Raw genomic sequence first — 72,089 nt, 5'->3', positions numbered from 1 at the left:
TTGCTAATCTTACGGAGGGTGGGATTCCATCTCCCCTCAGCCCCACATCGCTAAGCAACATTGAATTACTATCAGTTGAATTCAATTCTCTTGAGAGCCTTTAGCCTTTTCCTGTTTTTCCACCTGCTACAGTCCCTGATGTATAATACTTCCATGTAACCCATGGTAACCTGGAATTCCAGGGAAAGACTTTATCTGTAGCCCAAACATTATAGTTGGTCAGTCATATAGGAAGGGGTTGAGGATAATGAAACTCAAGTTAGAGTTAGGAGTTACATTTAGGTGGGGTGTCCTGTAATTTTTGAAAAGAATATGAGCCTAGAGATTTTGTTCTTCTTGATCTCCTAAAAGCTACTGAAACCCCAGGTGCTGTTATAATTGACCTACCTGCTGGGTGGGTAGAAGAGCAGGCTGAAGTGAAAGGGGGATTAAGTGGGATGTAAAAGCTGCAGGTTTTAGCCCAGGCTGTCAACAAATACATGTGGCCTTGGAAGCTGCAACCTGTCTGGGACCTCCTCATCCCACCTGGACAGTGAGGGAGGGTAAACGGTCTCTAGGCTCCCCAGCGACTCTGACGTTTCATGCATCGTCTCTCCAGAAGGAGCTCATTCTAGGAAGGAATGTTTTTGTCATTCCACTTGGTCTCAGAAGAAATAGAAATAGTGTAGGAGAAACTAAACCAGACGACTTTAGTCCCATGGCTAGTGATGCCTGAAAATAATCACAGGAGAGATCATCTGGATGAACTTGGAGAGAATTACCCACCTCTTGCAGGCAAGGCCCAAAGTGGGGTGTGATGCTGAACAGCAAGTGGACTTCTGAGTCGGACAGACCCGAATGCAAACCCCAGCCTTGCCACGTACTAGCTGCGGGGTGGTGGGCCCGCTATGGAACCTCTTTAACCCTGAGTTTCCTTGGTTGTAAACAAAAAAACCCAGGAATCACATGGATGCTGTTGAAGCAGGGTAAGGATTAAAGGAAGCAGTTTATGTATGACCCCTGGTGTTCACAGGCCTTTGGTAAATGTTGGGTCATTTCCCTGTTCCGTTCCATCCTCCATTAATTTAAAGGACTTGCACACTCACTGGTACCTGTGCCACTGGACCCACTTGCTCCTCAGCACAGGTTGGCAGTGGGCATTTTCCTGGGTTAGATGAGCTCGGGAACATTTTGGTCAGGACCAGACAGAGTGCCTGGGTCGACAAGCATCTTCTCTTAGTCAGATAGAGTGAGACTGATCAAATTCACACTCCTGCTTCTTTCTGGTCACTGAGGGTGTTCCGGTAGTTAGGGGACCACCAGCTCCGGGGGTCCTGGAGGGCAGGGCTCAGAGGGGAGACACAGGGCCACACAGTACCTCAGTGGAGCAGGAATCCACGATTCAGCTGGAGTCGCAACCCAGGACTGTGGCCATGGAGACACCTTAGGAACGACAGGACTACCTCTTACTTGTAAGGAGTTCTGCTCACGTGACAGAGTACAGAAGGCCTCTCAGCACGCGGCTCTCCCGACGCTTGCCTGGGGATCGTGTGGGCGCACGCAGTGTGCAGAGGCAGCTCTCCAGTGCCGCACTGCCCTGTACTTGTGCCCTTGCCATTTTTTCTCCCATCCCCCAAAGACCGCTCCTCCTGCAACCACATGAGCAAGCTCAGCCATTGCCTCCCTCAGGTAGGCCCAATGTCTCCCGGCTGGTCTGGGGCAGAGTTCACCTGGGATTTGCTAATGAGTCTTGGGTCACCAAGTCCCAAACGTTTTCCGAGGTTGCCCGGCTGAGAAAGAGACATGTTATAACCGGAAGCCATGACTCAATTCTAGGGGACACTGCTTTGGGAATCAGGCTTTGCATTAGACAGTTGTGAATTCTCAAAGAGTGTTTCAAGGAATTCTAGCCAGATATCAGGGAGATTTCTTTATTTAGGCTTTATTTAGTCAACTAGTCATTTTTATAGGGCAGAGAGTAAAAGCTTCCCCAAAAGTCAAGTATTAGTCAAATGGAAGCAACATGAATGATAACAGCTACCGTTGACCGTGTACCTTCTGTGTGCCCAGCTGTGGATAAGCACAGTGGTTACGGGCACTGAGACTGGATTCAGACTATTCAAATGTGTGTGTGGATCTTGGCTCTACCGCTTAACTAGCTGTGTGACTTTGGGTAAATTATTTAACCTCTCTGAGCCTCAGTTTCCTCATTTGTAGGATAGTAATAGTACCAACCTTATAGGGTTGCCGTGAGGGTAAATGAGTTAATGCAAGAAACAGTCCTTAGCACAGTAAGCATTATCAAATTCTCACTACTCAACATACAAAACTTGGAACCATGTTCAACAGTGAAAGTTAATAAAAGACTAGAACGACCCAATACAGACAGGACCACTAAGGATGCAGGTCCTGCAGGAAGGAAGATTGGGTCACCCCAGTAGGACAGTAGAAACACGGAACGGGTGATGAAAGATGCTGGACGTGTCTGCTGTGACACCCTGACCAGTTCAGGAAAATGAGGTGGTGTGTTTTCTTCCTTGCTTGATAATGTGTAGTACACACACTCACTGACCGGCTCGTATGTATTTTTAACCCCCTTTATTCTCCTCTATTATTTTCTGTAAGAAGCGGTGGTGAACTTCACAGGTTAGTTTCTAGGTTACACGACAGTCAGGTGACACTGTGATTGCAAGAGGAATGAGCATCACCCAGAGACAGATATAATGTTCTTTTCCACCAGAAAGCAAGAGCATTTTCTTTTGTACCAAGGATAGTGCCTGGTGTCGGTGGAGCTGGGGGTGCTGCTGTTACCGTGGGAAGGTCACATGTGGATTAAATGGTGTGCACGGATGCCCTGTCACTGGAGTGGACGTGGCAGTTTTTACCTGCTAGGACCCAGACACACGCCTATTCTTTGCACTCCACTCTGGAATGTAAACTACCTTTCTCAGGCTTTCTTACCTGGTGACTTTCTATCAGGTTTTGCCAGTTGGAGACGGTGGCAGGAGGTTGGAGGGTGAGGGAAGAGCGAAGTTCCCGGGTTTGCCTCCAACATTCGTGGTCCCCTGTGGCCTCTGGGCAGCGGTGGGACCGCTTTAGCAGCTCCCGCAGTGGCAGGGGCATTGGGCCAATTATCTAATGCTGCATAACAAGCCTCCCCCAAACTTAGTAACTTTTAACAATAATCATTTTGTGATTCCCCCTCAGAGTTCTGGGAGTTTGACTGGTGGTCCCGGCTTGGGGTCTCACGCTTGGTCGCGGTCACACACTCACTTGTCTGGCGGCTGGTGCTGTTGGCCAGAGCAGTTATACGTCCTCTCCGTGTGGCGTGGGCTTCCTCACAACATGGCGGCTGGGCTCTAAGAGCGAGTGTCCTGAGAGGCGAGGGGAAGGTGTGCCACATTTTAGGACCTCATCTTGTAAGTCAGGGTATCTCACCCGCTGCATTCTATCTGTTAGAAACAAGTCACTGAGGCCAGCCCATATTCAGGGAAGGAGAATTAAGAGTCCACCTACTGATGGGAAGACGGCCAAAGAATTTGCAAACATATTTTGAAACCACCACAGGCAGCATCTGTGGATCACAGCAAGCAGGTCAGCTTGAAGATTGCAGCCCTGGGATGTTAGCCGCTTGCTGATCCTTGGGAGTCATCCCTTCCTCCTTCTCTCTTTTGTAACTAATTCCCTTGATAAACTCCCCTCTGTTTGATATACCCAGGACTGTTTCTCTTTTCCTGACGGATATATGCAGGCTATCCCTAGCTATCCAAACTCACTATCTGAATTGAATAGTAGAGTGACTTGTAGAAACATGAACTATTATCATGTGCCAAGAACCATGCTAGGTGCTGAACATATGTTTCCTCATTTAATTCTAATACCAGCCCTGCCAGAGAGGTATGAGTGTACCTACCTCACCGCACAGAAACTGAAGCGCAGAAAGGTTAAATAACTTGCCCAAGAATATGGCTGGAAGGAAGTCTGACTCTCAAGTACATTTATTTTTTGGGTCTTCTGGAGTTCGAGAAGAGCTACTTCCTGCCATAGAATTCCTTTTTCCTCAGAGGAAGTCTCAGCCCTCATCCTTATATACCTGTTTGATGACTCCCAACTTAGATATCTATGCTTCAAAATGCATTGAGGAAAAGGAAGATAAGAATACATCTAGGAGAAGTGGAACACAAAGACTCAAGCATTCATCAATTATGAAAGCTATGGGGTGTGTAGGAAAAGGCACCAGACCAGGGAGTCTGCAGGCCTGCGTCAAGCCTCAGCCACGATGCTCATGTGCATTCTGATCCTCGGTTGTCATTTTCTCTCTTGGGGCCTCAGGTATTCCCACACTGGAAAATGACCCTGATATTCTGTGCTCTTCTGAGTATTCACTGTCTAAACTAGTTGGGGACATAAAAGGCTATATTAGATACAGGGGGGACAAGTTAAAGTTAAAATAAAGCCAGCTTATAGGGCTTTTAAAAATTTTTTTATTTTATTATTTTTTAATACAACAGGTTCTTATTAGTTATCTATTTTATACATATTACTGTATATGTCAATCCCAAACTCCCAATTCATCCCACCCCCCCCAGGCCCCCACCCCTGCTTTCCCCCCTTAGTGTCCATAAGTTTGTTCTCTACATCTGTACCTCTATTACTGCCTTGCAAACCAGTTCATCTGTATCATTTTTCTAGATTCCACATATATGCATTAATATACGATATTTGTTTTTCTATTTCTGACTTACTTCACTCTGTATGACAGTCTCTAGGTCCAGCCACGTCTCTACAAATGACCCAATTTCATTCCTTTTTATGGCTGGTAATATTCCACTGTATATATGTACCACATCTTCTTCATCCATTCGTCTGTTGATGGGTATTTAGCTTGCTTCCATGACCTGGCTATTGTAAATAGTGCTGCAATGAACATTGGGGTGCATGTGTCTTTTTGACTTATGGTATTCTCTGGGTATATGCCCAGTAGTGGGATTGCTGGGTCATATAGTAATTTTATTTTTAGTTTTTTAAGGAAGCTCCATACTGTTCTCCATAGTGGTTATATCAATTTACATTCCCACCAACAGTACAAGAGGGTTCCCTTTTCTCCACACCCTCTCCAGCATTTGTTCTTTGTAGATTTTCTGATGATGGCCATCCTAACTGGTGTGAGGTGATACCTCGTAGTTTTGATTTGCATTTCTCTAATAATTAGTGATGTTGAGCAGTTTTCATGCGCCTCTTGGCCATCTGTATGTCTTCTTTGGAGAAATGTCTATTTAGGTCATCTGACCATTTTTTAATTGGGTTGTTTTTTTTAAATATTGAGTTGCATGAGCTGTTTATATATTTTGGAGATTAATCCTTTGTCTGTTGATTCATTTGCAAATATTTTCTCCCATTCTGAGGGTTGTCTTTTCGTCTTGTTTATAGTTTCCTTTGCTGTGCAGAAGCTTTTAAGTTTCATTAGGTCCCATTTGTTTATTTTTGTTTTTATTTCCATTACTCTAGGAGGTGGGTCAAGAAAGATCTTGCTGTGATTTATGTCAAACAGGGCTCTTCCTATGCTTTCCTCTAAGAGTTTTATAGTGTCCGGTCTTACATTTAGGTCTTTAATCCATTTTGAGTTTATTTTTGTGTATGGTGTTAGGGAGTGTTCTAATTTCATTCTTTTACATGTAGCTGTCCAGTTTTCCCAGCACCACTTATTGAACACACTGTCTTTTCTCCACTGTATATCCTTGCCTCCTTTGTCATAGATTAGTTGACCATAGGTGTGTGTGGGTTTATCTCTGGGCTTTGTATCCTGTTCCATTGATCTATATTTCTGTTTTTGTGCCAGTACCATATTGTCTTGATTACTGTAGCTTTGTAGTGTAGTCTGAAGTCAGGGAGTCTGATTCCTCCAGCTTCATTTTTTTCCCTCAAGACTGCTTTGGCTATTTGGGGTCTTTTGTGTCTCCATACAAATTTTAAGATTTTTTGTTCTAGTTCTGTAAAAAATGCCATTGGTAATTTGATAGGGATTGCATTGAATCTGTAGATTGCTTTGGGGAGTATAGTCATTTTCACAATATTGATTCTTCCAATCCAAGAACATGGTATATCTCTCCATCTGTTTGTGCCATCTTTGATTTCTTTCATAAGTGTCTTACAGTTTTCTGAGTACAGGTCTTTTACCTCCTTAGGTAGGTTTATTCCTGGATATTTTATTCTTTTTGTTGCAATGGTGAATGGGATTGTTTCCTTAATTTCTCTTTCTGATCTTTCATTGTTAGTGTATAGGAATGCAAGAGATTTATTTTATTTATTTATTTATTTTAAATACATTTATTTATTTAGTTTTGGCTGTGTTGGGTCTTCATTGCTGTGCGCAGTCTTTCTCTAGTTGTGGCGAGTGGGGGCTACTCTTTGTTGTGGTGCGCGTGCTTCTCATTGCGGTGGCTTCTCTTGTTGCAGAGCACGGGCTCTAGGCACGTGGGCTCAGTAGTTGTGGCTCGCGGGCTCTAGAGCGCAGTCTCAGTAGTTGTGGCACACGGGCTTAGTTTCTCCGTGGCATGTGGGATCTTCCCAGACCAGGGATCGAACCCATGTCCCCTGCATTGGCAGGCGGATTCTTAACCACTGCGCCACCAGGGAAGTCCCTAGGAATGCAAGACATTTCTGTGCATTAATTTTGTACCCTGCAACTTTACCAAATTCATTGATTAGCTCTAGTAGTTTTCTGGTGGCATCTTTAGGATTCTGTATGTATACTATCATGTCATCTGCAAACAGTGACAGTTTTACTTCTTCTTTTCCAATTTGTATTCCTTTTATTTCTTTTTCTTCTCTGATTGCCGTGGCTAGGACTTCCAAAACTATGTTGAATAAGAGTGATGAGAGTGGACATCCTTCTCTTGTTCCTGATCTTAGAGGAAATGCTTTCAGCTTTTCACCATTGAGAATGATGTTTGCTGTGGGTTTGTCATATATGGCCTTTATTATGTTGAGGTAGGTTCCCTCTATGCTCACTTTCTGGAGAGTTTTTATCATAAATGGGTGTTGAATTTTCTCAAAAGCTTTTTCTGCATCTATTGGGATGATCATATGGTTTTTATTCTTCAGTTTGTTAATATGGTGTATCACACTTATTGATTTGCGTATATTGAAGAATCCTTGCATCCCTGGGATAAATCCCACTTGATCATGGTGTATGACCCTTTTAATGTGTTGTTGGATTCTGTTTGCTAGTATTTTGTTGAGGATTTTTGCATCTATATTCATCAGTAATATTGGTCTGTAATTTTCTTTTTTCGTAGTATCTTTGTCTGGTTTTGGTATCAGGGTGATGGTGGCCTTGTAGAATGAGTTTGGGAGTGTTCCTTTCTCTGCAATTTGTTGGAAGAGTTTGAGAAGGATGGGTGTTAGTTAGCCCTTCTCTAAACGTTTGATGGAATTCACCTGTGAAGCCATCTGGTCCTGGACTTTTGTTTCTTGGAAGATTTTTTTTTTTTTTTTCTTGGAAGATTTTTAATCACAGTTTCAATTTCATTACTTGTGATTGGTCTGTTCAGATTTTCTATTTCTTCCTGGTTCAGTCTTGGAAGGTTATACAGGTTATACCTTTCTAAGAATTTGTCCATTTCTTCCAGGTTGTCCATTTTATTTGCATAGAGTTGCTTGTAGTAGAATCTTAGGATGCTTTGTATATCTGCGGTGTCCATTGTAACGTCTCCTTTTTCATTTCTGATTTTATTGATTTCAGTCCTCTCTTTTTCTTGATGAGTCTGGCTAAAGGTTTATCAATTTTGTATATCTTCTCAAAGAACCAGCTTTTAGTTTTATTGCTATTTGCTGTTTTTTTCTTTGTTTCTATTTCATTTATTTCTGCTCTGATCTTTATGATTTCTTTCCGTCTACTAACTTTGGGTTTTGTTTGTTCTTCTTTCTCTAGTTCCTTTAGGTGTAAGGTTAGATTGTTTATTTGAGATTTTTCTTTTTCTTGAGGTAGCACTGTAATGCTATAAACTTCCCTCTTAGAACTGCTTTTGCTGCATCCCACAGGTTTTGGATCATCATGTTTTCCTTGTCATTTGTCTTGAGGTATTTTTTGATTTCCTCTTAGATTTCTTCAGTGATCTCTTGGTTATTTAGTAGTGTATTGTTTAGCCTCCATGTATTTGTGTTTTTTACATTTTTTCCCCTGTAATTTATTTCTAATCTCATAGCATTGTGGTCAGAAAAGATGCCTGATATGATTTCAATTTCCTTAAATTTACTGAGGCTTGATTTGTGACCCAAGATGTGATCTTCCTGGAGAATGTTCCGTGTGCACTAGAGAAGTGTAATCTGCTGTTTTTGGATGGAATGTCCTATAAATATCAATTAAATCTATCTGGTCTATTGTGTCATTTAAAGCTTGTGTTTCCTTATTTATTTTCTGTCTGGATGACCTGTCCATTGGTGTAAGTGAGGTGTTAAAGTCCCCCACTATTATTGTGTTACTGTCGATTTCCTCTTTTATAGCTGTTAGCAGTTGCCTTAAGTATTGAGGTGCTCCTATGTTGGGTGCATATATATTTATAATTGTTATATCTTCTTCTTGGATCGATCCCTTCATCATTATGTAGTGTCCTTCCTTGTCTTTTGTAACATTGTTTATTTTAACATCTATTTTATCTGACAGGAGTATTGCTACTCCAGCTTTCTTTTGATTTCCATTTGCATGGAATATCTTTTTCCATCCCCTCACTTTCAGTCTGTATGTATCCCTAGGTGTGAAGTGGGTCTCTTGTAGACAGCATATATATGGGTCTTGTTTTTGTATCCATTCAGTGAGCCTGTGTCTTTTAGTTGGAGCATTTAATCCATTCACGTTTAAGGTAATTATTGATATGTATGTTCTTATTACCATTTTCTAATTGTTTTGAATTTGTTTGTGTAGGTCCTTTTCTTCTCTTGTGTTTCCCACTTAGAGAGGTTCCTTTAGCACTTGTTGTAGAGCTGGTTTGGTGGTGCTGAATTCTCTTAGCTTTTGCTTATCTGTAAAGCTTTTGATTTTTCCGTCAAATCTGAATGAGATCCTTGCCGGGTAGAGTAGTCTTGGTTGTAAGTTCTTCCCTTTCATCACTTTAAATATATCATGCCACTCCCTTCTGGCTTGTAGAGTTTCTGCTGAGAAATCAGCTGTTAACCTTATGGGAGTTCCCATGTATGTTATCTGTCATTCTTCCCTTGTTGCTTTTAATAATTTTTCTTTGTCAGTTTGATTACTATGTGTCTTGGTGTGTTTCTCCTTGGGTTTATCCTGCCTGGGACTCTCTGCATTTCCTGGACTTGGGTGGCTATTTCCTTTCCCATGTTAGGGAAGTTTTTGACTATAATTTCTTCAAATATTTTCTCAGGTCCTTTCTCTCTCTCTTCTCCTTCTGGGACCCCAATAATGAGAATGTTGGTGCATTCAATGCTGTCCCCGAGGTCTCTTAGGCTGTCTTCATTTCTTTTCGTTCTTTTTTCTTTATACTGTTCCATGGCAGTGAATTCCACCATTCTGTCTTCCAAGTCACTTATCCGTTCTTCTGCCTCAGTTATTCTGCTATTGATCCCTTCTAGTGTATTTTTCATTTCAGTTATTGTATTGTTTATATCTGTTTGTTTGTTCTTTAATTCTTCTAGGTGTTTGTTCTGTAATTCTTCCAGGTCTTTGTTAAACATTTCTTGCATCTTCTCGATCTTTGCCTCCATTCTTTTTCCGAGGTCCTGGATCGTCTTCACTATCATTATTCTGAATTCTTTTTCTGGAAGGTTTCCTATCTCCACTTCATTTAGTTGTTTTTCTGGGGTTTTATCTTGTTCCTTCATCTGGTACATAGTCCTCTGCCTTTTCATTCTGTCTCTCTGTGAACGTGGTTTTCATTCACAGGCTGCAGGATTCTAGTTCTTCTTGCTTTTGTGGTCTGCCCTCTGGTGGATGAGGCTATCTAAGAGGCTTGTGCAAGCTTCCTGATGGGAGGGACTGGTGGTGGCCAGAGCTCAGTAAAACTTTAATCCACTTGTCTGCTGATGGGTGGGGCTGCATTCCCTCCCTGTTGGTTGTTTGGCCTGAGGTGACTCAGCACTGGAGGCTACAGGCTCTTTGGTGGGGCTAATGGCAGAGTCGAGTCCGGGAGGGCTCATGCCAAGGAGTACTTCCCAGAGCTTCTGCTGCCAGTGTCCTTGTCCTCACGGTGAGACACAGCCACCCCCTGCCTCTGCAGGAGACCCTCCAACACTAGCTGGTAGGTTGGTTCAGACTCCTATGGTGTCACTGCTCCTTCCCCTGGGTCCCGATGCGCACACTACTTTGTGTGTGCCCTCCAAGAGGGGAGTCTCTGTTTCCCCCAGTCCTGGTGAAGTCCTGCAGTCAAATCCCGCTAGCCTTCAAAGTCTGATTCTCTAGGAATTCCTCCTCCCGTTGCCGGACCCCCAGGCTGGGAAGCCTGATGTGGGGCTCAGAACCTTCACTCCAGTGGGTGGACTTCTGTGGTATAAGTGTTCTCCAGTTTGTGAGTCACCACCCAGCGGTTACGGGATTTGATTTTATTGTGATTGCGCCCCTCCTACCATCTCACTGCGGTTCTCCTTTGTCTTTGGATGTGGGGTATCTTTTTTGGTGAGTTCCAGTGTCTTCCTGTAGATGACTGTTCAGCAGTTAGTTGTGATTCTGGTGCTCTCGCGAGAGGGAGTGAGCACACGTTCTTCTACTCCACCATCTTGAACCAATTTTGCAGCTTACAGGTCTTGAATAGGCTTGTTATGGATTGAATGTTTGTGTCCCCTCAGAATTCTCTCACCACCCCCACCCCCAATGTGATGATGCTCAGAGGTGGGGCCTTTGGCAGGTAACATGGTCATGAGGGTGGAACCCTCATGAATGGGATTAGTATCCTTATAAGAAGAAACATGAGACCTTGCTTTTGGTCTGCTGGCTCCACTGTGAGAGGAGACACTGGGAAAACAGGCCTCTGCAACTAGGAAGAAGCTCTCACCAGAAACCGGCCATATCAGCAACCCTGGTCTCAGACTTCCAGGCCCCAGAACTGTGAAATATCAATTTCTGCTGTTTATAAGCCAACCAATGTGTGGTATCTGTTATGGCAGCCCAAACTGACCAAGGCTGATGAGAAATACTTATTTTATCCCATAAGCTGTGGGGAATCATTTTAGCTTCTTGAGGAAGAACCTGACCCAACAAAACAAAAACACTTGCAGAAGAAAACAGTAACAAAAACAATAATAGAAAGTAATGACAGAAGTGACATTTACTGAATGCTACCAGGCAGTGTCCTAGTACATAGGACACTTGGCTTGCAGGACCTTCACTACAGCCCAAGGAGGTCTGTAGTGTTATTCCCTTTTCAGAGATGGTAAAACTGTTCAGAGACACTAAATAACTTGCCCAAAGTCACACAGCTAGTCAGTAGTGGAGTGAAGATTCAACCCAGTTTGGTCATATCTTAAGCCTGAGCTCTTTTGGGTTGGAATGAGCTGAACCCAAAGGCAGAAAAAATTGGTAGAAAACTATTGTTCAAATTTTCAAAAGAACCTAAGGGTCTGCCCTAGAGCACTGGGCAATGGAAACAGGGTGAGGTGGAGACAATCTGAGAAAAGAAAGACAAAGCCTGAGCTTGAACTGAAGAGACGATGCGCCGGGCGAGGGAACAGATGCTGCCTCCCCCCCATACCCCCATTTCCATCCGTCTGTCGGCTCCTCCTGCAGCCCATGAGCTGGAGGGGAGGCAGGCTCAGGTCCAAGCTCCTTGGCCTGGTTTCCCCTGGCCATTCCTGGTGCGGGGATGGGCAAGTTACCCATGAGGGCCCAGGAATCCAGACAGAGGCTTGCTGGGAACCGCTGGAGTTCCCTTGCTTTTCTAAGAGGGCTTCTGAAAGGAACTCCCTCTGTCTCCCCAGATGCAGATGGGGGTGCACACAGCCCTTGAGGCTGTTGTCAGGGGTCTCAGAGTTAAGAGGAGAGCTGGCCTTAGTGTGATGTCAACGTGGCAAAGGATGGAGAAAGGAGGGAAATTGGTCTGTTAACCCCCTGAATCAAACCAACTCTGAAGCCCACCAACCTCTGACTTCCCAGTTCTCCGAGCCAATGAGTGCTTTGTCATTTCCTGCCCCCCAAACACCCCTGTTACATGGGAAGGCGCTGCGCCGGTCTGTTGCAGGTTCCTCACTTGAGTCACCGCCACACACCCTCATGGAGAACAAGGAGAAATGTTAAACACCCAGAGCCAGGAAGATGCTGACTGGAGCTCTCACTGCAGAAAACCGAGTGAGCGGATGGAGCCGAGGCAGACAGAGCCAAACCTCCTGCCCTAGCACGGGGCTGCCGGTCCGCAGCACAGGCACCACCTCTTAGACCTCCGACCCTCGTGTGCCAAACAGACCACAGCCGAAGCTCTCAGGAAAGCAGGGCCCGGATGGTGCTGTGTGTAAAGAGGACTCTTCTCACGCTGAGTCCTCAAAGGTATTGGTTCCCCCCGGATAAATGTCTGACGCATACATTTCCAAAATCCAGTACGGTATCATGCACACCAAGATGTCTTCAAATTCAACCAAATAGGTCAGAGTAACAGACGCTGTTCTGTCAAAAAGGATCATTTTATTCAGCTACACATAACATAGATAAAAAAGCAAGCAAAATCAGGATGTTTTTCTCAGCCATCCTTTCCACATTTTATGCAGTTTTAGAGAACTATACATCACTGATTTCTTCAGGCCTAAAAGAGAAAAGAAGAGCGAGTAAGAACACTGAGGCTTACTGAGTGGATGCTCAGTGGAGGTCCTGTGGTATTCGGATCAGACTCATCCTTGCAGTAGAACAGCGATGGGCTGACTGGGGGTCCAGGAGACCCTGGGGGCCATCGTGATCAACGGGAGGGAAAAGACTGATTTCCGCATCTGATGAAGCAGTGATACGGATGCCAAAGGCACCCAAGCTTCTGCGGTAAGGGAGTCCTTTCAGATAGGAGCATGCTGCAACCTTTGAATTTAGCAGCTCTTTGAAAAAGGAGGAGAAAGGAAGGCAAAGACAAGACGCCGTATGTAAGTGAGCGTCCTTGGCCCCCTTTCTAGCCCCCGATGCCTCCCAACCACCCCCAGCGCACTGCTGCCACGTCCCTGCGTGTGACGCCGGTCTGCCCGCGGTGAAGGGCGTTCCCATCACGCCCTGCCTGGTAGACGCCGAGATCCCGTTCAGATTTTTCCTCTGGAAGCACCGGGCTCCCCAGCCAATTCAGACACTGTTCCTCCTGGTCCCACGGCACCTGTGCTGACGCCCAGCTCAGCACTCACCACACTGCACAGTGCTCTCCTGTCCCTCCGCCTACCCCGGGAGCTCCTTGAGGACAGGGACCTTGTCCTATTCATCCCGGGTTCCCCATCACCTAGTGCAGCACCCGGCACACAGCAGGTGCTCAGTAAACACCTACAGTGACAGAACAGATACACCTTGTTCAGACATCTGCCCTTCCAGCACCCCATCTACTGAGTCACAAGTGCCTGATGAAACCAGAGGAGAGGCTCTCGGGGGGTTTACGGGAAAGAAGTCCAACGGCATGGACTAAGCGGGGTGCTGCTGTCTGTCAGATCTCACAGGATCCTATTTGCAGACGGTGTTACGGGCTTGACCTCCTTTGTGTTGAGGATGAGATCATTCAGTCTGTGTTTCAGGGTGTGGCCCAAAGATCCGAACAGTCTTTTTCACCCTGGGATCCAGACCGTGGTCTGCGCTGCAGGTGTGACATGTAGTGTGGGCACCGCTCACGAGGTATAACAGGACCGGTTCCGGAGGCTCTGAGCACTGGCGCGTAAGCGCTCTCAAAAATACCTGATCATGTTACCTGTAGGCCGCCTCATGCACTTAGGACCTTTTACAAGGCCACTGCAGGCAGCGGCAGGTAAAAAGGCAGGGTACCGATAAAGTCATTAGTGAATGCTTCTAGAAGCTGTGGCCTTGCTTGTCCACTGACTGACTCCTGCAAACCGAGACTCGTCAAGAAACTCAGAGCTCCTTTTCCTGCCTCCACCCCTTTTAATTTTCTCCCTGGAGCAACCACTCTGGTAAACCTCACCCACTCGAGCACTGGGACTGGAATCTTATTACGTAAGGTGCTTTTCAAAATTCCAGGCAGAACCGATCAAGATACCAAGGTAGCTGCACACAGTAAGGCTCAACGCGGCAACCCCAGGGCACTGAGTCACAGCGAGAGGAAGAGGCATCGACCATAATGAGTCCCAGCTCAGCTTCACAAACCTTCCTCACAGACTCCGGGGAGCTTAACGTTTAAAGTAAATACACCACAGTCCACGAGCGGCATCGTGGAGCCATTTTTTGCTGCTAGTGGATAGAAACCTCCCTTAATTAAAAAGTTTCTCCCTTCGACAGCTTTGCCATAGACATATTCTCAGGATGGCTGCAGGAGGGGACTGATCTGGGGAGGGCACTGGAATGGGAGTCAGGAGAGCGGGATGTTAGTCCCCGCTGGGGACAGGGAGACTCCCCGTCTCTGGGCATCGACTTCCTCATCTGCAAGCTGACAGGCTGGACTAGGTTACGGGTTCTCCAACGAGGGGCCCACAGACAGGCCTCAGTCTGAGAACTTCCTGAAGCTGCAGGGAGGTTTGCTGAGTGTGCGCACGTGTGCACGTCTGTGCAGAGGGCCCAGAGTTTTAGTCAGAGTCTCACTGGGAGCCAGGATTTTCAAAAGGTTAAGAACCAAGAGGTTAGAAGGAAGGATCCTGCCTTAATATTCTAGTTGCAACAAAGGTGGAGGACTAAACTTCACGAACTTGGAGTAGGCAATATTTCCTAAACAGGACACAAAAAGCTGCTAACCTTACAGGACAAAACCGATAAACTGGACTAAGTAAGATTAAGAACTTTTCAACAAAAGACACCATTAAGAGAGTGAGACGACAAGCCCCAGAGTGGGGGACTTTTGCATTCCACTTGTCCAACGAAGCACCCGTATCCACACTATACAGAGATTTCAGTGTTAAAAAAAAAAAAAAGGCAGACAATTCAAAAGAAAACTGAGCAGAAGTAGAATAGGCACTTCACAAAAGAGGATATCCATGTAAGCATGTGAACAAATGCTCAACTTTATTGGTCATCAGGAAAGTAAGTGTAAGTTAAAACTCCAATATGATACGTCTACTCACCTACGAGAGAGCCTAAAAAGAAAAAGACCTACTATCAAGCACTGGTCACGGAGGTACTGCAGCAGGAACTCTGCTGCTTGGAGTGTAACCTAGACACTTGTTAGGTAGTATCTACCACAGCTGGACATTCACACACTTTATGATACAGTAATTCCACCCGTAACTAAAAACCTAACAGAAATGCATACCTACGCTCACTTGAAGACAGGTACCAAAACATGCAGAGCAGGACTCTTTGAAATAGCCCCAAACTGGAAACAACCCGGGAAATCATCAACAGTAGAATGGATGAACCGTGCTCTAGTCAGACGATGCATGAGTTGCAATGAGAATAAAGGGACCACTCCCAACACCACGAGGAATCTCACTGCTGTTACAAGGAGTGAAAGACAGGAGAAAGTACGTATTTACACAAAGTTCAAAAATGGGCAAAACAGAAGCGCGGCATTAGAGGTCAGGACAGTAGGTACCCTCAGAGGAGCAGTGACTGGATGGGGGCACAGTGGGGTTCTGGGGGAACTGGCCCTATTCTAGTCCTTCATCTGGGCACTGGGTTCACGAGTCTGTTCACTTTGTGAAAATTCACCAAATTTATGATTTGTGTACTTTTCTGTATATATGGAGACTTTCCCTACTACCAGGAAATTCAGAATCTTCCATTTATTCAGTCACTGAAATACACTGAACAGGCATTTCTCGGGCACCAACACATACGGGACATGGAGCTAGTTGCTGGGGGCACCGGTATGAACAACAGTCCTGGTCTCTGCCCTCACAGAGTTTATAATCCACAGACTTCTACTTGGCTGACACTGAGCTTTTGTTCGGTTTCTGCTTCCTTTCTAAAGAAGAGGATGGTGATTTAGGAAGTCTGCATTTAGAATGCATCTTGAAGGAAGACAGCCTGCTAAGAGAGAAACTGTACTCTAAGAACCATCATTGTTGACTTTGCTCCTTCCCCAGTGGATAAAGGTGCAAACATCTCCTTAGTGACATCCTGTTTAGGCAGATCCTTATTTACCTAAAGCTGGTCGTTATGAACACTGATTAGTATCCAAAGTCAGGATTTTGTTTTGGAAGCAAACGGAAATCTACTCTAATATACGGCTCCTAAGGTTTTTCTTCTGTTGATTTCTAGCATGTTTCATGTTACCTACAGCAAAATCACTACATATGTAAGACTATGAATTACCTGTGTGACCTTAAACTGATAGGTCCAGTGACAGACAAAATTCTCCAGGAAACAATGTGAGGCAGAGCTGAGACCAGGTTGTGAGAGGTCTCTACTTTCCCATAATCCTATATTTCAGATTTTTAGGAGAGAAAATCAGCAAGCCCCAAACATTCTTTGAATTAATTTCCAACCACACTTAGCTACATCTACAAAGCAAATCTCTTCTGAGGCAGTTTTACTTTTAAAACTTTCAGGTTTAAATGATAAATACATCACCAGAAAAATCTTTATTATCATGTGTTCTTCTTATTGAAACATGTAGGTACCAAAAAAATGGGGATAAAATGTTTCAGTTATAAGAGATGAGAAGGAGAGGATAATCAATGATCCATTCTATCACTTTCAAGAAAGGGCTGGTAAGGACCAACCGAGGCATGCCGGAATCTTTTTAGAAAGAAGACTAAACTTGTTTTGTTAAAGTTGAATCTTTCGAAGTTACAAAGGTAAATAGGTATTTGACCCCAAAGTTAATTCTGATTGACCAGAAAGTCAGGTGGGGAAAAATAAAGCAAGATTTCAAAGATTAAACTTGTCATCCTCCCCCACGTTCCCTCACCTCCAGGAAGGGCACCTCCGTCTCTGCTCCCCAAGCCAGAAACCTGGGAGCTTCTCTGGCTCCTCTCTGCTTCACTGCCCGAATCCCTCCCACCACCAAGACCTGGGATGTGCCTTCCAAGTACTGCCTGCGTCTCTCCTCTGCCCCTCCTGCAAAACCCTGAGTCAGGGCGGCCAGGCCTCCTCGCCTGGCGGGCTGCAGCCATAGCTGATCAGTTTCCCAAGCAACTGCATCATCTCCCTCCAAGCTGCTCTCTATCCTCTCGCTACAGCAGTCTGCGACAATCCTTCAGCGGCTTCCCTCTCCCCTCAGTGAAACTCTGGATTCCCCTTCAGGCTTTTACAGGCCTTCCCCTGTCTGGCTCCTGCTTGCTTCTCCCCAAGCTCCCCCCCCCGCTGTCCCCCAAAGATGCAAATAGTTCCACTCCTCTCTACTCATTCAGGTTAGACACATAAACAGCTGTGGCTGATCCGAACATGATGCTTGCTTGGCCGGGTTGAGCCGTGACGCCGTGTGCTGCTGCCCTGCAGGGCGGCGCAGGCAAGGGCCAGGAGGCTGAATGGTTTCCTGCTCTCCCGAGCTGCCTGGCCGCAGCTGCTGCCCCGAGACCCTGATAAAAACCGGGCTGCTCCAGTAACAGCACAGTCGAAGCAGTCAGCACTGTCTTCCCAATAACCAACTCCCAGGCTAAAGGGAAAGCAGTGTTTGGTTTTGGAAGTAGTTCTGTACTCACCTTGGAACACGGGTATACCTGATGGTAGGGGAATTTCGGGAAACTAACACAGACAGAGCGTCAGACCACATGAGGACACCTGCCGTGTCACCCAGCTCAGTTCATTAGAAAGGGCAACCCTTCGGGCTGACACAGAGCCTGGCTTCCGTCTCTTCCAGGAAGAGACTGATACTTAGATCTAGACTCACTCAAGTTTATAAAGCACCTACTAGGTACTGGGTACATACTGGACACTCTCACAACATGCCACAAGTTGGGTATTAGTATCCCCTCCACTTCAAGGAAGAAGGGCTGTTAACATACCAAGGTTACAGAGCAAACACATGAACTACGACCTTGAGCCAAGGCCTTCTTATCACATCTTAGCTTCGCTCTCTCTGAATTTAACAATATTTGAATATAAAAGTTATTCACTAGCTAAGGAGACCCCTCCTTTTCACCCCCACTACGAGTGGCTGGTTGCAGAGGGGAGGAATGATAAGGGCTACAAAGGAGGACAAGTGCAACCAAATAACCTGGGGTTTTCTCACCCTGCAGGTGATAGATACATCAGCTGGCTGAAAACCTGACCAGAGGCAGAACTTGGGAGATTTCAGGAAGATGCACCCAGCACAAGCCAGGCACAACAACAGCAATTATGACCACATCCAGAGGACTTCTAAGGAGCAGCGCACAGGAGGAGAGAGGTTCTGAAGCTTGCTGTGAAGTCAGAGGACAGAGAAAGAGTAAACCAGCCACTCAGGGCCTACGGTTGCTAGTTTACTCCAGCTGGAGACCTAGTGACAGGGCTACTGCTCGTTGAATAGGAAAATGCAAGGAGGCATGTTCTAAAGAGACGTCAGGAAGCTTTGAGGTAATGATACCAAAGAGGAAAGACCAGGCACAGCGCTGGTGCTCTTACATGTCTTAAGATATAATTTTCGCAAACCAGTGAGGCAGGCATAATTATCCCTATGAAATTAAAACTAAGAAAATTCAGGTAACTTACCCAAGTCACAGTAGTTAAGCTGGAGTTCGAACCCTAATCTCTGAGGCTCACAAACCCCTGCCCTTGGCCTGGGCCACCTTCATCATAGCCCTCAACCACCATAAACCAGAGAAGCCAGAGCACAGGGTAAGCAAACCCAGCGAATCTGAAGGAATGCGTATCACCTTCCACAATTCCTACAACCTCAGAGCAGGCTGCAGACATTCTGTCACTCTGGTTCCACAATCCAATGAGGCATCTTTAGAGGGGAAGGGAGAAAAGCAGTGAGCACTCAGACGAGGCAGCACTGGGCACTCCTCCGCCACAAGGAAATCTGGGCTGAGGGTTCCATGAGATGATACCCACTGCCCTCTGCTGGCAACCAGGAAGAACAAGAGGAAAGAGGACCAAAGATCCATTTCAGGTTGACGTGTCAAGAGATGATGAGGGTGGATGGAACTTCCCTGGTGGCGCAGTGGTTAAGAATCCGCCTGCCAATGCAGGGGACATGGGTTTGAGCCCCGGTCCAGGAAGATCCCACATGTCGCGGAGCAACTAAGCCCATGCACCACAACTACTGAGCCCGCATGCCACAACTACTGAAGCCCGCACACCTAGAGCCCGTGCTCCGCAAAAGGAGAAGCCACCACATTGAGAAGCCCGCGCACCGCAACGGAAGAGTAGCCCCTGCTCGCCGCAACTAGAGAAAGCCCACATGCAGCAACAAAGACCCAATGCAGCCAAAAATAGATTAAAAAAAAAAAAAAAAGAGATGATGAGGGTGGATTTTTAAAATCCTTTTATTAGAGATGAATTCAAGCTTATAAAAGAACAGCATATGTTCCCGTGTATCTTCACCAGCATCAACAATGTATCAACTCACAGCCAATCTTGAGTCATCCCCCCCTTATCCACTTCCCTCCAACATGTTTTCTTTTGAAGCAATTCTTAGACATCCTGTCATTTCATCTGTAAATATTTTAGTATGTATTTCTACAAGAAAATGATTTTTTAACCCCATAACACCACCATTATCACAACTAAAAAAAAAAAAATCAATAAATCTAGTAGTTGCTTATAGTACAGGAAGCCAAAAATTAAAAAAGCCAAAGCATCCAGCCTCACCCAAGGAGGATTATGGTAAGGGAGCTGCAATCATGCAGAACACAGATTAATAGCCTGAGCCACCCAAGCAAACAAAAGCACCTCATATTCAGCCTTGCCAGGATAAATCAGCAAGAAAACAGATTAAATAAATATCTTAATTGGAAATGCAAAGCTATGCACCCCTGAGTGGTAGGACAATCTTCAGCTGAGTAGATTTGGCACACGTGCTACTAAACCTTTGTTGACGGGCTGAATCTTTCCAAAGATTCAGGAGGGCAACACTTGGCTGTATCCCCAGGCAGCCGGAGCGAGGCGTTAAGAGGTGTGATCGTGCAGCTCCCTGGCAATCTCAACCCAGGCATCAGAGCCAGGCTGAAAGACCACTCCCTTCGTCAGGTTCCCTCTATGCCATTTATCCCTAGCGCTGCAAACTTCTATTTATGTGTCTGTCTCCCCTTCTAGATGATGAAGCCCCTGAAGGCAGGAAGGTACAGGGTTCATCCTGTATCCTGCATGGCGAGCACAGAAGGGATGCTCAGTAGACAGCTCCATAAAGAGAGACTGAACTGGAAAAGTCCGTCATCAGACAATACCAAGCGTTGGAAAGAATGGGGAGAAACTAGAACTTTTGTTTACTCCTAGTGGGATGATAAAATGATAAACCACTTTGGCAACTTGGCAATATCCAAAGATATGTTCAAATGTTTAAGCCCATAACACAAGAACAGGATGTTTTAAATTTAAAAAAAAAAAAAAGGAATATTCAGAGAACAAAAAAGGAAAAGAGCTCCTAGAAATTAAAATAACAAAAATAAAACAACTCAATGGAAACTAAAGTGGAGAAAGCAAAGCAAAAGGACAAAGAGATCAAAAAAAGGATACGAAAGAAAGAAAACCAAAGGACCAGTCTAGGAGGTCCAATGTTTGAATAAAAGGAGTTCCAGAAAGAGAAGAGAGAAAACAGATGGGAAGAACGAATACAATAAATTTTTCCTATATTCTTATACTCTGAGTTTCCAAACTGAAGGGCAATGAGTATTCAGTGTAACAGATAAAAACAGACTCACGTCGAAACACACCACTGAGAAACTTCAGAGCCCTGGGGTTAAAAGAAGGCCTAAAAGGCTTCCAGAAAGAACATACACAAAGGATTAAGAATCAGAACGGCTTTGGACTTCGACAGCAATCCTAGAAGTGAGAAGATAATCGGAGCAACGGTATCAAAATTCTAAAGGACAACTATTCCTAATCATCTCCAGCCTAAGTCTCAGTCAGGCGTGACGGTGGACTAAAGATACACTTGGCCACACATGGGCTCCAAATCTGCCTCCCCTGCACCCTTTCCCACGAAGTTCCCGGATGGTGTGCTTCACCAAAATGAGGCTGTGCGCCACAAAAATCAGACACCAGATACAGGAAACAGGGTTCCTCACGTGAGACAGGTGACGACAGCCTCTGTGGGAAAAGAAAGCTGTGCAGGCAAGGAAAAGTGTATCACGTGGCTCAGCTATGAATCACAGTAATACAGTCAGACAATGGAAATTCAAGATTGGCTTCGCTAAAGCTACGGCACAACCATATTTGGAACACAGAGGGATGGGTGTGGGTGTGTGTGTGTGTGTGTGTCTGTGTGCACGCGCGATGGGGGGGCAGTTGAATTCTAATCTGCTAGAGTGAGAAGTCCACAGATGATGCCTAAAATTAAAAGGAGAGAAGCAGCAATATAAGCTCATTATTCAGAGAAACAGCAGTGAAAACAAAAATAACCCACCAGGAGAGTCAGCAGTGGTTGTCTCTGGAGAGGAACACGGGGCGGGGGGAGGGCAAGGTACTGCTGTTTTTGCAACAATATCATGTGTAACTCCCATAGATATAAAAACGCAAGGGGAAACCTGCACATAAGGAGTAAGTGGGAAAACGCAGAGGGGCAGCAAATCCTCCCAGCAGCACCTCAGACTCCGGATTACAGCACTGTCTGCCTGTGTATACGTTACTGCCGTGTCCTAGGTTACGACCATCAAAATTCAGCATTTCACAAGTACTTGCAGGATACAGATAAAGCTTCACATTTTAACCAGGAGCACTGAGGCTGCTCAATCCAGCAGGTACGTTAAGTGTGGATTTTTAACAATTCTTACCAGCAGTGAAAATGCCTTTGGTGCTCTGTCTCATACTGGAAGGCCTCACGATTGCTGAGAGCCCTGTGAGAAAAAAACAATAACGATGCCAAAAAAGCCAGATGTGAGTCATCCTAACACTTTTAAAACTTGAAACTAAATATTCTTTCCAGCTATCCAATAAAACCAGCAAATCTATCTCTGGTGTCAGAGTGACAGTGAAAAGAGTATCAGGATCGAGGTCCAGGAGGCTGGAGCTGCCAGCTGTGTCAACGACCAGCTGTGTCGCTGACCAGCTGTGTGAACACAAGCAAATGACCGCCCCACTCTGGGCCTGGGACGCCTCATCTTACAACCAGTGGGTTAGGTGACGCTCAAAGGTCATTTTTTTCACTTTAAAATCTGCTTAAGTCTGCAGGTTCTCAATTCCAAGATGTGAAAAGATTGGGGGAAAAAAACACCAAACGTTTCTGCCTAGGAGGAAAACTTATTCTGAAATCACTCAGAGGACTCCTCGGTGAGGACAGCGGGACAATCCTTCAGGCCCTCAGAAAGGCAGAAGAACTCACACCACGACCAGAAAAGACACGCCTCCACAGGTATCTTCAGAAGAGGTACCCGGCGCCCTAGGCACATGCTCCGCTCTGCCCACCAGGCAGGTCTCTTCACGCGACACCGTCACGGTGACTCGCATCCTGCCAGGTGGCCGGGCTGCTCCCTGGGGAAGCTCAGCAAACACCTACTCAACGGTAAATGGTGCGCTCATCTGAGGGAGGGCATCATTTTCAATTTCATGATTTCCTTACTTACTGACTGACCTTGTAAATTACCTATAACACCTCAAAAGGCAGCAAGTCTCTGAAGATCAGGCTCAGATTTTTGGTCCACACTGGGGATGACGTGAGGAACAGGGGCCGTGTTGGAGCAGACCTACTGTGCGCACAGGAGCCACACGGAGAGGGTGTCGGCCGAGGAGAGTGGTGTTCTTGATGTTATAAAAGCATTAAAAATGTCACCAGTCTCCATCCTCCTCAGACCACCATGAAGAACAAACACATGTCTTTGAAATAACTTCTAAAAGTTATGCCCTTGGGACCAAAAGAATCATTGTTTCCCTCTCTGTCAGTGATTTAGGACCCAGGGATCTGAAAATAGAAGTACTTTCAGCACCCTACTTCAAACAAACAAGAATTTAGGTTGGGAAAACCCCCAGACTGTTAGTGCTTTCTTATTCTGAGAGGAAATCTCTCTCTCCATCTCACTAGGCAAGAAAGAAGAGAGAACCCGTCTCAGCCACAAACAAAGTTTGCTCCCCCCGACCCCCTCCAGCCAACACTTCCTCCCCGTCAGATTCACGCACGTACCTAGACGCACCACGTCTCCACAGTCGGGGTCGTGAGCCACTTGTAATAAAGTTTCTTCCACATCTCTGTTTTTTCCAGGAGGGTCCATAATATGATTTATTTGTTGCTGTAAGGTTTTGGGCAATGTCATTAGCTGAGTGAACTGTCCTTCTGGGCTTTTATCGATCTAAGGAAAAAAAAAAAGATGATGTCTATGGAAAGAGCTTTGAATTCTATAAATATTCAAAGCACATGGCTTCTCCTTAAAACCACACAAACATATATGAACTCACACCTAGTAGACTAGGCAGCGTGCTAAGGAGACTTTCTCCTTTCTGACACTGAGTGCCTAGGTGTTAAGGATTCTAAGTTCCTTCGAACAAGTGAATTCTTTTCCTATGATATTCTATTTGTACTTAAGAATAGAAATCTCTTTCAATAATCAATTTTTGACTCTCAGTTTTAACATTTCTATTTGTTCTAAATCCAGTAGTTAAAGAAAGTAAAGCTTCAGCTAAGATTCATTGACACACTGGCACATCCAAGTACTCATTTTCTTTTATTTATTTATTTAAATTTTACTTATTTATTTATTTATTTTTGGCTGCATTGGGTCTTCGTTGCTGCGCGCGGGAGCTCTCTAGTTGCGGCGAACGGGGGCTACTCTTTGTTGTGGTGCGCGGGCTTCTCATTGCAGTGGCTTCTCTTGTTGTGGAGCACGGGCTCTAGGCGCCCGGGCTTCAGTAGTTGTGACATGTGGGCTCTGCAGTTGTGGCTCACGGGGTCCAGAGTGCAGGCTCAGTAGTTGTGGCGCCCAGGCTTAGATGCTCCACGGCACGTGGGATCTTCCCAGACCGGGGCTTGAACCCGTGTCCTCTGCATTGGCAGGCGGATTCTTAACCTCTGTGCCACCAGGGAAGTTCCCCAAGTACTCATTTTAAACACAGGGGCACAAAGTAACATAGCCAGTAACATGCAGCCAATCAGAGTGGGATCTAAATTTGTGTCTCCTGTCTGTAGGGCCTTTTATGTACCATGCTGTATTTCATAAACTGTAGGAATAAACTGATGACGGAGACTAATCTTTATTCACTTTTAATCCCCTGGCACATAGCAGGTACTCAAAAAACATCGGTTGAATAAGAGGATGAATAACTGCACCAATAAAACTTAGTTGTCATTATTTCTAAAATAGCAGTAAGTTATACCAAGGGTTTCTGTTCCCAGTGTATTCTAAAATACATCAAATTTAAAGAAAAATACAGAAATAAAACATATATAAAACTATGCATTAGACTTTACTTGGAAACCTGTGAATCAAAAGTTATCCATAGAGCTAAGCCCACACCCAGCTTCCCTAACTCCTAGTCTAATATATTTTACGTCATGGAACTAAATTTTTCCAAAATCATGTAAACATCGACTGCCTGCCAAAGTGAAAACCAGTACCACTGCCCTCGGCAGCTCATCACATTATTCTCCCAGTAAGAATCTGTCTTGTATTCTTTTAACAAATGTTTAGGTTGTAACTTTAAGAGAACAGTAAGAGGGCTTCCCTGGTGGCGCAGTGGTTGAGAATCTGCCTGCTAATGCAGGAGACACGGGTTCGAGCCCTGGTCTGGGAGGATCCCACATGCCGCGGAGCGGCTGGGCCCGTGAGCCACGGCTGCTGAGCCTGCGCTTCTGGAGCCTGTGCCCCGCGACGGGAGGGGCCGCGATAGTGAAAGGCCCGCGCACCGCGATGAAGAGCGGTCCCCGCACCGCGATGAAGAGTGGCCCCCACTTGCCGCAACTGGAGAAAGCCCTCGCACGAACCAAAGACCCAGCACAGCCAAAAATAAATAAATAAATAAATAAATAAATAAATAAATAAAAATAAAAAAAAAAAAAAAAAAAAAAGAGAACAGTAAGAAAAAAAATTAGATAAATGAATGTATTAAATTTTAGATTTGGATTTTCCAGATATGACCAACTTTCTTAATAATTAGAATTCTTTCATTCTACCATTTTTATCATTCAACAAATATTTACTGAGTATATGCCAATGTCTAGATTTTCTAGTTTTATCTATAAAATCTATGCAAAAAAGAAGAAAATGCTATTATTTAGTGGCTCCAATAAGGTAAAGGTTTTTTTAACCTAAATATTTCATATTTATCATTGAGATGGTCCTAAATTCACAGGATTCAACCTCTACTTAGCTTTGGCTAGATAAATGACAAAAAATGTTGAATATTTCTGTAAAATATGCTAGAAATGACATTTATAGACTCATATTTTGGGGCCAAGTATTGAGATTAGGTCACTAGGATCTTATATTTCAAGGCTTTACCTATGAAACTTCCAGGAATTTTAGAGATGACAAAATGGCTGAGTAATATGAGGAATTAGAAAACAGTATTTGCCACTGCTTTCTCTTGAGGAAAAGAATGCACTGGAGTTTTTGTTTGAAAGCATGTGTTTAAGACAAAATATTAGGTGACATGTTCAAATAAATTGCAAAATTCTAATTATCCTTACTCTTTAATTCTCATTAAAACACAAAAGTGAAAGCATTCAGTTAAATTATGAGTCAAATTGCATTTTAAAAGCAGACATGGAAAAGACCACATGTTCTATGATTCCATTTACAGGAAGTGTCTAGAATAGGCAAATCCACGGAGTCAGAAAGTAGATTAGTGGCTGCCTGGCGGGAGGGGAAGCTAGGTACTGCTACTGGGAATGGGGTTTCTTTTTGTGATGAAAATGTTGTAAAACTAGATTGTGCTGATGGTTGCACAACTCTGTAAATAGACTAAAAACCACCGAATTGTATGCTACGTAAATTATATCTCAATAAGGCTGATGTTTTAAAAAAGCAGATATGGTCATATGATAGTAGATGCTGTGTTGTACCGACCAGATCCTGGCTTTGGGGGCAAGGTACTCATTCTGCTAGCTGCTGGGAAAGTTGGCTGACGCCCTCTCTCAGAGTCCCTCCCAGAACTGTCCTCAGGCAAAGGGAGCTGCCTGTATCCAAAGACTGGAAAATGCAGGAAGGAGTACAAAGGCCTGGCCTCTTTGCCCCAAGTGGGGAGAGCTAGGAAGGGCCATCGAGCTCCATAGTGCCGTCACAGGATCAGATGAAGTCTTTGTTTCTAATCTCCCCAATTCTGATCCTACACAATTGGTACCAAGAGTGGTCCTAGAAAGCACATTCTCAGACAGCATTTTGGAGCTATCACAGTGTAGAAGGCCAAATGGAAGCCTCTGAAGCTGCCGTTCTCACCCCCTGGCCAAAAGAGCAATGAAAAAACAAAACCACATCACAGGAGGAATGGCAGAGATTAATGCCACCTACAGACGTGAAGGATGCAGGGGTGTGATGTTTAATTTTGTATGTCAACTTGGCTAGGCTACAGGGCCCAGTTGCTTGGTTAAACTTTAGCCCAGATGTTACTGTGAAGGTATCTTTTTAAGTCAGTAGACTCTGAGTAGCAGATGACCCCCGTTAATACGGATGGGCCTCATCCAGTCAGTTGAAGGCCTTGTGAAAAAAGACTAAAGTTTCCCGAGGAAGATGGAAGTCTGCCTCCAGCTTGCCCTCGGACTCAAGAGTACAACACGCTCTTCCCTGGGTCTCCGGCCTGCTGGCTTGCCCTGCAAATTTCAAACTTGCCAACCCTCACAACTCTGCAAGTTAATTCCCTAAAATAAATCTTTCTCTATATATCCTATTGGTCCTGTTTCTCTGGAGAACCCTGACTAATACTAGAGCTAATGGTCCCATCATATCTCCATTGAGTCTGGTCTTCACAAAATCCAAATGGATTCTGGCAGATTGTAGCAGACCACCACAAACTCAACCAAGTAGAAGCCCCGTTGTATCGGCTGTGCCAGATGTGGTAAGTCTGCTGAAGCACATCAACAGAACCTCAGGTGTCTGGACGGGGCCACAGGCCTGGCGAATGCACTCTCTGCCATCCATAGTGGAAGCAGGATCAGAAACAGCTCACATTCACACAGGACAGACAAGAGTACACCTTGTGACCTGCCTCAGGGCTACGTGAACTCCCCCACCCTCTGTCATAAGATAGTCAAAGAAAACCAGACTATTTGGATATTCTGTATAATCTCACTGGTCCACTACATCAATGACATGTTGCTACTGTCACCTGGTGAGCACTAAAGGGCAAGTACACTGGAGGCCTTGGTAGATACATGCACCCCAGAGGGTAAAAGATAAACCTCATGAATTTTGAGGAGCCCACCGCATCAGGGAGGTTTTTAGGGGGCAAGTGGTCTGGAGCACTCTGGGACATCCTCTCCAAAGTAAAGATCAACTTACGGCATCTCGTACCTCTCACCACTAAGAAAGAAGCACACTGCCTGATAGGCCTCTTCAGGTTCTAGAGGCAGCACATTCCACACTTGGGAATAATGCTCAGAGCCATTTACCCAGTGATATAAAAGGATGCCAGGTCTGTAAGGGGCCAGAGCAAAAACGAGCTCTGCAACAGATACAGGCAGCCGGGTAAGCAGCCCTCCACCACGTGGGCCATACCTCCCTGTAAACTATGGTACTAAAGGTATCCTCAGTGTACAGAGAAGCCGTGGGAAGTTATGGTGGGCTCCCAGTAGATCACAAGGTAGACTGCTAGGGTTCTGGAGCAAGGCCACGCCATCTGTAGTGAAGACCCACACACCATTTGAAATCAGCTCCTAGATGCTACACCCTGGCAGAGATGGAGCTTCTAACCATGGGACATCAAATGACCATATATCAAGAACTGCCCATTATGAACTGGGATCTGCCAGATTCACCAAGTCATAATGTCAGGAAGCTCAAGAGAAATCCACCGTAGGATGTAAGAGATACACCAGCATTGGACATGAGCAAAGCCAGAGGGCACAAGTCAGCTGCACAAACAGGAAACCCAGACCCCCATAATTTCCACTGTTGCACCAGCACATAATGCTCTACTTCTCCACTGGCTCATGCACATGGCTACAAGGAGGCTTTTGGAGGAGGATAAAGGCTGAGCTTGCTTCATGGATGATTTGGCTTGTAGTATGTACGGGGTGAGAATGATGCATTACAGCCGCACCCAGGGATAGCCCTGGAAGACACTGATGAGGGGCTATCGTCCCAATGAGTAAGCTGCAGGTGGCACACCTGGTTACCCACTTTACATGGAAAAAGTGGCCCAAGATAAGAATATATAAAGACTCAAAGAGTGGACAATGGTTCATTGGTTGGTTAAGGACCTAAAAGGAGAAAGATTAGAAGGTGGAAGACAGGATTTGGGGGAAGAGGCATGTGGATGGACCTATGGGAGGGGACACAAAGTATGAAGATCTTTGTATTGTACGTTAATGCTTCCTTCAGAGAGCATCCAACACAGAAGAAGCAACAACAACCAAAAGAACAATTTAACCAGTTGATTCAACAGGCTCTGTCATCTCAGTGATGGCATAACGGCTTGTAGCAGGAGTAGTGGGCGGTGGGGAGAGAGGCTCTGCCTAGATCCCGTATCAGGGGCTTCTACTCACCAAGGCTGACTGAGCCACTGCTGTGGTTGAAAGTCTGTCCTGACAGCAACAGAGGCCAACACTGAGGTCCTCATAACATGACCATCTCCTGAGACTAACCAGCCACTTGGTAATAAGTTGACTACACTGGATCCCTTCCACCTGGGAACGGGCAGCAACTCATCTTGCCTGGAAGTGACTCATATTCTGAGCATGGGCTTGCCTTTCCTGCCCACAGGACTCAGCCAATACCACTGTACAGGGCTCATAGAACGTGTGATTCACTGGCATGGCTGTACCATGCAACATAATTATGGGACCCACGTTAGAGCAAAGGAGGTGCAGTGGTGCAGGACAGGCACAGGATCACGGCTCCACTGTTCCTACCACACAGTGTGCCAGAGCTGCCAGCCTGGGAGAGCAGTAGTTCTCAAAAAGGGGACATTTTTGGCCCCCACAACAAAGAATTATTCAGCCTAAAATGTCAATAGTGTCACTGTTGAAAAACCCAATGAAAGAGCTTTGAAGAAGAACTGAGCAATAGCTTAGAGATGATACCCTGTGACAGTGGGGCACAGTATATGCCCTAAATTAATGGCCATTATAGAGTACTATGTTCCCAACTGCTAGACTACATGAGTCTGGGAACCACAGGGTAAAAGGAGAAACAGCCTTGCTTACTGTCATTCCCAGGGACCACCTGGGCAATCTGTGCTTCCCATCTCCACAACTTTAGGACTGTGGGTCTAGAGATCCTAGTTTCCAAAGAAGAAATGCTTCTCCCAGAGGACACAGTAAGCATCCTATTAAACTTAAAGCTATGAGAGGGCAGACAGCAGAAGCAACAAGAACTACATTCCTGCAGCCTGTAGAACAAAAACCACATTCACAGAAAGACAGACAAGATGAAAAGGCAGAGGGCTATGTACCAGATGAAGCAACAAGATAAAACCCCAGAAAAACAACTAAATGAAGTGGAGATAGGAAAACTTCCAGAAAAAGAATTCAGAATAACGATAGTGAAGATGATCCAGGACCTCAGAAAAAGAATGAAGGCAAAGATCGAGAAGACGCAAGAAATGTTTAACAAAGACCTAGAAGAATTAAAGAACAAACACCTAAAAGAATTAAAGAACAAACAAACAGAAATGAACAATACAATAACTGGAATGAAAAATACACTAGAAGAAATCAATAGCAGAATAACTGAGGCAGAAGAATGGATAAGTGACCTGGAAGACAGAATGGTGGCGTTCACTGCCGCAGAACAGAATAAAGAAAAAAGAATGAAAAGAATTGGAGACAGCCTAAGAGACCTCTGGGACAACATTAAACGCAACAACATTTGCATTATAGGGGTCCCAGAAGGAGAAGAGAGAGAGAAAAGACCTGAGAAAATATTTTAAGAGATTATAGTCAAAAACTTCCCTAACATGGGAAGGGAAATAGCCATCCAAGTCCAGGAAGCACAGAGAGTCCCAGGCAGGATAAACCCAAGGAGAAACACACCAAGACACATAGTAATCAAACTGACAAAAATTAAAGACAAAGAAAAATTATTGAAATCAATAAGGGAAAAATGACAAATAACATACAAGGGAACTCTAAGGTTAACAGCTGATTTCTCAGCAGAAACTCTACAAGCCAGAGGGAGTGGCATGATATATTTAAAGTGATGAAAGGGAAGAACCTACAGCCAAGATTACTCTACTCAACAAGGATCTCATTCAGGTTCAACGGAGAAATCAAAAGGTTTACAGACAAGCAAAAGCTAAGAGAATTCAACACCACCAAACCAGCTCTACAACAAATGCTAAAGGAACTTCTCTAAGTGGAAACACAAGAGAAGAAAAGGACCTACAAAAACAAACCCAAAACAATTAAGAAAATGGTAACAGGAACATATATATCGATAATTACCTTAAATGTGAATGGATTAAATGGTCCAACCAAAAGACACAGGCTCGCTGAAGGGATACAAAAACAAGACCCATATATATGCTGTCTACAAGAGACCCACTTCAGACCTAGGGACACATACAGACTGAAAGTGAGGGGATGGAAAATGATATCCATGCAAATGGAAATCAAAAGAAAGCTGGAGTAGCAATACTTGTATCAGATAAACTAGATTTTAAAATAAAGACTGTTACAAGACACAAGGAAGAACATTACATAATGATCAAGGGATCAATCCAAGAGGAGAATATAACAACTATAAACATATATGCACCCAACATAAGAGCACCTCAACATAAGGCAACTGCTAACAGCTATAAAAGAGGAAATCGACAGTAACACAATAATAGTGGGGGACTTTAACACCTCACTTACACCAATGGACAGATCATCCAAACAGAAAATTAATAAGGAAACACAAGCTTTAAATGACACAAGAGACCAGATAGATTTAATTGATATTTATAGGACACTCCATCCAAAAACAGCAGATTACACTTCCTTCTCAAGTGCACGTGGAACATCCTCCAGGATAGATCACATCTTGGGTCACAAATCAAGCCTCAGTAAATTTAAGAAATTTGAAATCATATCAAGCATGTTTTCTGACCACAATGCTATGAGATTAGAAATCAATTACAGGGAAAAAAAAGTAAAAAACACAAACACATGTAGGCTAAACAATATGCTACTAAATAACCAAGAGATCACTGAAGAAATCAAAGAGGAAATCAAAAAAACCTAGAGACAAATGACAACGAAAACACAGTGATCCAAAATCTATGGGATGCAGCAAAAGCAGTTCTAAGAGGGACGTTTATAGCGATACAAGCCTACCTCAAGAAACAAGAAAAATCTCAAATAAACAATCTAACCTTACACCTAAAGGAACTAGAGAAAGAAGAACAAACAAAACCCAAAGTTAGTAGAAGGAAGAAATCATAAAGATCAGAGCAGAAATAAATGAAATAGAAACAAAGAAAACAACAGCAAAGATCAATAAAACTAAAAGCTGGTTCTTTGAAAAGATAAACAAAATTGATAAACCATTGGCTAGACTCATCAAGAAAAAGAGGAAGAGGACTCAAGTCAATAAAATTAGATATGAAAAAGGAGAAGTTACAACAGACTGCGCAGAAATACAAAGCATCCTAAGAGACTACTACAAACAACTCTATGCGAATAAACTGGACAATCTGGAAGAAATGGACAAATTCTTTGAAAGGTATAACCTTGCAAGACTGAACCAGGAAGAAATAGAAAATATGAACAGACCAATCACAAGTAATGAAATTGAAACTGTGATTAAAAATCTTCCAAGAAACAAAAGTCCAGGACCAGATGGCTTCACAGGTGAATTCCATCAAACATTTAGAGAAGAGCTAACACCTATCCTTCTTAAAGTCTTCCAAAAAATTGCAGAGTAAGGAACATTCCCAAACTCATTCTATGAGGTCGCCATCACCCTGATACCAAAACCAGAGAAAGATACTACAAAAAAAGAAAATTACCGACCAATATCACTGATGAATATAGATGCAAAAATCCTCAACAAAATACTAGCAAACAGAATCCAACGACACATTAAAAGGATCATACACCATGATCAAGTGGGATTTACCCCAGGGATGCAAGGATTCTTCAATATACGCAAATCAATCAATGTGATACACCACATTAACAAACTGAAGAATAAAAGCTATATGATCATCTCAATAGATGCAGAAAAAGCTTTTGAGAAAATTCAACACCCATTTATGATAAAAACCCTCCAGAAACTGGGCACAGAGGGAACCTACCTCAACATAATAAAGGCCATATATGACAAACCCACAGCAAACATCATTCTCAATGGTGAAAAACTGAAAGCATTTGCTCTAAGATCAGGAACAAGACAAGGATATCCACTCTCGCCACTCTTATTCACCATAGTTTTGGAAGTCCTAGCCACAGCAATCAGAGAAGAAAAAAGAAATAAAAGGAATACAAATTGGAAAAGAAGAAGTAAAACTGTCACTGTTTGCAGATGACATGATACTACACATAGAGAATCCTAAAGATGTCACCAGGAAACTACTAGAGCTAATCAGTGAATTTGGTAAAGTTGCAGGATACAAAATTAATGCACAGAAATCTCTTGCATTCCTATACACTAATGATGAAAAATCTGAAAGAGAAATTAAGGAAACACTCCCATTTACCACTGCAACAAAAAGAATAAAATACCTAGGAATAAACCTACCTAGGGAGACAGAAGACCTGTATGCAGAAAACTATAAGACACTGATGAAAGAAATTAAAGATGATACCAACAGATGGAGAGATATACCATGTTCTTGGATTGGAAGAATCAATATTGTGAAAATGACTATACTCCCCAAAGCAATCTACAGATTCAATGTAATCCCTATCAAATTACCAATGGCATTTTTTACAGAACTAGAACAAAAAAATCTTAAAATTCCTATGGAGACACAGAAGATCCCGAATAGCCAAAGCAGTCTTGAGGGGAAAAAACAGAGCTGGAGGAATCAGACTCCCTGACTTCAGATTATACAACAAAGCTACAGTAATCAAGACAATATGGTACTGGAACAAAAACAGAAATATAGATCAATGGAACAAGATAGAAAGCCCAGAGATAAACCCACGCACCTATGGTCAACTAATCTATGACAAAGGAGGCAAGGATATACAATGGAGAAAAGACAGTCTCTTCAATAAGTGGTGCTGGGAAAACTGGACAACTACATGTAAAAGAATGAAATTAGAACACTCCCTAACACCATACACAAAAAGAAACTCAAAATGGATTCGAGACCTAAATGTAAGACTGGACACTATAAAACTCTTAGAGGAAAACATAGGAAGAACACTGTTTGACATAAATCAGTGCAAGATCTTTTTTGACCCACCTCCTAGAGTAATGGAAATAAAAACAAAAATAAACAAATGGGACCTAATTAAACTTCAAAGCTTTTGCACAGCAAAGAAAACATAAACAAGACAAAAAGACAACCCTCAGAATGGGAGAAAATATTTGCAAACGAATCAACGGACAACGGATTAATCTCCAAAATACATAAACAGCTCATGCAGCTCAATATTAAAAAAACAAACTACCCAATAAAAAATGGGTAGAAGACCTAAATAGACATTTCTCCAAAGAAGACATACAGATGGCCAAGAAGCACATGAAAAGCTGCTCAACATCACTAATTATTAGAGAAATGCAAATCAAAACTACAATGAGGTATCACCTCACACCAGTTAGAATGGGCATCATCAGAAAATCTACAAACAACAAATGCTGGAGAGGGTGTGGACAAAAGGGAACCCTCTTGCACTGTTGGTGGGAATGTAAATTGATACAGCCACTATGGAAAACAGTATGGAGGTTCCTTAAAAAACTAAAACTAAAATTACCATATGAACCAGCCATCCCACTACTGGGCATATACCCAGAGAAAACCGTAACTCAAAAAGACACATGCACCTCAATGTTTGCTACAGCACTATTTACAATAGCCAGGTCATGGAAGCAACCTAAATGCCCATCAACAGACGAATGGATAAAGAAGATGTGGTACATATCTACAATGGAATATTACTCAGCCATAAAAAGGAACGAAATTGGGTCATTTGTAGAGACGTGGATGGACCTAGAGACTGTCATACAGAGTGAAGTAAGTCAGAAAGAGAAAAACAAATATCGTATATTAACGCATATATATGGAACCTAGAAAGGTGGCACAGATGAACCGGTTTGCAGGGCAGAAATAGAGACACAGATGTAGAGAACAAAAGTATGGATACCAAGGGGGGAAAGTCACAGGGGGGTGATGGTGGTGTGATGAAATGGGACATTGGGATTGACATATATACACTAATATGTATAAAATGGATAACTAATTTTAAAAAACAAAAACTTAAAGGTATAACTGCCGTCCAATCACTTTAGAATCCCAGGCAGACAAGAAGTCCAGAAGACAAAGAAATGAATCACCATACTGGCAGAAATAATTAAATCTGACCATCAGGAGGTAGGGCTGCTGGTACACATCTTTTACTACCTCTTGCCCAACTTTGATGGTAAATGGAAAGTGTAGTAGCTACAGTCCGAGATGGGCATGGTGACCCGGGTCTCAGACTCCTCAGGGATGAGGGTCTGAGCCACCTCACCTAGACCAGCCGAAACGCTAGAAAGGGTGAGGGGAATTTGGAATGGGCAGCAGAGGAGGGAGAAGATGGGTATCAGTGGCAGCTTTAAGATTAGATGCAGCTCTGGGAACTGAAGCTCAGCTCACTAATCTTATTCTTGTGCATTTCCCCACAACAAGAAGCCAGTTAGAACCTAGATCATCCAGGCTTTCAGAGGCCATACTGAGGGATTTGGAAGTTTATTTTCACAGTTAAAGTAAATTCCCAGCTCTTTTCCCTTGCTCAGTTCTAAAAGTTGGCAGCTAGGCACATTATCTTTCCCTATCCTCTAACCAGAGAGTAGATGATGTCTCTCCGGAGAAATTCTACAGATACTGAAAGTTGGGGTCCTCCAATGAAACAGCCAGGTCCTTGTCCTAAATCCTACAGTGAAGCTCACCAGCTGACAAGCTCTATCCATCACAAAGAACTCCCAGTCTGCATTTTTTAAACTGCCTTGCTCTTAAAAAAACAGGCCACAAAGGATGTGCAAACATTTGAGAAAAGCTTCTAACACAACAGATGAGAGTGAATCCATAGAAAAAAAGGAACTAAGACAAACAGAGACAATATAGAGAGCAAGAAAAAACTTCAAAAATTATAATAAGGATCATTAAAGAGATGAGGAAAGATAATGCATTCATACAACAAGAACAGGATGCTATAAAAAAGAACATTCGGAGGAAATTAAAAATTCAACAGAAGTGTTAGAAGATCGATTCAAAAAATTCTTCTGGAAAACAGAACAAAACCCCGAAGAAACAGGAATGAGGGAAAGGAACAATTGAACAAGGAGGTCCAACAACCAACTAACAGGAATTCTAGAAAGAAGAAACTAAGAAAATGGATATGAAGAAATGATAAAAGAAAGTTTCATTACAGAAATGATAAAAGAAAATTTCCTAGCATTGAAGCTCGTGAATTTCCAAAAGAGGCTCATGAAATGCCAGAGTAATAAATGAAAAACATGTGAATTCCCTGGCATTCCAGCAGATAGGACTCCACGCTTCCACTGCAGGGGGCAAGGGTTTGATCCCTGGTTGGGGAACTAAGATCCCATAAGCTGCATGGTGCAGCCAAAAAATTAATAATAATTAAAAAATAAATGAAAAACATATACACAAAGACAAAGGTAAATCATCATGAAATTTAAGAATACTGGAAAAAAGGAAAAGATCCTAAATACTGTCAGAGAGATAATAAAGGTCACATCCAAAGGATAGGGAATCTGAATAGTGTTGGACTTTTTTTTTTTTTTAATTCAAACAGAAAGTCACAAAAATTATAATCATCCTCATCAGTTCACTCAGTCCCATGTAATTAATTTCTTTTTTCAATCTTGATCTTTTGTTAGCACTTTTATGAATTCATCAGTTTTCCATTAGAGCTCTGAAAATGCTTATTCATTCAGTTCAGCAGTATAGTCAGTTACCAGAAACCTGTACTTGTCAGAGTCTTTTCCATGAATTCCTTGAAGATGAAACCCTTTTATAGGAACATTTTTGCAAAAGCATCAGAGTACACCCAGAACTGTCTGTAAATGACAAAAGACTTAAAAATGACCACGGTTAAAGATTTGATGAAAGTTCATAATAATGCACTTGTCAAGGAAATTTATTTATTTCTGAGATATACATTTTAAAGTAATAAGTAGAATTATGACTTATAACATTATACCAGAACATATAAGATTTTTAGAAATTTCATGTAATGTCTGAAACATTTATATTAACATATTTCCATACAAATAACCCAAAGAAAGTTTAGTATTAGTTGTTTTTTTGTTTGTTTGTTTGTTTTTTTATACTGCAGGTTCTTATTAGTCATCAATTTTATACACATCAGTGTATACAAGTCAATCCCAATCGCCCAATTCAGCACACCACCATCCCCACCCCACCACGGTTTTCCCCCCTTGGTGTCCATACGTTTGTTCTCTACATCTGTGTCTCAACTTCTGCCCTGCAAACCGGTTCATCTGTACCATTTTTCTAGGTTCCACATACATGTGTTAATATACGATATTTGGTTTTCTCTTTCTGACTTACTTCACTCTGTATGACAGTCTCTAGTGTTGGACTTTTGAATGCAACACTAGAAGCTAGAATAAATGAAGCTATGAATTAAAACTTCTGAGGGAAAATTACTTCCAGCCTAGAATTTGATATCTAGCTCAAACTATCAATCAGTGTGAGGGTACAATTTTCAGATGTACATGGTCTCAAAAAATTTACCTCCTTCACAACCTATGTTAGGAAGTACTAAAAGGTATACTTCATCAAAATTAAAGTGTAAACCGTGAAAAGAGGAAAAGATCCAGAAAACCAAAAACTAGCAAAGGAGAGGGGAAGAAATTCTCTGGTATTAATGAAAGAAAGTTTCAGGAGAAGAGCTGTGCATCAAGCCTAGAACACAACCAGCCCCGAAAGGAACAGGGGACACAGGGCTACAGGAAGAACGTCCCCGAGAAAAGCAAGAAACAGAGAACACACCTGATGTGTCTGTCTACAGTGGGAGATGTTTTACAGATTTGTAGCAGAATTTGAGGGTGAATTAGTTACAGGTACGTAGAAACTAAGCAAGTGAAAAAAATGAGACAGTGATTAACTCCAAGAAAAACAAAGTTGTACAGGAAAGGAAATTTCATAGTAGTATAACTTAGCAATGAAGAAAGTCAGTTGTCATAATAAAGTAAATCTCGACTATTACCCTAACCCAAAATTATGTAATAACTATACATGGAGCATAAGCGGTGGAGGGGCGGGGTGGGGAGGAGGAGAGAGAGAAAGAGAGAGAGAGAATGTATGTGGGTTGATTGTGGTGCATAAGAGAGTAAAAAATCCTCATTTTCCATAGAAAGATGACAAAAATAAAGTACAAATTGAAAAAAATCAAGAATAACAATCAAATCATATTACTTAGAAATATGGAGGTAAACATAAGAAGAATCAGTGAAGGAGACGAAAGCAGTTGCTCTGGGAAGTAGCACAGACAAGTAGGAAAGTGTACAGCAGGGAACTGCTGCTTTTTGTTACAAACCTTGGGATGCCACTTGGTTTTTAAAGAATATGCATGCATTACTTTGAGAAAAGTAAAAATTAAAAACAAAAAACCTCAATCTAAAGCAAACATGGCAAAATCTGTTAACCTGAGTGGTGGGTATTCTGGGCATTCATGTTATTCTCCAATATTACATTTAAAATAATTCCTACTTTTTTAAAGTTCCCTTTCAGTTCTAGAAATGCCATTAATTTGTCATTCAACATAATATTAATCGCCCTTATTATGTGGAAGAGGAAGAGCATTAAAAAAGTAAAATAGTGTTCCTTATCTTAAAGATAAAAAACTATGAATTCTATAGTTTAAAAAATCTTAAATGCAAATTACTTTTCTCAAAGGAAAGGCTCTTTGATTTTTCTTTTCAAAAAATTTAATATTTTGAAGAATGCCTTGAAAGAAAGTTTTGTTTGATGTATCAAAAGAAAAGTTCCAAGACATGATACATATAACAAGTGGGGAAAAAACAAGCTTCAGAATAACCGGTATGAATACATTTATGTAAAATAAAACCAAACAAAAAAGACCAAACTACTTCATACATGTGTATATGTACAAATACATACAAAAGTACATGCAACAAGATCTGGAAGAAAACATGCCAAACTGTTAATAAGGCTACCTCTGGGGAGGCAGATGGGCTTGGGGATGGAAAGAAGGTAATTTCAGAGTTGATTTTCACTCATTTTTGATTAATAATTAACATACATAGTAAGAACTTCAAATGGCAAAAAAGACACACACGGTGAAGACCAGTCCCCACCCCCTGCCTCATGTCAGCCCTTGGTCCCCTTCTCCAAAGGCAGCCTCTTATTACTAGTCACTTACTAGTCATTTGTGTACCTTTTAGCCTTATTTCAAATATATGGAAGAACATAAATCCACAGGATTTCCCACAGATAGTTTACCTCCAGGCTGCCTTGCTGGATTTTATACACCACTTGGGGATTCTCCTGTAAAATGCTGCCGTAGAGCTCACGAAAGTGGGCTATGTTGGGCTTCACAATATTCAACACTTTTGCCTTATCCTCTCCGACCACCATCCGAAAGTCACCTGGTTAAAATAAACAGAAAAACGAATTTTCCACTGTGAATTCACATTCTGACCTGTGGACTACAGTCCCCCAGCTGACACTGCACTAGTTCAACCTGGCAGGATCTCTCATTCAAAACACTTGCTTTTCCACCTTAAAACCATGAACACAGTACCCCAGAAACACAGGCACATGTTTGGGGGAAAAGAGAGCCTCTCAAATCACAAAGCCCTTTAGCCAGTTAAAATATAGTTACCTAAGTACAAAAGGTAGTCACCACTGAGAGGTTAATATGTGTTTGCTTTTCCAATGCAGAAGCTTCTGTATTTATAAACTTTCATCTTGTGAACAAAACTCTGCCTGTGACCAATCACAGAGATGGGGTCGTGTGCCTCACCATAGCTGTGTCCTTGGTACTGCTTACTCAGCTTGGCCCTGCTTGCTGTTTGCATGAGGGCTTTTGAGGCGCTTTATGAATATAAATAACCTTATTATATTTGATAAGGGCAAGGTTTACATTTAAGATAAACTTTAAAGCAGATATAATTTAAAAAATTGCAAGTGGTGAACTTGCTGATCTTCTAGAGAAGCCAAGAGGCAACTGGGACTCCTGGGGACACAGATGCTGATGGCAGCCATTCTGAGGAGCTCATTCTACCATGAGGACACTGGTGCTGGCAAGTGACATCTTGGAGTCCTCCCTCTAGCCTATTAGCACCAGGCCTGCTCACTACTGGGTCAGAACCAGCCCCAGGCCCTACATCCAATCACCCTTGGACAAGCCCCAACCACCAGCAGGCCAGTGGCCACCACACAGGCAGGGCCTGGCAGTTAACTGGCAGGGACCAGCCCTGCCTATGAGCATGCCCAAAGAAGTCAGCCCCACCACAAGAGAAGGGCCCATGTGGCCCATACAGGGGGCACCCCTATATAGTCCTGGTGACCAGAAGGGAGAGTGCTGCTGGGACCCATAGGACATCTCCTACATAAGGCCACTCCTCCAAGATTGGGAAACATCCAGCATCACCCTGATGCCAAACCAAACAAGCAGGCAGCATCACCCTGATACCAAAACCAGACAAACATGCCACAAAAAAAAAGAAAAGAAGAGAAAAGAAAAGAAAAATACAGGCTAATATCAATGATAAACTTAGATGTAAAAATCCTCAACAAAATATCACCAAATTGAATTTAACAATATACTAAAAGGATCACACACCATGATCAAGTGGGATTTATCCTAGGGATGCAACAATGGTTCAATATCTGCAAATTAATCAATGTGATACACCAGATTAACAAATTGAAAAATAAAAATCATATGATCATCTCAATTGATGCAGAAAAAGTTTTTGACAAAATTCAACATCCATTTATGATCAAAACTCTCAACAAAGTAGGTATAGAGGAAATACACTCAACATAATAAAGGACATATATGATAAACATACAGCCAACATCATACTCAATGGTGAAAAGCTGAAAGCATTTCCTCTAAGATCAGGAATAAGACAAGGATGCCCACAGTTGCCACTTTGATTCAACCTGGCATTGGAAGTCCTAGCCACAGCAATCAGACAAGAAAAAGAGGTAAAGGGAATCCAAACTGGAAAGGAAGAAGTAAAACGGTCAGTGTTTGCAGATGACATGATACTACACATAGAAAATCCTAAAGATGCCACCAAAAAAAACTATTAGAACAAATGAATTGACTAAAGTTGAAGGATACAAAATTAATATACAGAAATCTGTCGCATTTCTATATACTAACAATGAAATATCAGAAAGATAAATTAAGAAAACAATCCCATTTACACTGCCATCAAAAAGAATAAAATACCTAGGAATAAATCTAACCAAGGAGGTAAAGGACTTGTACTCAGAAAACTATAAGACACTGATGAAATAAACTGAAGACTACACAAACAAATGGAAAGATATACCATGCTCATGGATTGGAAGAGTTAATATTGTTAAAATGACCATACTACCCAAGGCAACCTACAGATTCAGTGCAATCCCTGTCAAAGTACCAGTGGCATTTTTCACAGAACTAGAATGAATAATTCTAAAATTTATATGGAAACACAAAAGACCCCCAAAAGCCAAAGCAATCTTGAGAAAGAAGAACAAAGCTGGAGGTATCATGCTCCCTGATTTCCAATTACACTACAAAGCTACAGAAATTAAAACAGTATGGCACTGGCACAAAAACAGACACATAGATCAAAGGAACAGAACAGAGAGTGCAGAAATAGACCTGCACTTATACGTTCAATTAATCTATGACAAAGAAGGCAAGAATATACCATGGGGAAAAGACAGTCTCTTCAGTAAATGGTATTGGAGGGCTTCCCTCGTGGCGCAGTAGTTAAGAATCCGCCTGCCAACGCAGGGGACACGGGTTCGAGCCCTGGTCCGGGAAGATCCCACATGCTGCGGAGCAACTAAGCCCATGCACCACAGCTACTGAGCCCATACACCACAACTACTGAGACAGTGCTCTAGAGCCCGCGAGCCACAACTACTGAGCCCAAGTGCCACAACTACTGAAGCCCGCGTGCCTAGAGCCTGTGCTCCACAACAAGAGAAGCCACCACAGTGAGAAGCCCGCGCACCGCAATGAAGAGTAGTCCCCGCCCACTGCAACTAGAGAAAGCCCACGCCCAGCAACAAAGACCCAACACAGCCAAAAATAAATAAATAAATAAATAAAATTAAAATAAATAAATAAATAAATAAATGGTATTGGAAAACTGGATAGCTACATGCACAAGAATGAAACTGGACTTCTTTCTCACACCACATACAAAAATAAACTCAAAATGGATTAAAGACTTAAAAGTAAGACCTGAAACCATAAAACTGTCAGTATGAGCTTTAATATCAGTCTTAGCAATATTTTGGGGGGCTTTGTCTCCTCAGGCAAGGGACATAAAAGCAAAAATAAACAAATGGGACTACATCGAACTAAAAAGCTTTTGCACAGCGAAGGAAACTATCAACAAAATAGCAGTCTATTTAATGGGAGAAGATACTTGCAAATGATATATGCAACTTATACAACTCAACAACAAAAAAACCCCAAACAACCTGATTAAAAAATGGGCAGCAGGGGCTTCCCTGGTGGCGCAGTGGTTGGGAGTCTGCCTGCCAGTGCAGGGGACACGGGTTCGAGCCCTGGTCTGGGAGGATCCCACATGCCGCGGAGCAGCTGGGCCCGTGAGCCACGATTACTGAGCCTGCGTGTCTGGAGCCTGTGCTCCGCAACGGGAGAGGCCACAATGGTGAGAGGCCCGCACACCGTGATGAGGTGTGGCCCCCGCTTGCCACAACTGGAGAAAGCCCTCGCACAGAAACGAGGACCCAGCACAAGCCATAAATAAATAAACAAATAAATAAAAATTAAAAAAAAAAAAGGGCAGCAGATCTGAATAGACATTTTTCCAAAGAAGTTTTATACAGATGGCCAATAGACACATGAAAAGATGCTCAAATCACTAATCATTAGGCAAATGCAAAATAAAGCCACAATGAGATACCACCTTACACCTGTCAGAATGGCTATCATCAAAAAGACTCCAAGTAACAAGTGTTGGCAAGGATGTGGAAAAAAGGGAACCCTCATTCAGGAATGTAAATTAGTACAGCCACTACAGAAAACAGTATGAAGGTTCCTCAAAAAATTAAAAATAGAACTACTGTATGATCCAGGAATCCCACTTCTGGGTATTTTTCCAAAGAAAACAAAACACTAATTTGAAAAGATATATGCACTTCTATGTTCACTGCAGAATTATTTACAACTGCCAAGATATGGAAGCAACCTAAGTGCCCACTGATGGATGAATGGATAAAGAAGATGGGATATATATATATACACATACACACACACACACACACAATGGAATATTAGCCATAAAAAAAGAATGAAATCTTGCCATTTGCAACAACATGGATTGACCTATAGGGTATTATGCTAAGCAAAATAAGTCAGAGAAAGACAAATACTGTATGATTTCACTTATATGTGGAAACTAAAAAACAAAACAAACAACAAAACTGAAACAGACTCACAGATACAGAGAACAAATGTATGGTTGCCAAAGGGGATGGGGGTAGAGAGATGAGTGAGATAGGTGAGAGAGATTAAGAAGTATAAACTTCCAGTTATAAAGGAAATGTCACAGGGATGTAATATACAGCATAGGGAATATAGTCAGTAACGTTGTAATAACTACGTATGGTGACAGATGATAACTAGACTTACCATGGTGATCATTTTGTAATTTATAAAAATATAAAATCACTGTGTCGTACACTGAAACTAATATAATACTGTAAGTCAATTATACTTCAATTAAAAAAAAAAGCACCAAAGGCTGCCTCTATATGATGCCAAAGCATCTGGAAAAAAAGTATGAAATTTAGTTTTAAAAAAAAAAGACTGCGCTCAGTTTAAAGTACAAAAAAATTGCAAGTGGTGAGAAATGAGGAACCTTACATTTGCCTGTGGGATGAACTGAGCTGCAAAATACTAATTCCAAAGGACAAAGAGCAACTTTTGAGGCAAACAAAGTGCCCTACCCTGCCCATGCCACTGGCGACCATCAGCAAGATATGGGGGCAAAAGAGTGAGGAAATGGGAAAACTTGTGTGAACGCCTATTGGGCTAATGTTAACTCAGAAGAGGCTGGGCACACGTGAGGACCCTCTGGGGAAGCTTGGAGAAAGCCATGTGGCGGAAGCCTTTGCTGGGCAGATAGAAAGTCGTCTCGGGGAGGAGTGAGGTGGAAAGAGCAGGCAGATACCTCAGCTGCTGAGGAATCCCCTGGGGGGAGGGTGAGAATGTAACTTATCATCCAAACTAGGTCACTTTTGAGGGTGAAGTGGGAAATGCAAAGTCATCAGGACAAGTATAAACTGGGCAAACCAGGACATGTGGTTACCCTCACCGATTTCTTTTCTTGGGAGCAGGGAAGGGAATCATCAAAATTATGACCAGCCACAGCAGATCTTCTGGAGCAAACTACTGGTCTGTTTGGAGAAATAAAAAGACATCCAATAGTAAGTATGTACTTCAGTAAGGAATAAAATACACTGGATTTTTAAGCTTCAAAGGACCAACTTACACTACAATTTGGTAGAAAGCATGTGAGGACTATAAGCTTTGGAAAAAGCCTTACAAACAGCCTCTGGAACCCGACCTTTGTGAGATGAGGTCAGGACTGGTTAGGGCAGTGAGCTCAAGTGAGTCCTGTCCTAACAAGCTGCTCAAATACAGACAAGACTGTTTTTTCACTATTATTTTAAAGGGAAGAGAGTTACATAGTTAAACCCTGGGATGACTGCTAGTGAGGGTGTAGAGAAATTGGTTCTTTCACATAATGCTTTTGACTTTATAAACTGCTAACATACTTCTGGAAGCGGTGAATGATGAAACCTCATCTCTGGAGAGGAAGCCCCAAGCAACAAACCCAAACAGAGGTTAGGAAGCAAAGTTCACTGAGCATCTGCTTTGTCATATTAGCTCATTTGTCCACACACCTGTCCTCTCAGGTGGATGCTGCCCTATCCCGATCTAGCACGAAGGCAACAGAGACACAGGGATGATGGAACCTGCCTGAGGTTTCCCAAGAAGCAATTGAATACATTCCACACACGCAACTGTTCACTGAAGCACTATTTATAACACTGAAATCCTGGCAGCAACCAAATGCCCCAAGACAGGGGAACAGTGCACCCACACCTACCACGGAGCAGGGTGCAACCACTAAAAATTACAGGAACAACACACTGTGAGATGGAAAATGACCATGTAATAATGTGCAGCTAAGAAACCAGGATACAAAAGTACAAGAAGGAAACAACTGTAGAAAAACAGGAAAAAGAAGACAAAAGGACTATTTTAAAATGGTTACGTTTGGGCTTCCCTGGTGGCGCAGTGGTTGGGAGTCTGCCTGCCAATGCAGGGGACACGGGTTCGAGCCCTGGTCTGGGAAGATCCCACATGCCGTGGAGCAACTGGGCCCGTGAGCCACAATTACTGAGCCTGCGCGTCTGGAGCCTGTGCTCCGCAACAGGAGAGGCCGCGATGGTGAGAGGCCTGCGCACCGCGATGAAGGGTGGTCCCTGCTTGCCGCGGCTGGAGAGAGCCCTCGCACAGAGGCGAAGACTCAACACAGTCATAAATAAATAAATTAAAAAAGAACGTGAATTTCTAAAACAAACAAAAAAAAATGGTTACGTTTGCTCTAATAAGATACACATTTATTGTGGGCTTTTTAATGGCCTGTGCTTCACACTGGCTGTCTCGCTCAGGGCTGGCAAAGCCTCGTAAAGAAGGTACTGATTGGGACTTCCCTGGTGGCACAGTGGTTAAGAATCTGCCTATCAGAGCCGGGGACACGTATTCAAGCCCTGGTCTGGGAAGAACCCACATGCCTCGGAGCAGCTAAGCCCGTGCGCCACAACTACTGAGCCTGCGCTCTAGAGCCTGTGAGCCACAACTACTGAGCCCACGTGCCACAACTACTGAAGCCCACGAGCCTAGAGCCCGTGCTCCGCAACGAGAGAAGCCACAGCGATGAGAAGCCTGTGCACCGCAATGAAGAGTAGCCCCCGCTCACTGCAAACAGAGAAAGCCTGTGCACAGCAATGAAGACCCAACACAGCCAAAAATAAATACATAAATAAATTTTTTAAAAAAAGAAGGTACTGGGCTTCCCTGGTGGCGCAGTGGTTGAGAGTCTGCCTGCCAATGCAGGGGACACGGGTTCGATCCCCGGTCTGGGAAGATCCCACATGCCGCGGAGCAACTGGGCCCGTGAGCCACAATTACTGAGCCTGCGCGTCTGGAGCCTGTGCTCCGCAACAAGAGAGGCCGCGACAGTGAGAGGCCCGCGCACCGCGATGAGGAGTGGTCCCCACTCGCCGCAACTGGAGAAAGCCCTCGCACAGAAACGAGGACTCAACACAGTCATAAATAAATAAATAAAAAAGAACATGAATTTCTAAAAAAAAAAAAAAAGCACATTTTAAAAAAAAAAAAAAAAAAAAGAAAAAAAAAAAAAAAAAAAAAAAAAAAAAAAAAAGAAGGTACTAATTATTCTCAATTTCAATGATGAGGAGATGGAGTTGCAAAGACAGCTTGCCCAAGGCCCAGCCACCTCTTAGTATCAGGGCAGTGATGTCTTAGGCACTAGCTTTACTTCACTTTGTAATTTTCCTCCATTTCCCTCACTTCTGTAATGTTGGCACACTACTTCTAGCATTTTAAAATAAACGCACAGAGGCACAGACATGATGTCTCAGCAAATGTGAATGGAGAGGCAGCTGGGTTAACTTTCAATTGCGTAAATCCTTACGCTTTTATTCAGAGCCTATAAATGTTTTCTATTAATCTCTGAAGGGATGAAATGTCATCAAACTCTGAATCTAACAGGCTGGCTCAGAAGTGAAAGATCAAATTGCATCACTGTTGAGTTCTAAATATTTGTGCCATTTCTTCTCCCCTGTACATTCCACAAACAAAAAGTTCTTGTATTTTAGATAGTGACTTTCTGAGAGAGGGTCTGTACGTTACCAAAATGTACGGGTACGCAAATCCAAATCCTCCCCAAAGAACAACTGCACGCCATGATGAAAGGAGCTGGAAAATACTATGGACTTTCTGAGAACGAGGACTGAAGCTTATTGGTCCCTGAACCCCCAGCTCCTCACGCGCTGCCTGGCACATGAAGGCACATCAATAAACGTCTGCTGAACTGAATCTCTCCAACTGCTGTGCAGCAGAACCGGCTCAGTCATGGGGAACAGCAAGCAAACGGGCTTATTACCTGCTGCTTCAGAACAAAATGAATAAAATCGTGAGCACAGCATGAACCAGCATCTGATCGTAAGAATCAATTTTTCTTACCTGCAGATATATGTTTACAACAAAATACAGGGATTGAGAAAAACTGACTGCTGACTTTTATTTTATGCCTCTACTGGTGGGTTTAACTCTTAACTGCTCAAGCCAGAGAACTGCCAGTCTAATTCAATGGGTAACCAAAAGGGTAACCTCTCCTTGATCTGAAATAAGACAAACTCAGAGGCTTGTAACCCATCTGTAGCCGGCCTGCTCTATGATTCCAGCATGTCCGCAGCGGTCAGGGACGTTATTACAAAGGTAGGGATGTGAGTGGAAAGGCCCCGGCTCTCAAGTCTGGCAATGTCCCAGGGTGGCTGCGGTTGAGTTACTTAACCTTTCTGAATCAGTTTCCTCCTCTGCAAAATGTCTGTAATAGTCATACTAACCTCACAAAATTGCTTTTAGGTTCAAATGATTAAGGTATTAGAAAATGCTTTGTAAATAGTGAAGCAGATATTGTTGTGACGACGTGTATATGGGAAGGGCAAGGATAGAGGGTGCAGGAAGCCATGAGTTTTTAAGATACTGACTGGGAAACTTACCCCTCTTAGACTAACTGCATTACTGCTGTCATCTCAGTTCAATAAATATCTGGGTGGTTTCTAAGTCCCAGGAGCCGTGCTGGACTCTGGGGATACAAAGATACAGGCTCTGCCCAGGCGGCAAGTGACATGAAAACAGAGCATTTCAGTGCAGGTTACAACGTGGGACTCCCAATGTGAAAGTGTTCAGGAATAGGAGACCAAACTGGAAGTCGACATGGCAACGTAATACTCACTTTAAACAGTTTTTTTTTTTTTTGAGATGTAATTCACATACCATACAATTCATCTATGTCAAGTACATAATTCCATGCTTTTTAGTATATTTACAGGGCTATGCAACCATCTAATTTTAGACCATTTCAGCCTCCCTAAAAGAAACCCTGGACCATTAACAGTCACTCTCCCTCCACCCATCCACCCCCAGCCCCAGGCAAAGACTAATCTGCTTTCTGTCTCTATAGATTTGCCTATCCTGGACATTTTATATAAGTGGAATTGCACAACTTATGGTCTCTTATGATTAGCATAATGTTTTCAAAGTTCATCATGTTGTAGCACTTATCAGTACTTATTCCTGTTTATGACTAAATAATATTCCAATGGATGGATGTACCACATTTTATTTATCCATTTCTCAGTTGATGGGTATTTGGGTTGTTTTTACTTTTTGGCCATTTTTTATGAATAACGCTGCTATGACCATTTGTGTATGACTTTTTGTCTGGATATATGTTTTCATCTCTCTTGGGTAGATACCCAGGAGTAGAACTGTTGGGTCATATAGTTACTCTAAGTTTAATATTTTGAGGGACTGCCAAACTGTTTTTCCAAAGCGGCTGTACCATTTTACATGCTACCAGCAATGTATGAGGGTTTCAGCTTCTCCACATCCTCGTCAACACCCGTTCTCATCTGTCGTTTTGATTGTAGCCATTGTAGTGGGTATGAAACAGGGTCTCTATGGTTTGTTTGACACTTCCCTAATGACGAATGATGCTGAGCATCTTTTCATGTGCTTATTTGCTATTTGTATACTTTCTTTGAAAAAATGTCCTTTGCCCATTTCTATATTAGGTTATTTGTCTTTTTACTGCATTCTAAGAATTCTTCATACATTCTGGATACTTAGTCCCTTATCAGATACATGATTTGTAAGTATTTTCTCCCTTTTTGTTGGTTGCCTTTTCACTTTCTTGACAGTTTTGTTTGCAGCACAGAAGTTTAATTTTTATATAGTCCCATTTATCTATTTCTTCTTTTGTTGCTTGTGCTTTTGGTGTATACCTAAGAAACCACTGCATAACCCAAAGTGACTCTTCTAAAAGTCTTACAGTTTTAGCTCTTATATCTATGATTCATTTTGAGTTCATTTTGTGTAGGGTGTATGTTAGGGGGTCCAACTTCATTCTTTTGCATGTGGACAAAATAATTCTTATTTTAAAAAAGATGACTAAGGCAGTATTTCTAGGAGGTAGCCTAACACATCATTCAAAATACATCCCCAAAATACCTCCATGGCTGCAGAAAACATACCATCACTGCACGTGGAAGAGAATGAGATAAGAATAAATAGCTGATGTACTCAGTGATATAAATTTGAATCATATATAAATTTTTTGGGACTTCCCTGGTGGCACAATGGTTAAGAATCCACCTGCCAATGCAGGGGACACGGGTTCGAGCCCTGGTCCGGGAAGATCCCACGTGCCACAGAGCAACTAAGTCCATGCGTCACAACTATTGAGGCTGCACTCTACAGCCTGTGAGTCACAACTACTGAAGCCTGCGTGTCACAGCTAGTGAAGCCCGCGCACCTAGAGCCTGTGCTCCACAACAAGAGAAGCCACCGCAATGAGAAGCCCGCGCGCCGCAATGAAGAGTAGCCCCCGCTCACCGCAACTAGAGAAAGCCTGCACGCAGCAACGAAGACCCAACAACGAAGACCCAGCACAGCCAATAATAAATAAATAAATTTATTTAAAATAAATAAATCAATAAATCAATCAATAAATAAAATTTTCTCTTCCTTTAGAGAACACATAACAGAGAGGTGCAGGGAGGGACGGGGAGGAATCAGATTTATAATACTGGTTCAGGAAGGGACCAATGTCACAACCATCCACGCATTCATTCATCAAGTATTTACAGAGCACCTAGTACACGTCAGGTACCACTGTAAGCCCTGGAGGACAGTAAGCAAAGCAGGCAAGAACGTCTGCCCTCAGCATCCTAGTGGTAGAACAAGGACCAGAGACAAGAATCCCAACAAATGAACAGTACTTCAGATGATGGAAAGTGCACCGAAGAAAACACAAGCTGAAAAAGCTCACCGGAAATGGGGAGCGAGACACAAGGGGCCCTGGGGAAGAGTGTCCCAGGTGTAAACCAGGAATGACACATGCCTCACAGACACTTTGTAGAGCAGTGAAGGGCTAAGAGCAAGGGTTCTGGAACCAGAGTGGCTGTGTTCTAATCCAAGCTCAGGACTAGAAGCTACATGACCCAGGACAAGCTACTTACTTCTCTGGGTTTCGGTATCCTCAAATGTAAAATGGAAGCAGCAGTAGTTGTTAGTTTACAAGTTTCCAGGATTAAATGAGTTAATACATGCAAAGCACTTACAACAATACCTGACACACAGTAAGTAATCCAGAAACATTAGATATGACTGGTGATTAATATCCCTTCAGGAGTGTTGCATGCTCAGAAATTAGCAAGTGACTGAGTAAAAAGAGTTCCAAGTGAGGCTTCAGCAAAAGCTCAAGCTTGCCAAGCCTGGAGAAGTATGCTTCCAAATTATTCAAAGAGTCAATCCCTAACATGCAAGTCATTCAATGACACTGCTTGCAAGGTCACAGATGGTGTGACTGTCATGGAATAAATCTTAACACTCTCACCCCAGAGAAAATGTTTCTTTACTGGCTTTGACCAGGATCCAGAAATGGGGATGTTTACTCACACTTTAGAGTTCGGGCACCCATTTCTAATTTTTTTCTCCAAGAATCACTCAACTGGCACTTCCTCACTGCTTTGTCTTATTCCTAGAAGCAGCTGAGACTGCGTTCAGACAATCTGGCATCAAAACAAACCCATTATCTCTCTTACTGACAGTGCTTGAAGGTGTTTTTTGTTTCTTAAGGACTGTAAAGGGCCAAGTGAATCCACCTGATTTAAGTACTCTGCTCACTTAAACAGGCATTATTTGTCAACATGCAACAAGTTCTATGATTATTATAACTGACAACATAATTCCAATTTGGAGAATGTGTCCAAGGAAGTTAGACAACTTCCAACTCTGCCCCCTTCCATACCAAAGTAATCTGGCCAAAGTGATTCGCAGCAGTGTCATTAATAAAACAATGATGGACGGAGGCAGGCTGAGCGCCCACCAATCACTGAATGATCGAGCAAATAAAGGTGTCTCAGCCTGAGGAAAACCTCTGTAGCCAGCAATAGTACACAATAATAGTAATAAATAATAATAGCAGTCACTTTCTGAGCCCCAACCATCAATGAGGTATGAAGCTGGGGGCTTTTATAAATATTATCTCATTGAAAACCTTTTTATGAGATAGTTATTTCTGTTTTACAAAGAAGAAAACAGGCTCAGAAAGGTTCCAGCACCTCCACAAGGCTGGTGTTCAAACTCAGGTCTGACTGTAGTCCTGCCCTTTCTAAGTGGCTGTGTTAATACAAGCAAACATGTATCCAGAATAATAAGGGCTAACATTTACTGAGCATTTACTATGTGCCAGGCACTGGGCTAAGCGCTTTACATGTATGATTTAATTTAATCCCTATAAAAACCTTTTTTAGAGAGAACTTTTTTAGAGAGAACTTCTTTTTTTTTTTTTAAAGAAACTGAGTCACAAGGAGGCAGAAAGTTAATTAAGGTTACAGCTAAGATGTGAACCCAGGAGTCTGACTGGGTCTTTAACACTTTACTAATGCTCCCTTCCATGAAGTAATATTATGATTTAGAAAAAAAAAACAAAAGCAAAGTACTAAATATCAATAGAATACTTAATTGAAGCAGTTAATGGTTTGACCTTGATTATTTTCACGTGAAACTGTTCACATCTCTGAGGCACTGCCCTAGTTCGAGCCCTCATCACCATCCAGACTTGCTGGGCTCTGTCCATCCACCCAACACACATGCACAGATGCCTGCCATGAGCCACGGCAGAGTTCCGGAGGCCAAGGATACAGGGCAACCGACACAGACTCGGTCCTAACTATCCTTCCCACAGACTCCTCTCTGCCTGGTCAGCTCTCACCCGGGCTCTGCTCACAGGTCCTCAGAGGCTGGTGCTCAGTTCCAGCGTCACCTTGGGAGAGGCCTTCCCTGGTTACGCTAAAGTAACGTTCTCCTTCCTCCCCTAGTCTGTGCTGCCACGTGTTTGCTGTTTTTTTAACTACAAAGAAAGCCCCACGAGGGCAGGGACCGTGCCTGCCTTGTTTATTTCCTTCATCCCCAGAGCTTACAAGGGCGCCGGGCAGAGAAGACTCCCCTAATTATATGCTGAATGAAAAAACTTTCCTGTTTTTAGTCTCTTTCCCTCCTGCACACTGCTGGCAAAATTATCTTTCCACAACAACAAATCTTGGACCAACTTTCAATGCTTGAAAACTTCTGTGGCTCTTAGTTGTGTATTGCTTGTCAAATTCCCACCTCTTCACTTTGTATTCAATGCCCTGCCCAACCCCGGCCTAACCTCTTCTCCAAAATACCAGAGAGGCAGTGAATTTAAATGGTTAAGAGTGTGGGCTAAGATTCCAGCTCCACCACCTACTAATCTACCAGACAACTGACCTGAGACAGATTTGGGCCTTGGTTTTCTCACCTATTAAATGGCGACAATAATAGAGCACCCAGTCAAAGGGTTGTGGTGAGGATTAAGCTAGTTATTAGATCAAAAGTATTGAGAGTCATTCCTGGTACACAATAAAAAATGCGACTTTCTCCTGCCGTAAGCCATGGACCTGAGTCACGTCAATCTGCTCCTTCTTCCCTAAACAAGCCATGCTTTTCACACTCCCCTGCCTTTTCCACATGGGCTGTTTTTTAAATCTACCATTGACTCACCATGACTGTATATGTTTATTAATGTGCAGTTCTTTACAGCAGAAACTGTAGCTTTAGTTCTTCATAAGTTATGCGACGCTGATTCACTTGATAAATGTTAAACCAGGATCATTACCTAAAATTAGTCATTTTAATAGTTTGTACTTCCATAAGAATGTTCAAGGTGGCCCTTTAAAGTTCATTTGGTTTTCCTTTTCTGATACTTAAATGCTGACTTCTAAGAATAACTGAAGGATGAGAAAGCTTTCTCCTCCCCAATTTTACAGGCTCTCATCATCCACCTACTCCTTTCTCACCATCATTTATAACAATAATGCCATAAATACTGACCCCAGGGCAGTTAAAGTGATCCTTAAATACTGCATAAAATATAGGGGTTATTATTACTACTAGCAATACTGACAGATCTTGCCTCTGCCAGTAGTTACTGGCAGGAACGTGTCCAATAATACGGAGACACTGTTTTTTCTGTGTCCCTCCCGACCCCGCCTGGGAGAAATGCTGAATTTCACAGGTTAGGGACAACATATTCTCTCTCTCAACTGGAACCAGGTGGAAAATAAATGTCTAAGTTGGAAATAAAAATAGATTGGTGGGTAATTTGAAGTCTGGAATATTCTGAGGGCTTGGGAGGTTTAGGTAGTTTGCCCAAGGGATAGAATCTGATCAATTCAAGGATACTGGGTTCTCAGAAGCCTAAGAAAGGCAGGTAGAAAAGCTTGCCTTTCAACACATCGCCTGGGGCAACTCTCATACCTATGAAGGACACCTGCCTGCAGGGCCTAGATCCTTCCCCATCTGCACTCTCCTAGTATAGTTCCATCATATTATGGGCTAGGTAAGCATTAATTATACTGTGTCCTGGCTTAGGAATAACCATCATATACAATGTTGTTTCAATGGGAAAATATATCCCCAGTCTAAACAACTGGTTTACAGAAGACTTTTTGGAAAACGTCTCATTCATAAGGTAGGGACTACACAGTGTTGGAATTAGTCCCTCTGGAGAGGATTTGCCAAGTATTGTGTCCTAAGTTTTGCGGGAAAAAGAAGCCAACCTCTTTGAAATGAGTAATGTAGGCTAGCTACTTGGCCAAATTCTCAGATCCAAATCTGGGTTAAGCAATTACAAATAACAGGAGGCGGCGAGATGAGAAATGGAAGTGACCGGAGGCTGAGGGGCTGGAGTCAGACACAGTGAGGCGCGAGACCCGGCTGTGGGGAGCAGCCCACTTCCTCTGCCAGCTCTTCCCCCAACAGCCCAGGGCCGGCTCCTTGTCACTATTTCCACCTACGCTCCATGTCACCACCTCAGAGTGCCTTCCCGGACTACCCACTGTGAGACAGCCTTACCCTCAGCCTGATATGCTTTCTTCTCTTCATGGCACTTAGCGTGATCTGAAACTGCCTTATTGCTTCTTTACTGTCTGCCTCTCCCTAAAAGACTGGAAACTCCACGAGGAGTTTCAGTCGCGTCACGCTTGCTAGTGTGCACCCAGGCCTAGCACAGTGTGTGACACAGGGAAGACACACAACACAATACACATTTGTTGAACAAACAGGGCTGTAGTACGAGGATTCAGTAATGGAATAAAGGAACAAATAATCCATCCACCTACCTACTATCTATCTACCTACTTTGACCTCCTTATCTGTGTCTGGAACAGCGTCTCTATACAGCAGCCCTTAATAAATATTATAGAAGAAGCAAAACAGAGGAGGATACTGCTATGAATCAGCAAGTGTTTACTGAACAACAGGAGAAACCAGGAGCATGAGACACAGTCCTTCCAGGAGGCAGAGCAACACTCAGCTCAAGACTGAGAGCAGCTTGAATGCTGACTTAAAGTCTGCAAATAGGTGGGAGCAGTTACAAGATTCGATAAACGTCTTTAGTCAGTGTTCTGAATTTACAGAGAACTGGAATCCACCTAACACTATGCTGATCTTGACAACGTGGGCAGAGCAGAGAACGGCTCCGCATCTTCTCCCACAAAGTCGACAAAAGGCTTCTGGTCCCCCTTGTCTCACAGGGGAGCGTGGGGAGGGAGGTACCCGAGGCCCTCCCCACATCTTCATCCTGGAGGCAGCCATGCCACGCTTGCTCCCCTGCCTTTGCCATGAGAAGCTGGAAGCAACCAAGACCAAGGTTATGTCACCTCCTTTCTCGGCCGTGCTGCAATGACAGCTGTGGTCACAGCACACACATTTTGGGAAAAAGACTGAAGAACAAGACCTTTCAGGTCTCTTTCAGCATTGCGTTTCCATGAAATCCTATCTGTACAGGGATTCAGAAAATGAGTCAACTGCCTTTGCAATTTTTTGGGTATAGAGTTCTTTGACTCATACTTAAAAGTTGGGAAAGTGGATATTTATTTAAGATAGTGGTTTTCAAACTATTTTTTAAGTAGCAGGCTACTTTTTTGTAAACGGAGTTTTACATGGACCCTTAACACATTAAAAAGATCAGTGGGCTGCGGTGAGGGGTCGGGCTCCGCCCTCTCGGCCTCCCCTGCGCCCTGACATCTCTGAGGAGCACAACTGGTTTAAGGGGAAAGGAAGTTAATAGTGAGATAAATAAAGAGATGAATGGGGAAGGAGGGCAAGCTGTCCTCAATGCGAGGCAAGACGGAGTGGGCAAGTCTCCACTTTGTGCCCATCATAGTGAAGACTGGCTCAAGCAAGGACCATCAGTGGAAACTCACACTAGGAGGGCAAGTTTGGTAAGAAGCAGCATATCTGCCTCACCTTCAAAAGTCTCCCCAGAGTTCGCTTAGAAAGGAGAAAAGGCTGCTTGTCAGGGCACCAACATCACTGGTCTGTAGACTTCAAATATGTGAATGTCATGCAAGACAAAGAAAGGCTGAGGAAACATTACAAATTAAAAGATAAAAGAGACATGGCATCTAAGTACAATATACGATCCTTGACTGGATCATGTACTTGAAGGAAAAAAATAGTATAAAGGACATTATTGGGACAACTGACAACATTTGGAATAAGGATCATCAATTTGACGGAAGTACTGTACTGATGTTAAATTTCCTGAATTTGGTGACTGTACTGTGGTTATGTAAGAGAATGTCCTTGTTCTTAGGAAACACGTACTGAAGTATCTGGCCTAAAGGGGACGTGATATCTGTGACCTACTCTCTAATAGTTCCGAAAAAAATATATAATATGGCGTATTTACACATACAGAGGGAGCAGCGGTTCTCAAAGTGGGATCCCTTTGGGAGGGGCATCAGCATCACCAGGAACTTGCTAGAAATACAGATTCTTGGGCTCCATCCTAGACCTCCCAGATCAGCTGTCTTGTCTGTTCTAACAAGCCCTCCAGAGGATTCTGCTGCTCACTAGCTTTTGAAAACCACGGATACAAAATGATAAAACAAGTGTGGCGAAACATTTCTGGGGAAAGGGCATATGGCAGTTTTCTGGATCATTACTGACACTTCTCTGTACCTTTGAAATTGTTTCAAAATAAAATTGAACAATAACAACAACAAAAAGGTTACCCTATGTAGAGATGTGGAAAGGAAGAGACCCTGGGGGCAAGGAGGCAAATCAAAGAACTCCTGCAGCGACCTTCAAAGAGGTGGTGGGATTCAAGCCTCGGCTGCTGCAGCTCCAGGGCAGGGTGAGGGGCGGGGTGTCTGGCCTGCACAGTCTTCCAACAGCGAATCTCCTTCCTGTAGAAAGCACGGGCATGAAGCCTACTGACCTGAATATGAGAGTCTGGCAATCTCTATAAACAGGTCTTCCTCAGAAAAGCTTTCGGGGAGCATGAGGAAAGCAGCGGTCACAGCACTCTTCAGATTTTTATCCAGGGCTGACCTGAGAGTGACATTCTCATTCATTGCTACGATTTTCACCTGGAAAAAGCAGAACATTCAGAAGAAAAATTCCAGAAGTGGAGTATTGCCCAATCTATGTGTTTATACATACACTGAAACTGTCCTAAACACTTAGCCCTGAAGATCTTTGAGTATTAGGCCAGTTGACATGAAATATTATTCTAATAAGCGATTCCGGAGTCTCCTGTTTTAAGTCCAAATCAGAGAACTCGTGACATAGGAAAGAAAAACAAATATTGTTCTTAAATGAGGAAACTCAACATGAGTTTTGAAAAAGAAGTCAGCACAAAATGGACTAAATGACCTTTGGGAAATTTAGTATTTTTTAATTTTTTAATCTCATTGTTCTTCACTTAATTTTATGGTGGACAAAGGCATTTTACTTCTTTATTTAGAACTCACCTCTGTTCTTAACCATACATAACCTAAGCAGGTCATGCTCTATTTTGAGCTGATTTTGAATGTGACTAAGGAAAAGGGAAAGAAAATTAGCTATAGTAGAATCTGCTGTCTTTGACTTCTCCCATCAAGATACAAATTGCTCCAGTGTGTTCTGATTCGTTTTAAAGACTGCAGACTTCTCCCAATCCATCAAGATACAAATTGCTCCAGTGTGTTCTGATTGGTTTTAAAGACTGCACTGCAGGTAAGAGAATGTGTTCAAGTCCTAGCTCCATCTCTTACTAGCTCTGTGACTATGGGCATCATTCCTTATAAGGAATGCTTATAAGGTTGCTGGGAAGATTAAATGAGATGTTTCATCTGAAGCCGCAGCTGAAGTGAGATTCCTTGTGTGTTTCTTGGTGCACAACGCAAGCGTTTCTCTGAGCCAGGGGTTCTCACCTTTAGTAAGCATCAGAATCTCCTGCAGGGCTTGTTAAACCACATATTATGGGACTTCCCTGGTGGCGCAGTAGTTAAGAATCTGCCTGCCAATGCAAGGGACATGGGTTTGATCCCTGGTCCGGGAAGATCCCACATGCCACGGAGCAACTAAGCCTGTGTGCCACACTCCAGAGCCCACATGCCGCAACTACTGAAGCCCGCGCGCCTAGAGCCCGTGCTCCAAAACGAGAAGCCACCGCAGTGACAGGCCCGTGCACTGCAACTAGAGAAAGCCCGTGCACAGCAACAAAGACCCAACGCAGCCAAAAAAAAAAAAACAACCACATATTATCAGGCCCATCCTCCAGTGTTTCTGACTCAGTAGGCCTGGATGAGGCCTGAAAATGTACATTTCTAACAGGTTCCCAGGTAATGTTGATGCTGCTGGTTCAGGGTCCACATTTTGAGAACCACTGCTCTAAGGTGTATATTTACTTTGAACTAGAATTGCCAAATCGCTCTTTGTAGCGATTGTGCCAATTTGCACTCCTGACATAATCTTAAACTATCATGTTGCTTCTGATTGATTTTCTCAACAAGCAAAGGGTCTAGAAATCCCTAATAAGGACACGCATGTATCTGAAATGTAACCACCATCTCTAAATAATTTAGTGCTGTCACCACATTTTTCTCGTGTTCTAGAAAGTAGGGCTTAAATTGCCTTTTATTTATCAAATATAGATAATTTTTGACAAAATTCAGATGGCACATAAAAGACACATACAGTATGAGAAACTCCAAACTAAAATTTTATTAGATAGCAAGGAAAGACAGGAATGATGTATATCCCCAAGTACAGTTTCTTCTCTAATTTTTTTTTATTAATTGTGAAAAGCAATATTAGAAAACATACCTATTTTATAAATCTGGCTTAAGAACCTAAAATCTGTCTTTTACCTTTTGTCCCTACTTTTTTTTAAGGGAATATTTATAACGTACTAACCTCTCATGTGATAGGTAAGCTACTTAATTCCATACTACTGCCTCCTCCCTCTTAATTACAAGGACTTAATGGCCCTGAATTAAGCCTTGCAGCACTTGGGTGAGTTCAGTACTATTGCGAACATCTGCAGATAGTCAAAGCAAGGAGCAGTCCAGAAGCATGATCTGCCCAAGGTTGCATAATGAGTTGATGGCAAAAATCAGGGTAACACCCTTGTACTTGGCAAATCCAGCTCTAAATATTTTGAGTTATCCTCATGCATTCTGTTCTTGTTAACTTTTAATTTTGAAAGATGATTAAAACAAAATTTAAGGTCCTATAATAATTCCTATGTCTATTCCTTGAATAACGTTCCCAAGCCTTATACTCTATACAGAATCAAGGATCTAGGAGGGCAACCTCCTCATCTCACTAACGGGGAAACTGAGGCCCAGAGGGTTAAAAGATCTCCCCACGAGGAACAGTGGCACACCGTACCAGGACCCAGGATTCGTGAAGTGAGCCTGTGAAGCCTGTTTACTTCCAAATTCCTATTCTTCATCCTCATTCACCAGGTCCTGCTCAATAATTCTTCACCCTCTTTTGTGTGTGTGTGTGGGGGGGGGGGGGAACTTTTTACAGAAACTCAATGAAAATAGAAGTTATTTTGAGATACTAACAAAGATGCAAAGGAAAGAGTAAGTTTGGGGAAATTTTCCTTTTCAATGAAATACCCACGTTCTCCAAGAAAGTGTCTACGTAAGGTTGTTAAAAAAAAAAAAAAAAGGCAGTCTGTTTGCTACTTAAGGTTAAGAGAGTGAAAATAAAAGCATCCTTACTCAAAGGAAAAATGTCTATTCAGAAGACTCTGCTACTGTGCTGATCTGGTTCTCCAGTGTAAGGTGAACTAGGAACTTGTCTCAGAAGCACTGTTATTTGTTGTTCAGAGTGAAAAGCCAGTGAACTCTTGGGACACTGCCAGAGAGGCCTGGGAAAAAAAGAAAGTCCTCAGATTTGTGAATAGCTGTTTGTATCTTACTGGGAATGCCCCGAACTGAACCACAGATATAGCATTAGCACTACTGCCAAGGGGAAAATCTTTACTGGAGAGAGGAAGGGGCAACACTTGAAGGGACTTTCAAAAGCCCAACTTGAGAGATTTGTGAGTACCTTTCAAGATAGAAAAAAAGAGAAAGTCACATGTGGTCTCCTCTATAATAGTCACATGGAGACAGAGCTTGAATTGCAAAGAGTGAAGTTATAGTCACAAAGAACACAGTCCTACCATGTGTTCAAATACTCGACCATTAACCAAATGACACTTCCTGAAGTAGTTTTCCATTCCAAATGAACAGAAAGGCTAATTTTTGCTTAAGGACCAAAAAGAAACAGTGAACATTTGAGCTGGATTAAAAAAAACCTTATCATCTACCTGTTGGACTATGGGCTCTTGAGGCTAGCAATGTGGTGGTTTTTTAAAAAAATTCTTTTGGCATGCACAGAGAAAAAAACTTAGTTGTCTGTTGAATAAGTAAATGAATGGCTTAATCTTTTCATTTCCAAGGCTAGAAGTCCAAAGATTTGCTCTCAGCCGGGCAGAGCCAAGACTAGTAAGCCAGGCTTTCCAAGTCCCATTCAGGGACCTTTTATACCACTGGGATTTTACTATCTACAAAAAAGTAAATCAACAAAGTTACAATATGGTGATGCTTGCAAACTGTGAATATACTAACAACCACTGAATTGTACACTTTAAAGCGCTGAATTATACGGTATGTGATTATATCTCAGTAAACCTGTTATAAAAAGCTATATGACTAGCAAGTAAAAGAGAAAATATATTGGAATGAATACATTAAAATAAATTAAAATCCTCTTAACAAGGTGGCAAAATACCATTGTTTGCCAATGTGAATGCTTTAAAAATTCAAGCCATATTATCTATACATGAAATACAAAACAACATGAAATACAAAAATCCAACTTACATTAAATAAATTAGAGAAGTGAAAATACTACTTTAGACTTCTTCTGACTTAAAAAAAGATTGGCCACAACAAGGCTCTATTAAATACTTTTCATGTTTCTTGACTTGGAAAACTGCTTGGTAAATAACTCAAACTTAAAGCTGCACTAGAAGTAAAAATGGGTTATCTCCTCAATTATGAGGTAAGATAATGGTAAAGTATGGTAGAAATTTAATTTGCACTCAACTTTTTCCAGAAATGTCCATCTTTTTAATCAAAGTACTCCTTTATATATTTTTTTGATAGTAAACTTTTTGTTTTAGAGCAGGTTAAGGTTCACAGCAAAACCAAATGGAAAGTACAGAGAGTCCCCATATATCCTCTGCATATTCCTTTTAAAGACTTAAATTGCTAGTGACTGAGAAATTCTACTCTATTTGCCATATGGAAGATAATTTTAGAGATTTAGACAATATAATTTAATGTAACTCGTTTTAAAACACATAAAAACAAAAAATTCACACTCATTCTCACAATTCTTTCTTAAGACAGTCACCCATTATTTTTGTCCAAAATGCTACCAACCCTTTCGTTTCATCGGATTTGTTTCATCGAGTTTGATTAATATTTGCTGCCACCTAGAGGTAAAAATAGTTAGTTTAAAGATAGTTATCCTAAGAATTCTCCAGTTAACAGTGATTTCTGCGGGAAAGGGAAACTGGAGGCAGGTGTGGGTGGAAGAGTTAATTCACCCATTTATGATTTTTGATTTTTTAAAATCGTGTCATATTCAACACCTCAAACGGTTTTTAAGATTGTTTAATTTTCTTGTGCTAGAAGCTTCTTAATAAGTCTGAGGGGCAGTCACTGTTATAAAGAACATTTTCTTCTCCAAGTTAGCTGAGAAATGCAGTTTTGTATGATCTGAGTGCAGCTGTCACTACTTGCCTTGAATTGATGTTTTTATTTTTGTAGGATACATGACATTTCGATGAAATGTGAAGTCATTTCCAGTGCTTACATTCTGAGATTTCATGGCATTATAGTTTTCTACAGCCTATTTCTAAAAAAACTTGAACTATTCCAAGCACAAAACATAGTTCAGAGAATAATATAACATTTTCACATTCAATATCTCATTTTATCTCAAAATAACTCTGAGACAGGTGAGGACAGAGAGAAGAGAAAGATTGTTTCCTGAGTGTCTACTAGATGCCGGACATTTTAGATCTCGGCATTTCTCAAACACCTTTTGAGGTCGGTGTCACTGACCTTGTCCCCAGGTGAGGGTGTCACAAGGCCCAGGGAGATTAAGTCACTGGTGCAGGGTCACACAGCTGGGGAGTGTCAGAGCTGGGACCCAAACCCCAGTTCTGTCTGATTCTAAAACACCTGTGTCCTTTCCAGCATTACCATTCTGCTTCCAATTTTCAACATCTTTGTGAAGTAGGCAGGGCAAGGATTGCTATTCCCATTCTACAGAGAAACTACCTGAGGTTCAGAAAGGTAAAACAACTTGCCTAAGATCACATAAACAGCTAATAAGTAGCAGGAATGAATAAGGCCCAAGGCTTCTAATTCCACGTTCATTAATCTTCCCATCAAACTACGTATTTTGTATATTTAAAAAGAAACTTGGAAAGAAAAGGAATATCTACAAATTTCCAATTACATTTATTTGCTTAATTATGAGGCTTACTAGTTATCCAGCCTAGAAATGAGAAATTCATCTACATAAATATGAAAGTAAATCAGTAAGCCTATTGTTTCCAGACTTAAAACGTGTTTGTTTTTTGTTTTTTTTAGAAATTCACGTTCGTTTATTTATTTATTTATTTATTTATTTATTTATTTATCTATGACTGTGTTGAGTCTTCGTTTCTGTACGAGGGCCCCCTCTAGTTGCGGCAAGTGGGGACCACTCTTCATTGCGGTGCGCGGGCCTCTCACCATCGCGGCCTCTCTTGCTGCGGAGCACAGGCTCCAGACGCGCAGGCTCAGCAACTGTGGCTCACGGGCCCGGCCGCTCTGCAGCATGCGGGATCTTCCCAGACCAGGGCTTGAACCCGTGTCCCCTGCATTGGCAGGCAGACTCTCAACCACTGCACCACCAGGGAAGCCCTTAAAACGTGTTTTTTACTGAAGTAAAAATTATATACTGTACAGTAAAGCAAACAAATCTAATCAGCACGGCTTGACAAATTTTTACACATGGATGTACCCATGTAACTATCACCCTGATCAAATGCTTCTGTATGTCTTAATGACCTACGCTGTTAAACTTTAAGCCCAGATACAAGGCAAGAGAATCGGAACCTCCCACATATATCAACAGATTTTATGACACAACCAAGCAAGCTAGGACTGTATAAACTTCTCTAATTTCTTGCCGTAGCTGACAAAAAAGGAGCAGCACAGTCACCCAAGAGAGGCATTTGGGAAAAATTCCTGAACGCTCTTTGGGACCCAAGACCCTCTGACAGCACAGAGAAAATTCTTCCTTGCTGGGAGATAAGCAACTGTGACAACTGCGAATAGTTCTTTTTTTTTTTTTTAATTTTATTTTTTTAATTTTTTTGGCTGCACTGGGTCTTAGTTGTGGCACGTGGGATCCTCACTGCGGCATGCAGGATCTTTCATTGCAGCGTGCAGGCTTCTCTCTAGTTGTGGCATGCGTGTTTCCTCTCTCTAGTTGTGGAGCGTGGGCTCCAGAGCGTGTGGACTCTGTAGTCTGCAGCATGCGGGCTCTCTTGTTGAGGCGCGCGAGCTCAATAGTTGTGGCACGCGGGCTTAGTTGCCCTGCGGCATGTGGGATCTTAGTTCCCCGATCAGGGATCAAACCTGAGTCCCCTTCGTTGGAAAGTGAATTCTTTACCACTGGACCACCAGGGAAATCCTCAAATAGTTCTTAAACTATGAAAATACCCCTTCTCAGAAAAAAGACTCTACAACTGCAAAAAAAAAGAAACCTGATATTTGCGAATGCGAGTCAAAAGTTCAAGTCCACTCGACTTTTTTCCTGTTTTCTCTTTGTTTCCATTTCTAGTAAAGCCGGAGGAGAAGCCTGCCCCTACAGCCTCCTCCAGCAACGCCCCAAACGAGGGTAGGGCCTGAGGAGGAGAATAAAGGGGATCAGAGTCCACTCGCCTCAGAATGATGACCTGTCTCATTCATTTATTCAACAAATATTTGCTGAATGCGTACTACATGCCAGGCATCGTCCCAGGCAGTGTTGGGACAAATCACTGGACAAACAGTGCCCCATGGCCCTTGCATTCCAGAAGAGGCGGCGATCTGGGGAGGCTGACAGAGGCTCCACCAAGGCACTGGACACCTCTTCTGCCATCCTCCCCGGCCAAACGGACTGACCCTGAACCTGATCCATTCAGACAACTGGAGAATCTTGAGAGGGAGGGAGGGAGCAGGGTAGGTAATACCTGGATACTGTTTGGCAACAAATTCTGTAGGGAGGGAAAGGAGTGTGAAACTCACTTCTGTGTCATCGCAATCACAAAGATCAAAGGAAGGTGAGGTTCAGAGAGGACAGGCATCCCTAATAAAACACTCACTCACCGGTTTTTGGAGTCGTCCAGCAATGTATAAGTTATTCCAGTTGAGGAGATCTTCAATCAAAACACTAGTGCTAATGATGCCATATTTGATAAGCTGGAAAAGAAAAGAAATGGGCATGAAAAATAGCAAAATACCACACGGATGCTTATGCAAGTACAAAACATAAAGAAATAAAATAAATTTCTGACCAGAGCAGAAGCTTGATTTCCAAAGCCACTCCAACTGCCTACCTTGTAAAAATACACATCTCCACAAAATCTTTTGCAAAGGATTAGTTTCCAAGACTGTGTGTTTCCTCAGGTATTCGAGGTGAAGTGACCACTGTTTTAACTCAGGCTCTGGTGACGTTAGAGGCAGAGTGGCTCTTAGAGGCTGTCTGGTACTGGTCCTCAGTGGACTGGAAATAAAAAAACTGGTCCTTCACCACAGACACTTCGAGAAGTGATAATATAGTTCACGTTTCTCGTTTGAGAAATAAGAAACCTGAAGCTCAGAGAGAATAAACGATGTGCCCGAGATGGTACCACAGATGGCAGAGTTAAACTAGGTCCCTGAATTTCAGTCTGGGCTTCCAATGCTTGTTTCATTACAAAGCACAAGAAATTTTCTTTAACCTTTTCACTGACATCCTTTACACGGTGAATTTCTCTTTCACTACAGACTATTTCAAACACTTTTGTAATCACAAAGCAACATTCAAAAATAAAACCTCTTTATCAGTGCTGAACACATGGAATTATGGTCAAGCTCATTTCAATAGTAATTCACGCAAACCCTGAATGCAGTTGTTCCAGGTTATGAAATCCCATTTGCTTCAACAAATATCTTCAGACTCACTTCACTGAACTTCAGTACCCAAACAGCCTTCTCAGGCTGCAAATATCTAAAAAGTAGCTAAAGAATTGCAATTAAAAAGTACAGTCCCTCTGGCACATAATTATGCCCAAACATTGGGTTACTGGAGCTTGTAATATGATTTGAAACTACTAATTAGAGATCGGCTCAGCATAATATTAATACGGAGAAAGAACAAAGCTACGCGTCCGGCAGGACTAGAGTGGATGTGCAAGGTTGGGCTGAATAACCTTCTTCCCTCCACTCTGGCCATAGTATTGCAGACAGCCCTTCTTGCTGCAGGCGCGTAACAGCTGAGAGGTAATGGGTCTGTCACTAACTAGCTGCAAGACCTTAGGGAGGTCATTTCCTCTCTCTGAACCTTGGTTTCCTCAGCTGCAAACCACAGGTGGCGTCGGATGGGACCTTAACCAGAAAAGTAAATGTATGGCCCAAAGATGTCACCAATCAATCACAGCACTCATTCCTGCCACGTTCAGATAGGTCTTCAAAATCCTTCTCAAGTCAGTACTCCAACCTCCTGCCCTTCGAAGTGTGGTCCATTGACCAGGAGCACCAGCATCACCAGATGCAGAATATCAGGCTCCAGTCCAGACCAACTGAATCAGAATCTGCATTTCAAAAAGAGCCTCGGGTGACTCGTCTGTACATCAAAGGATGACTGCTCTAAGCCATCAGCAGCAGGGAGCAAAGCCGGCACAGCCAGCCATCCTCAGCCCAGCTGACCTCTAGGAGGTGTCTGACTCAGTTCCCCACTGGTCCTCTCAGACTGGGGTCCTGCCTAGTTCCTGGAAGCCCTTTTAGAGCCTGGGCCCTCCATATGAAAGACGGCTGGGCAGCGTTCCTGCTGTCACACAACCCTCTGCTGGGATCCGGGTTCTCACCTGCTCTCCAATACCCCTCATCAAATTCCACCCACCCGATGGCAACAAGGGGCACCACATGCTCCCATCTACCTATGAAACCCTCTCCTATGATACCCTCTTCACTTCCAACTTCTTTCTGGGAGTGTCTGCCCCTCTGTATGTAGATAAGATTAATTTCCACCCTGATCCACAGTGGGCCTGCCTATTCCTCCCACTGCCCAAACCAGTGGTTCTCAAAGTTTGTTTCAGGCCAGTAGCATCAGCAACACTTGAAAGCTTGTTAGAAATGCAAATCTTTGTTGCTAAGAGAGTAAACCTTAAAAGTTCTCATCACCAGAAAAAAAAAATTGTAAATACATGTGGTGATGGATGTGACCTAGACTTACTGTGGTGATCACCTCACTATATATATATATATAAATATCAAATCATTACGTTGCACACTTAAAACTACTACAATGTTATATGACAATTACCGCTCAGTTTTTAAAAAATGCAAATCCTCAAACCCTACCCCAGACCTACTGAATCAGGAACTCTGGGGGTGGGACCCAGCCATCTGTGTGTCCTAAAGGCACTCCAGGTGATTTTGATGCACACTAAAATTTGAGAACCAGAAAAAATTTGGCCAAAGGCAAAAAACAAAAACAGTCACATTCACCACCTTCATCCAGCAAAAGTGTGAACATTTCCTAACTGTAAGAACACATTTATTTAGCTGGTATTCTATTAACAAAGGTTAATAACCACCCAAGTGAGACGAAGGCCCGCTGTCACTTACCCTCCCATCACACATGATCAATGGGTTGTAGTAAACCCCGGCGCCGTAGTTATTCTGGACAGTGGTGATAAACCTGGGCCCCAAAACTTTTAGGAAAGAGTAATGGTTCCAATTTTTCTTCAGGTTTTTTGAATGCCATGCAACAGGGTCATCGACAGTGAACACGAAGTCCAGCATGGCATTCTGGGAGGGGAAGGAAAGAGAATAATTTTAGTTTTAATTCCTAGAAAGGCACCTAGGCAGAGTGGAAAGCTCTAAGACTCTATGCTGCTGTGATTAACAGCAGACCCAGGGTTGTCATCAGAAACTTAAGCAAGTCTCTGGAACCAATCTGAGCTTCGTTTTTGTCAACGCACATAATAACAGTAACACTTATGGAAGTGATGTTCCAGACCTCTTTTAAACACTTTATTTATTATACATATAGTAACTCTTTTTAGCCTCAAAACAATCCTACAAGGTAGGTACTGTCATTATCCCATTTTCATAGGAAAGGAAACCAAGGCACAGAGTAAGTTCCTTGCCCAAGGACACATGGCTAATGAGTGACAGACATAATCTGGTTCCAAATTCTGTGCTGGACCACTATGCTACACTGTCTTTCACCTAAATCTAGTTAAACGTGCCCTACTTTTCTCCTAGATCAAATAACACCATATGGACAAGCTCTATAAAGCGTTATGTAAAGGTAAATGTTATTTTAACTCTCACCCATTCACCAACCACTCACTGAGCACCTACGATGAGCTCTGATAGGTCCTGGGATAGAGGTAAAGACCTCAAAGTCTACTGGGGAGAATAGACAGGTTGCTAGCAAAAGGGCTTGGTAGGAGAACACAAAATGCACTAATTTCACTCAGAATGGGGTCAGAGAAGAAGGAAGAATTTTCCTACAGGTTCATGTTCTTCCAGACTCTGATAAGTCTGAGTCTTAAAAGAATGTGCAAGAGTTAAGTGGGCTTGGTGAAATACTAGGAGGCCTGAGGAAGGGAGGGAGTACTGTTAGAGGAAAACACTCTTGTGGAGATGAGAGCCGGTAGGACTGGAATGGGATGCAGGCAGGGGAGTGGCGGGAGATGGGACCAGAGAGGGAGGCTGGTTGCCACGCTAAGAAGTGTTCCTGCAGTAGAAAGGGAGGAGGAGAGACTAAAGGATGGAACACCACACGAGGCTAACTGCCACTAAGGCACTGAGGGCAGGGGCTCATCTGGGAGAGACTTAGGTGCTGGAGTTTACTTGTTAACTTGTAGGGAATGAGGGTGAGGGAAAAAGAAGGACCTTTTCTTGGAGGGAATTCCAGGTCTGCTCAAAGGAAAATCTACACAGGAAAATGAAGAGGCGGCTAGAGAATCAGGAGGCCAAGGCCTGTTCTGAGTTTCCCACAGTGTGATCCACAAATCAGTGGTGATACTTAAGATTTGGGGTGGACATGTTCTTTAAAAATTTATGTTAATGTATGTTACAAGAAAATAACTAGCCTATTGCAAACTACAATGAGGTTGCCCAAACCATATGCCCCAAATCTGTAATTTCTCATATGCTGTCAATTTAAGGAAAACTATTACTTAAATACTAGTATAGGTGGGAAACAGGAAACCCAAGCAACGGTACAGACGGCCTCACCAGGAAGCGAACAGACGAAGGTTAACTGAAAGACAGATTACAGCCAGGTGTCCAAATCCACGAGGCCCTACTGCAAACTGCACACTACCATTTCCTTCATTTATTAAAGAAACCCAGTCCAGAACATGAGTTGCACAGACAGAAAACATCTCTATCTAGACTCCTGCTCCTTTTACATTAATTCAGCAAGAGCTCAAAAGCTGTATCAAAGTCAATTAAAAGTCTCATTTAAATGAAAAATATCTGCCTGCCACTTGTCTGCTATGTCTTGAATCTTGTCGCCACCTTGGAAGCAAAGTTTTTTTTCCATTTGCAGAAGAAAAAAAAAAAAACTGCAATCACAAGGAAAACTGTACCCTCACTACTGTTGTGCTCAGCCAACTCCGAAGAGAACAATGCCTAGCCCTAAACAGACTCTTGTTAAATGTCCTGAGCAGGGGCAAATATACTGGTCATCACTAACTTCTGCTGTTAGTTAACGTCACTGCACATGCCCTGACCCTACAATCAGTCCGTCAGCTTCCCGAAGTCAGGAGAATCATTTTGTATTTTCTCCTACAGCCAGAGACGTGATTCTCAAGCTTGGCTGCGTAGTAGAATCACCTGGGAAGTTTTAAAAATTCCTGAAGCCCAGGCTCATCTCAGACCAATTAAATCTCAATCTCCGCAGTTGGAACCCAGATATCAGTATTTTTTTAAACTTCCCAGAAAACTCCAATGTTCAGCCAAGGCTGGGAACACTGAACTAGCTCCTGGCAAATATTTCTTTTCCTTTCTTCCATCTTGTCCCCGCATTAGCTCTTCCCTCCGCATGATTGCACCTCCCGCTCTAGACCTAAGCTGACTCCTACGTATCTTCAAAACTCAGCTCACGCTGTCGTTCTACTAGGAGCACTTCTGTACGGTTTGTACTTTGCCAGTTGATACGTGGAGTGCGCAGAACAGACAGGCAGCTCTAGGGCTCTGGAGGGACCGAAGGCAAAGGGAACTCGTGAGAACATTCCCAGCGTGGGGCCGACCCGGGCTCACCTTCTGGTCTGAGCTGGGTCCCGCCTGGCGGTACACCCCCGAGCCGTAGGCGAAAGCCAGGCTCAGCTCCTCGGGGAAGTGAGACAGGATCTTGCGAAAGGCCACCCCCGAGCTCTGCAAAGCCTGAAGAGCCATGGGGCCGGGGCTCAGAAAGGGACCCTTGGAGGACAGCAGGCGGGGAACGAGTACCCGCTCAGGGTGGGAGATGGAAGCCGGAGACCGGCCCAGACGGGAGAAGGCTGGAGCCGGGGGCGGGGAGTGGAGAAGCCGGCAAGGACTCGGGGCTGCAGACCAGTCAGACACGAAGCCGGTAGGCACCCGGCAGGGAACCGGGTGGGCGTCGGTCAGGCTGGTCTAGCGCCCACCCCGGGCCACGCCTCCTACACGCACACGTGCTCCGAAGGCGCAAGAGTAAGAGCAGGCGCTCGCGCGCGAGCGGGGACGCGAGGCCTTCGCAGAGACCCCTGGTGGTCGGAGGAGCGCACTGCAGGCTGGCAGCCTGGGACGGTGACCTGGACATGAGTGGGGGAAAGTAACAGCTGATTGAACTGCTTTTGAACCTTAATAATTCTTTTTTGTTCTCGCCTCAAACCACATTTTAATAAGTGACTAGGAAATCATGCGTGTAGTATTGCAGACGATCTTTTTGATGAGGTGAAATTCATATAACCTAAAATTGTACGCTTTCCTATTCAGTGGCATTTACTGCATTCGCAACGTGTGTAACCATGTCTCTATGCAGCTCCAAAACTGCAGAAGATTTTGAAGGTTTAGGAAAACACAAATAAGATTAAAATCACCCCCAATCCCACCATCCAGAGATTATTACTGTTAAGAGTTTGCTGTGTCTTCTTCCCATTAAACCCCTTTTCAAATCCGATAATGGGTATGAAAGTGTTCCATATATGATAAAAACAAAAACAACAACAACAATAACAAAAAGCCTGCACCAAGGTTCTCTGATATTTGTATTTAATTTTAAGGATGGGGAGGAGTATTTGCCCCTTCGTTTGGGGGACTGGGCTCACAAAAGGGCACCTTAAATACAGTTTCTGGGGAAACGGGACCCCAGGTGAAGCGCTCACCTCTTTGTGTATAACTAGAGAAACTTGCTCCAGGTCACAGGGCCATTCAGGATGTAGTCTGAGTCCCCAGACAGAGACTTTTCAGATACTCTTCCCTTCTTCCCTGATGATCATGTCCTCTCAACAATAACAGAAGTAGTAATAGCTAAACTTGGGTAACGGTGATGCACTCACATGCATTTTTCATTGAGTTCCCTCTACTGCCTTGTGGGAGGAAGTGATTGCCTTCATTTTACAGATGAAGCAGCTAAGCGTTAGAGAAAGCAATGTGCTTGGGATCACATCAGCCTGTGGCAAAACTGGAATGAAGAATCTGGCTCCATGTCCTACAATTCCACTCGGTCCTTGAAGGGTTTTGAGCAGGGACCTGTCAGGCTCAAATGTTAGCCTGGATCAGAGTGGGGAAAGAGAGGCAGGGAGACCAGTTAGGAAGCTGTTACCATAGTTTCATTGTGAATTAAGTTGCCTGGCCTGGGGTGATAGAGGCAGGGATGGGATTAATTCAATTTGAAAAATGATTATTGGAATTCAAACTCTGAGGTTAGTGCTGAGGATCAAGATGACTAGGAATGCTGCTTTGCAGGCACTCAGGGTCTATGGAGGAGACAGACAAGCAAACCCAGAATACAACATGCGGTGGTGAAGCTGGGTACCCAGTGCCCTGCAGGACCTATGATGAGGGAGCGTCAATCAGTTCTGGATGTGCAGGGAGAGACCAGAGGAGATTTTGCAGTGATGGCATTTGAGCCAGGCCTTAAAGGATGGGTAGGAGATTATCAAGCAGAAGACAGATGGGAGATTCTACCAAGGAAGGATCGATCAATAGGACAATAATAATAAGTGACAATTGTTTATTTTCTATTCCAAGCATTCTCTATACTTATCTATTCTTTTCATTCCAAAGACCCCTGAGGCAGGTTCTCTTAGACTATCATTTTTCACAAGAGGAAACAGACCACCTAAGAGGAGAAGCAGATTTCCCCAATCCCACAGTTAGGAGTGTGGCAAAGTCAGGGTTTGAACCCAGGGCTCCTGAGCTCCAAAGGCCGAGCTCTTTACCACCTTGTTTCAGAGCCTTCTAAAGTGGGCAGCTTGTGAGGCAAGGGAAGGGCATGGGAAACCAGCTGGTTTTACTCCATCAACCAAGGTTGAGGAGCAGCTACCATGGCCACCACAAGGCCAGAAAGAGGATGGCAGAAGGGAGACACAGTGCGGCTCAGTCTCCCTCTGGGAACACAGGCATTTTGGTTCATTCTGACTAAACACTACCCTTGCCCCGATGGCCAGAATCTGAGATGCACTCACCGTGGAATTACACTGAAACCTTTCACCTAAAGGTAGTGAATAAATCTCTGCCGGCATATTTCTTTTCTTTTTTTTCTTTCTTCCCTTGAGGAAATAATTCAGCTTTTTTTCCCCCCTCTCTTTGCAAAAGTAATCCATACTCATAAAAATGTAAACATTACAAAAATATGGATACCATCCCCCAGAGATCACCACTGGTAATCTTTGGTACGTATTCCTCCACATATTTTTCTATGAATATATGAACATTAAAAACATTTTAAAATGGAAGCATATGATAGATACTCTTTTGCAATTTGCTTTTTTTTCATTTAAAATATCAGGGACACCTTTCCATATCAGAATATATAGATCTATCTCATTCCATTTATTAGCAAAATTTTCTAAAATATGGATATGCCATCATTTGTTTAAACATTTTCATGTTGATGGATATAGATTATTGCCATTTTTTTGTACATGCAAACAATGCTACAGTGAACATCCTTTTACATAGAGCTTTGGAATATATGCAAGTATTGCTAAAAAGGAGATTCCTAGAAGGGGACTTGCTGGGTCAAAGTGTCAGGACGTTGCTAAAGTCCCCTCCAAAAAATTGTACCAATTTCCACTCCCACCAATGGAGTTCAGCCCTGGATATAAATAAAGATTCTGCAATGTTTCTCCATTTTTTTCCCTTGCAGGCTTTCACACGTAATTATCAGTAATTTTCATTTTCATAAACACTTTCTTTCCTGATAATGCAAAAGCACCAACTGGAAAGTTCCATCACGTTCCTGTGTGCATTTCGCCTCTCCGCAGAAAGAGGCAGA

The 72,089-nt window shown here is 43.0% G+C and overlaps 1 protein-coding gene across 3 annotated transcripts; it reads right to left on the bottom strand.

Moving 5' to 3' along the window:
- Nucleotides 1-12,584: 12,584 nt before the first annotated feature.
- On the bottom strand, nucleotides 12,585-69,252 carry TAMM41 (TAM41 mitochondrial translocator assembly and maintenance homolog). Of its 3 annotated transcripts, none has more exons than XM_007192587.3 (8): nucleotides 68,888-69,252; nucleotides 66,236-66,418; nucleotides 63,734-63,826; nucleotides 56,254-56,404; nucleotides 38,858-39,003; nucleotides 23,244-23,409; nucleotides 21,901-21,963; nucleotides 12,585-12,722 (listed from the first exon to the last, which is right to left on the bottom strand). In XM_007192587.3, exons 1-8 carry the CDS (start codon nucleotides 69,020-69,022, stop codon nucleotides 12,646-12,648), a joined length of 1,014 nt encoding a protein of 337 aa, XP_007192649.1. In that variant the 5' UTR covers nucleotides 69,023-69,252; the 3' UTR covers nucleotides 12,585-12,645. The 3 variants fall into 3 exon arrangements, with proteins under 3 accessions (XP_007192649.1, XP_028024956.1, XP_028024955.1); XM_028169154.2 differs by lacking the exon at nucleotides 12,585-12,722 and adding an exon at nucleotides 13,100-15,535; XM_028169155.2 differs by lacking the exons at nucleotides 12,585-12,722; nucleotides 66,236-66,418 and adding an exon at nucleotides 13,097-15,535.
- Between the last annotated feature and the right edge of the window lie 2,837 nt (nucleotides 69,253-72,089).

This window comes from Balaenoptera acutorostrata, chromosome 10, assembly GCF_949987535.1.
Source record: "Balaenoptera acutorostrata chromosome 10, mBalAcu1.1, whole genome shotgun sequence".
Taxonomy (NCBI): Eukaryota; Metazoa; Chordata; class Mammalia; order Artiodactyla; family Balaenopteridae; genus Balaenoptera; species Balaenoptera acutorostrata.
Note: the sequence above shows the minus strand (reverse complement) of the source record. Positions and strands in the feature narration are given on the sequence as shown.

Coding starts and splice junctions, on each gene's coding strand:
- TAMM41 (XM_028169154.2), bottom strand. CDS start 69,022: ATGGCTCTTCAGGCTTTGCAGAGCTCGGGGGTGGCCTTTCGCAAGATC. Junction 21,964..23,243: donor TGGAGACGTGGTGCGTCTAG/GTACGTGCGTGA, acceptor TTTTTCTCACAG/GGCTCTCAGCAATCGTGAGG. Junction 15,536..21,900: donor CAAAGGCATTTTCACTGCTG/GTAAGAATTGTT, acceptor TCCTTGTAACAG/CAGTGAGATTCCTCGTGGTG.